The following is a 70,884-nucleotide window of genomic DNA, read 5'->3' on the forward strand; positions in this document are numbered from 1 at the left end:
GCGCATTATCTTTGGGCTTACAGAATTGGCCCTGTTCAGCTTTTGTTTTGCATTATGTCACGTTTTTTTTTGGCCCAGCACACAAACACACAAACACACACACACACACTCTTAGAGAGCTGGGCTAATGGAAATGCTGGCGCCAGCATCGCAACCCATAAGCAAAGTGGAGACAACAACAACAGCAACAACAACAACTTAATAACTGGCCAACAATTTGATCAACAATCAGTGGGCTTTGTGACTTGGTCTTTGTCTTTGTCTTTGCTTTTATGCCCTTGCGGAGGGTATTTCAATTTTGTCACGAACTATGTAACGCATAGAGAACATAATGCATATATATTCATGTTCCGCATAAGAAGCTTAGTCAAGTTTTTGTTGTGACTGTGTGGAATTCGAAGAGTATAAGAGCAAGGCTTAAATCTTTAAAACAAAAATTCTCGGCTATCTCCTATATATATATATATATATTTTTAGCCTTGGTCAGGCAATAGGCATCTATCCATCTTTATAAACAGAAAAATTCACAAGGATCGAGTGAAAATTATAGAAGTTATTTAGGAGTATATTTTTCGTAGGGGAAAGCAGAAGTTCAGAGGTAGAAATTGCATAAAAGTTAAAGACTAGGAAATGGCATCCACAATATGAATGAAATGAATGTTGTGCATTTGTGTGCAGGGTATCTGCTAGTCGGCCTGTCGCGTCTTTTGTTTTTGTTGGTTTGCTTGTAGCTGCTCGTCGCGCACTCGTCACAGAATGTTCATCTGTCTTATGTAATTGTCGCAAAATTCGTTGCGTGACTTCTGCCCAGTTGATGACCAGTCAACAACAACAACAACAACAACAACAACAAAAAGAAGAAGAAGATGAACAACAACAACTCAGACCCAACTGTCCGCATGTGTGGCCTCGACTGCGGCTTTAGCTTTTCTTCTCTCTGGAGCAAGAGGCAGTTGTAGCCAGAGCCTCTGCTCTTTGATACTCTTTCATAACGCTTGCATATATCTGACAGATTTTCTGCTATATTTATAACCATCTTCCTCCATATTATAACTAGAAATTGCCCTCTTTATTTTAAACTTAATAAAGGGTATTCTAAACTATTTAATCTTAATCATATTTGCCCGCGTTTAGGCAGCATATATTAGTGTATACAAAAAGCTGCAATCCGATTAACTACAATTTATGTTTGACTATGAATCGAACCTTAAACCAAATTAGTTGTCAAACGAGAAGGAGGGCTATCTTCGGCACGCCGACGATTTGATACCCGTGCAGACCCAAATTTTCCATAATGCTCATAAAGCTTTGCTCGTATCCAAGAAGCACAGGAAAAATAGTTAATGCCGACTATGGTTAAGATATCTTGATAAGCAAAAAAGTTGTTCATAGAAGAACCCCATGTTCGACCGATCGTTCCTATGGCAGCTATATGATATAGTGGTCCGATGTAAATAAGATTTTGCATAAGTGTAGGGAACATAGTAAAACTTATAAATGGCGAGTTTGGTCAAGATATTTTGAAAAACAAAAAAGTTTTCCATACAACAACTTAATTTTCGGCCGATCGTTCCTATGGCAGCTATATGATATAGTGATCCGATGTTGATAGGATTTTGCAAATATATGAGGCGCATTGTAAAACAAATAAATGCCGAGTTTGGTCAAGATATCTTGATAAGCAAAAAAGATTTCCATACAAGAACCAACTTTTCGACCGATCGTTCCTATGGCAGCTATATGATATAGTGGTCCGATGTTGTTTGGATTAAGAAAATATATGAGGAGCATAGTAAAACTAATAAATGTCGAGTTTGGTCAAGATATCTTGATAAGCAAAAAAGTTATTCATACAACAACTAATTTTTCGACCGATCGTTCCTATGGCAGCTGTATGATTTAGTGGTCCGATGTAAATAAGATTTGGAATAAACGTAGGGAACATAGTAAAACTTATAAATGGCGAGTTTGGTCAAGATATTTTGAAAAACAAAAAAGTTTTCCATACAACAACTTAATTTTGGGCCGATCGTTCCTATGGCAGCTATATGATATAGTGATCCGATGTTGATAGGATTTTGCAAATATATGAGGAGCATAGTAAAACTTATAAATGTCCAGTTTGGTTAAGATATCTTGATAAGCAAAAAAGTTTTCCATACAAGAACCAACTTTTCGACCGATCGTTCCTATGGCAGCTGTATGATATAGTGGTCCGATCCAGCTGGTTCCGACATAGGTACTGCGTGCAACAGAAAGAGGCATTTCTGCAAAGTTTCATGACGATGCTTTCAAAACTAAGAGACTAGCACGCATAGAAACAGACGGGCATGGCTTTATCGACTCGGCTGTTGATATTGATCAAGAATATATATACTTAATCGACTCGGAGATGTCTCGTTCTATGCTTTACACATTTCGAGACAGAATTGTAATACCCTCTGCAAGGGTATACAAACCAATCGAGCCGCATCCCAAGCCAAAGCGAACCCATGGGTAGGAAGCTGGTTCGAACCATTGCCAATGGATTTTTGGTCTTCCAGGCCTGATAAATACATGTATATATATTAAATAGCATGACACATTGATTGATTTTAGTTAAGGTGTTGGAAGGGGGCAGAGCTGCGGCTTTCTCACGCCTGGACATGGCTGAAAATGATTGAAAAATAATAAATGAGACGCTTGTAAAAAGAAAGCGACTGCGGCAACAAGTTTGTCCAGCCGCCATTTGCATTGCGTGAGATGAAGCTGTGGACTCGAGCCCAGGCCCGCTCCTAAGCCCAATTTTGAGCTAGTGTCCGCAGTTTGCTGTAATTTATGAAGAATTTTAATCAGGCTGACTAAAACATATCGTATATTATTTATATGATTGAGCGTGCTGCGGCTAATGCTAGATCATATTGGAATTGACAGGCGGACTGTGTTGAATGTTGATTGCTCGACGATCGCCGAACGGCGGACAACAGTTTGTGGCAAGCTTCAAATTGCCTGCCACAAATTGTTGCATTTCACGCAACAGTCGAGTCGTCAGCAGCAATTGAAATGCCTGACCAGCCCGAGTCCCAGTCCCAGGCCCAGACCCTGGCCCAGTCATGCCGCATCATACTTCAACTGACAGACTCGATTAATATGCAAACGAAGCGCTTGCCACTGGCGACCAACGGTCGCAACAGGTGCGTCCACAGGTGGAATTATGTTAATTTTGGGCCGAGCTCGGACTCTCTGTGCCCGATGGTAGCATGTGGCATGTGGCAATTAGCACTGTTGCAGCCATTTAACAATTAGCATAAGCATTAAACGCACATCTCTTAGCGCTTGGCCAAAAATACGTTCAACACGAATAATATAGCACGGCAAGTTCGTAAATTCAAAGAGATTCTTTATACATGAAAAGCCAAATAAAATACAAAAGAATTGTTGTCGATGAGATGCCAAAGCTTAGAATTGCTTTATATAAGAAAAGCTAGACTAAGCCCAAGGCAACAACAACATTGAATTAAACTAAATATTACATTTATGTCATCTTATAAAATACAAAAGAAAAGCTTTAATATTCGTAGATTACGTTCTTAACTAGTTCCAACATCCACAATCGATCTGTACATGACCAAAAGAGATTTCTCTTGCATCAAAATCGTTTGAGTTTTCGGCAAGTTGAGGAAGCTTGAATTTTGTTAGGGGCAGTTCCTAGGGCCGTAGCTATTTACAAGTAAAAATGTATCCACAAAATGCTATTACGTAAAAGTTTATTAAAAAAATAAAATGCTATTACAGAGTATGCATAGTGCAGAATTAAACTTGAGGGCAGGCCATGACCAAAATGCTCGCATTCATCAAAAACTTTTATGTTTTTTTGCTAAGTTATGGAGGCTGACTTTACTTTCCTCAAAATTATTCTCATTTTTGGCTTGATTTTTGAGCGAAAAGAACTTTTTTAAGATTACTTTTTTTTTTTTTTTTAATTATTTTTACATTACATATTGTTTATTTAAATGTGCGGGGGGATGTGATATTTGTGAGAAAAATGTCCAAAAAATGTGCTTCGACAATATGTACAGATTTTGGGCGCAGAATTGATCTAGAGGGCAAACCTTGAACAAACGGCTCTCATAGGAACGAGGCTCTTTGCTTTTGGGGCATGAGAAGAATTCGTTTCTTTTTTTACTATTTATGACACTGGCACACACCTAAATCTGTGAAAATATCAAATAAGAAGTTTTAGTAAATGTATTTGAATATGATTTTTGATGATTTTTTTGCAGTAAAAAGCCAAATGCTGCCGAAGTACGCGAATCGACATTCTAGCTCTGTACGCATAATTTTCAAAGTGACGCCTAAAAAATGTCTCAATATTGATATTTATCGGTCCATTTATAATAATTAATAGTCAATGCATAATATTGGTAATATTTCAAGTGTGTTCGCGCTGAGAGCATGACTCGAATCAAGTTCGTTGCCTAAGTCTTTCGTTATATGTAGCTAAACTTGCAGTCGCCAGCGACTGGTTAATGAATGATTTGCGAGCGAATCGACTGAATGCGAATGCATTGCATAATCAGAAGTGGGCAATGTTTCCGTTCGGCTTTTCGAGCCGTTGGCCCACATAGCTTGTGCACGCGCTGCGCATTCCGATATGCGGGGACTTTCACTCGAAGAACTCGCCGCGTCGCGTCGCGGTCTGGTCCGGTCCGGTCCGGTCCGGTTTGGGGCACAGAGAAGATGGCAATGAAGATGGCGAAGATGGAACGCGCCACATTGCCTGTGCCTATAAATTTGTTTCTGTTGTGCTTATCTTGGCTGCGGGAATTCTCAGAGAAGTTGCGGCTAATTGCCAGCGACACGGCAGCCGTCACGACTCTCAGGCGTTTTTTTCTGTTTTTTTTTTGCTGTTTGGTTATTTTGTTTGGCATTCGAGCGATGCGGAGGTGCGGGCGTCGTCACATTAAGCTGTCATATTCTGATTGTTGCCCTTTTCTCTCCCCCGCCCCCCCCCTCCTTGTTGCAGCCATGACTGAAATTGTGCGCTTGTGAGAGACCTAGACGTGGTCGCCTCGTCTCCAATGGCCACGCCCATGTACCGGCAGTCCAGTGCTGGTGCCGCCTCCGCTGGCACGGCCATCCACTATGGGACGCCACCGAAACCGTTTGCTGCCGGCGCCGTTCACAATGGAGCGGAGCGCAACCGCCTGCTGGAGCTGCTGCGCGCTCCCAATAATCTCACCTCGCCCACGCTGGAGCCCTCATCGAAGGGCCTGCTCAATGGACCCGGTCAGAACAACTGCTTCCTTAACTGCGCCGTTCAGGTGAGTCAAAGACAAGACTTTAATTCAATTAAAGATAAGTTAGATAAGTTAAATATAAGTTTTTGCATAGATCGAAAATTTGTTCAATGACAAAACTTAGCTGAAAGGTGAACTTAAAATTGGTTTATGTGGGCCATAATCGCAGCAATATTCACACAACAGCTGAGAATTCACTTGAAGCTATAATTTGCGAGCTGAAGAAATATATATATATACATATACATATACATCTCTATATATGCAAACAATATGTGTGCACTTATGAATTCTCAACAATTTCACACAGTTTTGTATTAAATTGTTTCTGTTTTTGTGATTTCGTTTTGGTTTGGATTTGAATGATGGCCTCAAATGGCATTTGGTTTTGCCGGGGCAGCCTTCAATTTTGGAATCGTGTTAATTCGTCGGCAATCGCTGAGTCACAGCAATTGATGTGGGCGAGCCAGAGGCGCCTTATAAAGCGCCCCCATGCCACTTTGGAGCTCTGGGCCAACTCATGGCAAGGCCAAGGCAGAGACGGCCTTTTCACAGAGCCAATTGCCTGACATACAAATATCTATTGCTCGACCCAAAAAAAGGGGGCCACTCTGCCATTTGCATGGGGGAAAGCGAAAGGCTGCACCAGGGCCAGGGGCTGGGCCTGGGGCTGGGCCTGGGGCTCGGGGCAGAGGTAGACTAGAAAAGCTGCCACCCAGTTGCATAAATTTGTGCTGGCTTCCATGTCGGCCCCATAATAAGCATAAATTTGTATATTTATGATTCTAACGATTGTTTCCCCCGCTTCAACAAAAGCACGCAAATGATGCAAATGCAATTAATACAACAATTAGTCTCGAGCGACAAGAAATGGGACGTCGCTTGCCGCGGCCTCCTTACCCCACCCCCCTCGAGAACTCGAACTCGAACTCGAGAAATCTAAAAAGTTAACCAGACTTGGAAAAAACTTGGCTCTATTCCTATACTTGATAAGCTAAGCAGAGTGCATGATGCAAGTTGTGAAGGTTCTTCTCTCTATCAAAGCAAATGTTTTTGTGTGTAAGGAAAAATGGGAATTATAATAATAAAATAAAATTAATATTGACAATAATAATAATATTATTCATAATAAAAACAATATGTTCTTATTAATATTTGATTAAGTCTCACAAAGAACGGGCACATAATTTGCATCGATATCTTCTCCCATTTGCATAATATCGATAAAAATTTGATTTTGAGACTTGGTTTTTTAGGCATAACTCGAAAATTAGAAGAGCCAAGTCTGAGATTTTCGTAGATTATATACAGATCGGATATATTTCTCTGATAGATAGGTAGATAGATATATTTCCGTGATGTATAGATAGATAGATGGATGGAAAGATAGATGGATGGATAGATAGATGGATAGATGGATAGATAGATGGATAAATAGATAGATAGATAGATAGATATATAAATATATAGATATATCGATATGTAGATATATAGATATATATAGATATAGATATATAGATATATAGATATATAGATATATAGAAGAGCTAAGTCTGAGATCGTTAGACTTGGGCTCGACATTTCTCTGATAGATAGGTAGATATATATCTTTCCGTGATGGATAGATAGATAGATGGATATATAGATATGTAGATATATCTAGATATTCCATTTAAGGAACAAATTGAAAGTTCTTAATTTGATTCTCAATTCGATGTCTAAATTGAGAATCGTGGTGCACAAATCTCATACTCGATACTTAGTCGAGGGCATGACTCATTGTCAGATTGGACACAAAAATTGGTTCAGGGTAAATCACGAAACCATTCCCAAGCGAGTTTTATGCTCTTTTTTTTTTGGCTACCAATTGACCAATTGATAGATACCTCGTACAAGCTGGACATTTAATTGCCGCGCACGCCTAGTAGCTGCTAAGGGGGATGGGGGGGGGGGGTCTTTGGGTTGGGTTTATTTAGAGCTTAGCGCTAGATGTGCGCCTGCGCCTGCGCCTAGCGAGGTGCGGCCAAAGCTAACATAACCTTAAATTTGCTTGTGCTCCTATTCCGTATTTCTGGGCGTGTCGCAGCGACAAAACGCAACAACAACAACAACAACAGACAACAGACAACAACAACAACAACAGACAACAGACAATCAAATTGTGGCCACAAATCGACGCGAGATTTCAGCTGTTCGTAGTTGGAGTTGTAGATGAAGCTCGCGCCAAGCCCAAGTCTACACCCCCCCCCCCCCTCTCTCGCCGCCCACCTGGCTGACAGCTGCCAGTCGCAGCTTCAGATTTGACATACGCATCGTTGTTGTTGTTGTTGTTGTTGTTCGCATTGATTGTTTGTTGACATGACACAAATCTGGAGCCCCACAACGAAAGTGTTGAAGATCTCGGCTCGAGCTCGTTTCGGCCATAAAAAAAGAGAGGCCCTGCCAAGCAAGACTGCTCGACTGGGGCATGCCCATTAATTTTGTTTCAATGTGAGCGCACTGAATTGACTGACTTGAATATACCCTATAAAAGCTAAATGCCTTTTGCATTCAGTTTTTGTTTTTGCAACTTAAAAGGCCGACTGCTCACTCAGACGGTTCGACTTTAGATACCCTGTAATAACTGACAAAGCTCTCTGTCACATGCACTGAGGCAGCTTGTCGGACAATTGAAGTCATGTGCTCGACTAGGAGATACTCTGTACTTAAACACATTTTGCTCTCCAATCCTGCAAGCCACAAATTGATCTGCAGTTGATTCAAGTAAAGTGTGCTTGACTTCAAACTACCCTGTTGGGCGAATATTTTGTTCAAGACTATTACATAAGTCTACTGAAGGGAGCTGCTCGACTTGGAGATACCCTGTAGCCAGTTCGACTGTGAATATAATATATTTTTAATTCATTTTTGCTCGAATATATTTCTGGCATATGTTTAAGACTGTTACATGAATCTACTGAAGTGAGCTGCTCGACTTGGAGATACCCTGTAGCCAGTTCGACTGTGAATATAATATATTTTTAATTCATTTTTGCTCGAATATATTTCTGGCATATGTTTAAGACTGTTACATGAATCTACTGAAGTGAACTGCTCGACTTGGATATACCCTGTAGCCAGTACAATATATTTTTAATTAATTTTTGCTCGAATATATTTCTGGCATATGTTTAAGACTATTACATAAGTCTACTGAAGTGAGCTGCTCGACTTGGAGATACCCTGTAGCCAGTACAATATATATTTTGTATTCATTTCTATTCGAAAATATTTCTGGCATATGTTCAAAAAGTGGTTAACATATAGATTATTAGCTTATTCAACTAGAGAGTGCACGTGTTGGCAATACCCTGTAAGGGAAATAATTTAATTAAATTATTTAATTATATCTGTGTCCATTGTATAGCTGTGTGGTATCAAAAGCGTTAGCCCAACTATTAGCAACAGTTTTGGGGCTGCCGCTTCCGCTGCAACCGGCAACTGTTGCAAGTGGCAAGCGGCAAGCGGCAACGGGCAACCGGCAACTGGCAACGGACAACTTGGCAACTTGGCAACTGACAAACGCTGAGAACAGTCTGATGATGATTTCACTTGATATGCTTTTAATGTGTTTCTTTTGCCATAGTCGACGCAGACCGGAGGCAGTCGACTGCAACGGCAACAGCGAGGCCCTTGACGACAAACAAAAAAAGCAGCAAAAACCCAGCCCCGGACTACGAATACTTCTTGGGCTTGTGGTGTAATAAAGTAGCAACAACAAAAACAACAATAACAATAATAACAACAACAAGAAGAGCCATCATTTTCTTTGGCTTCAATTTCAGCCGAAGACGGTCAACAATCAGTCCAAGACGCTCGCTGCATGATACCAGAGGAGGGTGGGTAGTGAGGGTCGTGAGGGGAGGGGGTTAGGGGAGTGAGGAGATGGAAAGAAAAATGAGTAGAGTGTATTATGCTCATAGACATCGCACATCATTTCACAGCTCTGGCCCAGCGCTCATGTATCTGTAAATGTATCTGTAAAAGTATCTGCATCTGTATCTGTGACTGCAGCTGTAGCTGAGCGTGTAGCTGTGTGTGCCTGGCACTTGGCTTAGATTAGTTCACACGATAAGCCAAACAAACGGCTAGACACGGACAGACAGACGGACAGACACCTGCTGGCCACTTGTTGCAGAGCGTTTAGTTTGGCTTTCCGCTTGGCTGGCAGCCAACATGAATTTGATATCGTTCGCTGGGGACAGGGCACAAATTATGATCTCTTTGATATCATTTGATTGCACTCGTATTTGGATTTTGTGCTCGGCTTTGCCGAATCCCAATTGGGCAGGTGACGCGTGTGTTGCGTGTCTCAAGGCAAACAACAGCTGCCAAATTTTAGCCAACAAGCTGAGACAGGTGCCAAGCAGCCAAATTGCCCAAAACTGATGCCAAATTCTCTGACCGCAAATGCACAGGCTAAGCCAGAGTGAACGCTAAAAAGATACCATGTAAACTGAGAAATGGAAGCTGAGCTGCTTTTAATTAAAAGATAAGCATATGAGACCTGAGAAGTAGAGTAAAAGTAAAAGATAAGCATTTCAGCTCTTACAGGGTATGCAGCTAGCTGAAACTAGCCTGCTTTAGCCCTCTCTAAACAGACGTCTCTTTCAGCTGTTGACCAGGAATACATATATAGTATATGTACTCAAACTTTTTGATAGCTTCAAAGTTGTCAGTCGCTTATGTGATCCATTCCCATACGAGTGCAGGGTATAAGCAGGTGAGTGGACTGCGTTACGGCTGAGGGAGCTGCCTGGGAAGAAGTCATCGTCTTGCGACTTGGCAGCGACTCCTTTCGTCTTCCTGTCTTATGGCTGCGACTCGAGCGGAGCTGCTCTTCGGGGGTTGCAATTGGATTCGAGACAGCGACTGCGTCTTGGCCATGCTTAATTTAACAAATGCATGTTTAATCAACATACACACACACACACACTCACACACACACACACACACACATGCAGTCAGACAATTTATTTAAATTTATGCATATGTACATGCTTACGTACTCGCAAAGGTTATTGTTGTTGTTGGACGTCATTTATTTTATTATTTTCTTACGTGCTTTTATGGTTAATGTGCAAAAGGGGTATATTGGCTGTGTGCAAAAGGGGTATATTGGCTTTCTGCGAATGCATGTAACAGGCAGCAGACGGCAGCTCCGAGCCCCAAAAGTATTTACATCATTTTAGTTTAGTATGTCGAGCTGAGTTGATCTGGCCATAAGCATCTCTTCGGCCAGATTTTGAAAACTACAAGAGCTAAAGACTTTAAATCTAAAATATAATCTCTTGTTAGTTTGAATTTCATAATATCGATAAATATCGATTTTGAGGCATGTTTTTGTAAGCCTAACTGGAAATTTGTTGGAGCTTTGTAGGCTAAGTCTTTGATATGAGCTACAGACCGTAAATCTAAAATATAAACTCTTGTCCGCGCGTTTATCAGTTTAAGTTTCACATTATCGATAAATATCGATTTTGAACTGGCAATGTTTTGGAGCTTTGTTGGCTTAGTCTTTGATATGAGCTACAGACCGTAAATCTAAAATATAAACTCTTGTCAGCTACACGCACAACGCGTTTATCGGTTTGAGTTTCATAATATCGATAAATATCGATTTTGAGGCATGTTTCTTTAAGCCCAGCTCGAAACTTAGTCTTTGATTTGTTATATGCCCTGATAACTTCAATGGGCTCTCAGCTCTGTGCTCAGGGCATCTGTTAGTCGTGCACACCCGACTGCAGCACTGGACTTAATTTTTCTTTTGCTTAACAAGCTTATGAGCTGGCACTGTGATCATCATGAAGAGCATGCGCACAGTTTTCATGGCCAAACTGTGAGGAGTCTGAGGAGTCGCATTTCGTATGCGGCGAGCGCCTGCAATGTTTCAGCTGTAATTGTGGCACCAAAAGACAGCAAAAGACAACAAAAAACAACACAAAAAGACAACATCGTGTTAGGCTATTCGAAAGTTGTCCACAGTTGTCCACAGTTGTCCAGTGTTCAATGAACCTTTTAAAACTGTTACCGTTTCACAAGAGCCGCGCTCCCCGCTTGTCCCCGAGAGCAGCGGGCAACAAGTTTGCGTTCAAATTGGAGTTCGTGTCTTGAGTCTTTTGTTTGTGAGCCCCTTGTTGCCGGCGTTGTTGCTCTTGTTGTTCTTGTTGTTGTTGTTGTTGTTGTTGTTGGGCTAGGGCACTTAAAGGGGGAAATGCGCGTCTTTATTAGTGGAAACGGTAGCCAAATGGAAATGTTGTTGGATTGGAATTGGTTAGGTGCGACTGCGCGCAGGTTCGTCGCATTTTCAATTAATGTTTTAATTAGTCGTTGTCGTTGTCGTTGTCGCTGTGAAAGTCGACAGCCGACGACTGAGGTCCAGCAGACTTTGTTATGGATATTTTTGATTGCTTGTCGCCCATTAAAATGCGAGTGCATAAATTAAAAGATCAGCGCATTTGAATTATAAATTGCACGACAAGGAGCGCATTTTATGTCCCATTATTCGACTGGAGTTAACAGTTGCCAGAATACTGAAGAACTTTGGCTGCTTTAATACAATGTTCTCTAGAACTTTTGTCTGTAAATATTATAAGGCTTCTTCTTCATCTTCAAATTTCTTTGCCAAAAATGCATTTGCGAGATGTTTCACACATTACACTTGACTTTGGCTAATCCAACCATCCTTGGGATTCAAACCTGGGGCTCATTTTTAAGTAGATATGATAAAGAAATTGTGATGGAAAATGGGGGAAAATTTATAGCCTGTCCGGCAAGCTGTGACCCCGCCCAAAGCTGGAAATGTTCAGTTAGTTTCCGAAGGTATCTGGAAAGACAGAAAAAGGCAACAGATGCAGAATATTTCACTTTTTGCTACATTTTTAAAGAGATATAGTCTTAAGCTCTTTTATTATGGCTTGCATATTTTATAAAGATCGGACAACAAAGGCCGAAGTTAGTCAAGAAGTTATTTCCTATAGTTTGGGGTAAGAAGAAGCATAGAAAATGGCTTTGTGTATATTTCTGTATAGAAAGAAGCTAGAAGCAGCTTGGGCGCTGGGTACAGGGTATATCCTAGTCGACTAGCACACTTTGATTTGACATTCGATACATTTGCTTTACTTGAAATGTTCACTTCTTCCGCTTCTTTCTGGACATGTTGCCTGCCGCAATTGGATGGCTCACTTTAGCCCAATTTGCCGCTAATTGTGGCACAAAATCGAAAACCTCAAACCTCAAGTTCGTATTCTAATCCACATTCAAATCGGATATTTGACTTGTGCTGCGTCCGTGCCTCGATTTCTTTGTTGCAGTTGCAGTTGTTGTTGCTGGCATTTTCAATTTTCAATTAGGCATTTCCATTTCCATTTCCATTTATATCATGCATATCCGAAAGAAAACTCGACTCGACTCGGATAACCAAAGCCGAGCTGCCGGCCAACGGGCGCAAAGGTGAAAGCGGCGGCATTTGAAATTCTTTTTTGTATTTTCAGTTTTTTTTTACTTTTACATTTAGGTTTTTTTTTTTCTTTCGGTTGATGTAATTGTTGACCCAAGAATGCTCATTTCCTGCTCCCGTCCGCCGACTGCACCAATTTCTATGGCCGACAATTTGTATTTCAACATTCTACAAGCTTTACGATTTTACGATTTGGCGAGCACTTTGCTGTTTCCCATAATGCCCCACGATAATAATAATAATAATAATAATAATGATCACAGCAATAAATATAGTTATAATGTGGCAACAGGTGCGCCAATTTTTTTTGGCGTCGCCGCTAACGATGCCCAAACAGAACATTTCGCCAGTTGTTCCAGTTTTTCGGCCTCTATTTTTTGCCTTTTCGTTATACCCTCCAGCCATATAGATGTGGTGTAAATAGGCATACATTGGATATCCCAGAAAGACCAAAGACTTGCGTCACGCAATCGAATTCACTTCAAAGGCAGCCAACAAATCCCTTATGTTCCACAAATCGAGCAAAACGAATTCAAATCACAATTTGAAGACTCGGCTTACCCCTATTTAAAATAAACATTCACATAATATATACATGTAGTTTATAGGACTTTCAAACGAGCGAATTGCAATTAACAAAGATATAAGTCAAAATCCTATGCGAAACGTGCGCAGCTCGATGCGGAAAGGCTTTGTCCCCTAACGGAATATGGGTGGAAAAGTCATGGCATTAATTGCAAGCGAAATAAAAATACAAATAAATCCATATATATATACATATATATATCTATCGCCTGGCGAAAAATGGTTGGCATAGTCATAGCTTTAATTTTAACTAATATAAAAATTCAAATATATTCATGTTCATATACATATATCTAGGGTATGTGCAAGTCAAGCTCACGAAAGATGCTTTTCAGTTTGATGAAATTGGCATTTATTGGGAAAAGCTGATGTGCAGCTTGCGTGTGTGTGTGTGTGTGTGTGTGTGGCTGGCCCCTCGCTCGTTAGCTTGTGTGGTCCACCCACGAACAGCATGGCAGTGGAGGGGGGGGGGGGAGGGGTAGACCACCCAAGGGCAGGGTTCATGCAATGCGTTAAGATGCTTATAAAAATGAAAGAAAAAATAGCCTAGGGGCATTTGGGTTGGAGAAGCACCTGGCTGGGGAAATTCAATGATTAATGATTGTTTGTTGTCGTGTTTGTTGTTGCTGTTGCTGTTCTTGCTGTTGTTGTTGTTGTTGCTGCTGTTGTTGGCTTGTTGTCCGCATCGGATGTGGCAATCCTCAATCCCAATCACTCAATCGTTCATTTCAATTAGCCAATTACGCATGCCAATTGCCAATTGCCGAGCCAAGGCAGCCCGAGCCGAGCCGAGCCAAGCTGAGACCTGACAATTACAGGCCGATGCCGTAATTTGCAGTTGCCACCGCGCCAATTTGCCAAGTGGAGCAAGTGCAACGCGCTGCACGGAAGTTGCACAAGCGCACAGAAGCTGCCTCCAAGAACCGATAGCTCTAAAGAGTTCCCCCCCCCCCCCCCCTCCTTCGATGAAAATTGTCCGCTACTAATTTGCGAGCGAAACGGAAGTCGCCAGTGGCCAGTGTTTACTGTACTGCGGCTGGGTGGTGGTGCACTGGGCGTGGTGCCGGGTGGTGCACTGGCTGTGCCAAATCGGAAGTTGCCAGTGGCATCTCAAGGGGGGGGTGTGGAGGGGCATAGGCATATTTTACTTCCGCTTTCGAGCAATTGGCCCTGCATCAGCATCAGCATCAGTTTGAATTGAATACGAAAACAGTTTTCTTCCTGTCCGCGCTGCAGAAAGGGAAATGTTTCCGGCGCCCCGAAAGACCCGTCCAGCCTTATCTTAAATTAGAAAGAAAGAAACAAAAACAGATCTCAAATATGAAAAGTCGCCTTCGTAAAGAGATCTAAAGCGATTCGTTAATAGAAGTAGAATTCTACTTAAAATTTTGCTCGACAGCGCAAAATTTTGCGCTTATATTCCAGAAAAGTTGCAAAAACTTGTAACAAGAAAATTTTCTGCAGTTGTTAAAAGTTGTTTTTTAACAATTGAAAAAGAAAATAAGAAAGAAAAAAAAAACAGATCTGAAATATCAAAAGTCGCCTTTGAACAGAGATCTAAGAGATTCGTAAAATAAAAGTAGAATTCTAATTAGAAATTTTCAGAATTCAATCCAGAATTTAATCCAAGTAGAAAACATTTGCTGGAAAGTTGAAAGAACTTGTGTGAAAACTAAAAAATGTTTTTGCAAGAAAATTGTTTGCAGTTTTTAAAAGTTTTTATTAAAATTAAAAAGAAAAAAAAACAGATCTGAAATATCAAAAGCCGCCTTTGAACAGAAATCTAAGAGATTCGAAAAAGTAGAATTCTAATTAGAATTTATTCTAGAATTTAATCCAAGTAGAAAATATTTGCAGAAAAGTTGAAAAAACTTGTTTGAAAAGTAAAAAAATGCAGAAAACTTTCTGCAGTTTTAAAAAGTTTTTATTTTTATTTTCGTCCAGCCTAATCTACAATTGGAAAGAAAATAAAAACAGGTCTGAAAAATCAAAAGTCGCCTTTGTAGAGAGATCTAAGAGATAATTCCCATTCGAATTTTTCGAGAATTTATTCCAGAATTGAATAAAAAATGTTTTGTAGCAAGAAAACTTTCTGCAATTTTTAAAAGTTATTATTTAACTTAATGAACTTTTGGATCTGGATCGGGAAAGTGTTTAGCGTCATTTAGTGCTGGCCTTTTAGGCCCTTTCGGGCCAAATGACGCGACTGTGGAATTTTTGGGCCCCGGGTAACGCTCATGTGGGGTCCCGTTTAATTGGCCCGGCCCCGTTGGCCTAATGAATGTGTTTATGAACACACAAAGGGCGGCGTCTTTTGACCCGAATCTAAGTATGATTAAATGGAAAACCGAGCGAGCAAATCGATTGAATGCCAGCAAAGCCCTGTCGGGCAGCTTAAGATTGATTCTGGAAATGGTAGCTACGCGGATTTGGGTAGCGAATTGTGCGTTCTGTGGGAAATACGATAAGCTCGCTCATTTCTGTTGCTGTTGTTCTTTCTTCAATATCAGAGCTCTCTCTTCAAGCCATTGCGTGCCCTGCAGCTTGAGGTCATGCAAACGTTGCGGCTGCTTTCTTAATTAATTTCCCGAGCCGTCACAATCAAACAACTCAAACATTAATCGTTTCGGCACGTTGCCAAAAGCGTTACCAAAAAATCAAAATCAATAAATATCAAATTTTAAAAGCTCAATAAATAACGACGCAGTCGTTTATTTATTACGGGCCAAAGTTGTTCGCCGCCTCGCATCGAAAGTCATTCGACGCATATTTCGGGTCTGGCACGCGCCGAGCGAGTAAACAATTGCCCGGCTACAAATATATATGTAGATGATCTGGCAAATTTGCATGCCCAGAACCCCTTCGTATAGTGGGCAGACGGGGCATATTGGTTTTGTGCGAATGTTTGTAACAGGCAGAAAGCGGCATATCCGAGCCCAAGAAAGCAGTCAGATCCTCTATTGATGATCATCTCCGTCTCTTCCCCGTTTCATGAAATCTTTAAAAATAGATATTAAACGCATTCTTTGCTTAAATATTTACACACATTTTAATACCATATTTATGCCCTGTCAATTTCAAATAGATCGGATTATAAACACCGAAGTTATTAAAGAATGTATAATTTTATAATATGGGCCTAGAAATCGATAAAAATGAATATTTAACGCGTTCTTTGAAATATAGTCTTGAGCTTTAATATTTACACATATTTTGATACCATATTTATGCCCTCTAAATTTCATGTAGATCGGACAATAGATACCGAAGCTATTAGAGAAAGTATTTCCCATGATATGGGGTATATAGGCCAAGAAATCAATAAAAATGAATATTAAATGTATTTTTAGAAATATAGTTTTGGGCTTTGGTATTTACACACATTTCAATACCATATTCATGCCCTGTAGATCGGACAATAGATACCGAAGCGATTTAAGAATGTATTTCCCACAATATGGGGCATAGAGTCCAAGAAGAAGCACAGTCGCAGCACAAGCTGTGTGTTTTGTGTTTGCCTGGAGCGTAGCTCGTCGCTGGGTTTAGGGTATCTCCTAGTCGAGCACACCCGACTAGGGAACTCTTTATTGCTTACTGTTGCTGCAATTTGCTTGTGCCTTTTTTTTTGCCTCTCTGCAGCTGCAGCTGCATCTCTCGTGTAACGCGATCGCAAGCCAATGACACCAGCAGCAACAACAACAACAACAACAACAACAACAACTGCGAGAGATTCTTGAGAACTTTTTGCGCCCCTGCGGTTTGTCGTGGTGCCGTTTTCTAGCGGCACTTTGTCGTAGGCGGCTGATCACCGGCAGCCGCACAAGTGCCAGACTCAACAGTGCCTGGAATTCCAATCGTCCTCCCCCCTCCCCACCCCCTCGCTTCGATTCGCTCTCTTCATCAATTTGCTTGCAATTGATAACACAATTATGTGTCGTCACTTTTTCGTTGATTGATATCTCTAGCTTTATCGGCGCCGCTCAACACGGCTCGTTGGTCTAGGGGTATGATTCTCGCTTCGGGTGCGAGAGGTCCCGGGTTCAACTCCCGGACGAGCCCACAGCTGTACTTTCTTTTATTCATATTTTTGAAATTAGATAATTTAATAGATATGAAAAAGAAACATTCTATACACATATTTAGTGTATACCCAGACACGTTATGCGTAAACTCTAAGATTGAATTTTTGGAACAAGGCTTCCATTAAGGGGTATCTCATCGTTGGGAATCGCCTAAAGAGACAGTTGCATGTACATTTTCATTTAAGATAAATTTAAACATAAATATCCCACGGAAAGATAATCTAATTAATGTATAAGTTATGTAAAGTTGACTTCTTCTTTTCGATTGATTTTTTATTGCAATCAATTTTTGTTTGTTTGCTGTGTAACTGTTTTTGCTAGTGCCACGCCCACAAATAACAACAACTGCATGTTCTTCTTCATTTGGGCACTTTCGGTTTGTTGTTGCCAAAATGATTTAAGCGTCGGCAGCGAGCGTTAACGTTGTCAGCGATGCCTGCGATAATTTGGCCCAGTCAACAAGCCGCAACGGCCAGAGAAAGAAGAAGCAGCAGAAGAGTGAGAAAAGGAAGTAGACGGAGCAAGTGACTCACCTGGCCGGACAGGAAGTCACTTGCCAAAAAAAAAAAAATTGAAACGAAAACAAAAAGAAAATTTGCTGGGCTCTGGCCCGTTCTGGTAAAGTAATTTGCGGGCGTGTGAACCGTGGGAGAAGCTCTTGAGAGGGTCATCAGCTGTCGGTGAATGCCTGTGACTCAGACGAATCGACGGACCGGCTAGAAATATGACTAACTTTAGGCCTTGGAGCGAGTGATTAGTCGCCAGCCACTGAGTTTTTCCACAAAATCGGCCAGATATACTCGGAACTCCATCATTTTTATACCCTTGCAGACGGTATTACAATTCGGTCACAAAATGTGTATCGCTTCGAAGGAAACATCTCCGACCCCATAAAGTATATAGATATATAGATTCTTGATCAGTATCAACAGCCCAGTCGATATAGCCATGACCGTCTGTTTCTATGCGTGCTAGTCTCTCAGTTGTAAAGCTATCGTCATGAAACTTTGCAGAAATGCCTCTTTCTGTTGCACGCAGTACCTATGTCGGAACCAGCTGGATCGGACCACTATATCATACAGCTGCCATAGGAACGATCGGTCGAAAATTAGGTTCTTGTATGGGAAACTTTTTTGCTTATCAAGATATCTTGACCAAACTCGACATTTATTAGTTTTACTATGCTCCTCATGTATTTGCAAAATCCTATCAACATCGGACCACTATTACATATAGCTGCCATAGGAACGATCGGTCGAAAATTAAGTTGTTGTATGGAAAACTTTTATGTTTTTCAAGATATCTTGACCAAACTTGCCAATTATAAGTCTCACTATCTTCCCTACATTTATGCAAAATCATATTTACATCGGACCACTATATCATACAGCTGCCATACGAACGATCGGTCGAAAAGTAGGTTCTCGTATGAAAAACTTTTTTGCTTTTCAAGATATCTTAACCAAACTCGACATTTATTAGTTTAACTATGCTCCTCATATATTTGCAAAATCCTATCAACATCGGACCACTATATCATATAGCTGCCATAGGAACGATCGATCGAAAATTAAGTTGTTGTATGGAAAACTTTTTTGTTTTTCAAGATATCTTGACCAAACTCGGCATTTATTAGTTTTACTATGTTCCCTACATGTATGCAAAATCTTATTTTCATCGGACCACTATATCATATAGCTGCCATAGGAACGATCGGGCGAAAATGAGTTTTCGGTATGAAAAACTTATTTGTTTTTCAAGATATTTTAACCATACTCTGCATTTAATTATTTTCCCTGTGCTTCTTAGATAAGAGCAAAGCGTTATGAAAAGCTTGGGTTTGCAAGGGTATTAAATCTGCGGCGTGCCGAAGATATCCCTTCTTTCTAGTTTCTTTTTTTATATAAACGTTTATTGTATTGCATCAAAAATAGCATAAATTTTTATTACAACACAGTTGGCTTAGCTGATGTTTCACGCAGCCTGGTTGGGTCCTCAAGCTTGAGCGTGGACAACTGGGTCAATAGTTTTCGGTTGATTCTGGGGCGTCTCTTCTGTCGTAGTTGGATGAGGTCCTTAAACGATCTTCTCCTGAGCCTCCTGACTGCCTCGTCTGGTTAGGCATTTGATTGGCTGTGTTTGTTGTTGAGTCAGGTTGTTCAATTTCCAGACTCGACACGCATGTGAGAAAGATGTCAGAATTTGTTGAAACTGACGAGACTGAAACTCAGCTAGCCTCAGCCACAGAGCAGCGAGACGCATGCGCTGCTTGTGGGGCTTGTGCCAACGATGAAATTTGGCAAGACCTTTGAGACGCACCTGACCATCGAATGGCGGCAGCAGTACATGCGATATACGGTGAGCCAGTTGCGAGCACAACAGCAACAACGAACACAGTTTTTTTTAGTTAGACTAGACTGCCTGGCAGCAGGCAATCCAACAACTAACAATCCATTCCAAGGACCTGAAGACGCTCATCCGGCGTGGCGTGGACGGTGCCCCAACGGGGGATGCGGTAAGCCAAGCGGAGCTCAATGCCTACTATGCCGCCTTCGAGGAGCAGTTCTTTACGGAGTGCCACCACGAGCTGACCCGAGTAAACAATTTCTTTCTGGAGAAGCTGGCGGAGGCACGCCGCAAGCATGGCACACTCAAGCTGCAGCTGTTGGCCACGGCGCGAGCGCCTGGCCACACCGCCAGCTCCTACTCCCTGAATTCGCAGCGGCAGTCGGCGGTGAGCGTGCGCGCGAATAGCAGCAGCAGCAACCGGAAGCTGATGACCCAGCGACAGCTGCGCAATGCCTACAGCGAGTTCTATTTGACCTTGGTGCTGCTGCAGAATTTCCAGTCCCTGAACGAGACCGGCTTCCGTAAGATCTGTAAGAAGTACGACAAGCATCTGAGATCGACGCGCGGCGCCGAATGGCTGGAGCGCAACGTTATCTATGCCCCGTTCACCGACCAGCGCGCCCTCCAGCGCATGGTCGTCGAGGTCGAGGAGCTCTACACCCATTATCTGGCCGGGGGCGATCGATCGCGCGCGATGACCAAGCTGCGAGTACCGCCCCTGGGCCAGCCGACGCCGGCGCGGATTGTCTTTCGTGCCGGTCTGGCTCTGGGCATGTTCCTCATGCTCGCGTTCACCACGCTCTTCAGCTGTGAGTCTTCCAACTAGCCAGTCCCTTACATTCCAGCTAGGGATGTAAACAAAACGCATCGATGTATCGAACTGCATCGATATCGATCGCCCGATGCTCCACAGATGTATCGGCGATGCACCCTAATCGTGATTTTATCTTTCATCAATAAGTGCCAAACTTCGATAGTTCAATAGTCACGTCAACCATTTCGAGACTCGATCGTTTATCGATACCGAAAGTTAATGCAATCCTGATTATTCCGCATAGATATCAGTATCGATTCCATGCGGAGCTCAAGCTGTGTTTCATCGATCTCTATCGATAGATGTTAGGCTTATGCTCCTATATCTATTCCTATCTTTGATTTCGACTTTCGATACTTAAATAATCACGATTAGGGAACTTGAATATCGATCGATGATTGATGCTTTATATTGATAGTATCTTTTATCCCTATCAAACTCAAGGAATATCGATCGATGTTCGTTATCGTTGCCAACGATCGATCGATCGATCGATGCCTAATTGTGATTATATCTCTTATCGATAGGCTTCCCATTGGTGACCCTATACCCATCTCCAATTCTGATTATCGATACATTATGAATCACAATTAAGGAATATCGATCGATTAATCGATTAATCGATCGATCGATGCATCGACACATCGATATTTGGCAGTGCGACTTACATCCCTAATCGCAACTAAACTCAACTAAAACGCAGTGCCCGTTCACGCTTAGACTTCCGGAGGCCGCCGTTGCAGGGGAACATTGAGGCATTCATGCGCCTCTACCGTGGACCCTTCACGTGGGTGATCTTTAACTTTTATATGGCCGCCAATGTGGCCGGCTGGCAGCGTGCGGGCGTCAATCATGTGCTCATATTTGAGATCGATCCGCGCAGTCACCTGCAGCCGGCCACATTTTTGGAGATCGCGTGCACCTTTGGCCTGCTATGGACGCTATCGATATTGGGCTTTCTGTTCCACGATCTGATCCATGTAGACGATCCGTTCGTCTTCCCGCTGGCGCTGACCCTGATCATGATCATGCTGCTGATCAATCCGCTGCCTATCATGAACTGGCCCGCCCGCTGGTGGACGATGCGGCTGGTGGGGCGCGTCATAACCGCGCCGCTGCACTACGTGGGATTCGCCGATTTCTGGATGGGCGACCAGATGAACTCCCTGGTGACCTGCATGGCCGACTACTATTACATTGTACGCTTCTATGTCGTCTGCTGGCTGCGCTACGCAAGCGTTGACTTCTGCTTCGAGGAGGATATGTTTGTGCCCATATCGCGCTGCCTGCCCGCCTGGTTTCGCTTTGCCCAGTGCCTGAGACGGTTCCGGGACAGCGGCTCCAAGTCGGCCAGCTACCTGATCAATGCCGGCAAATACTCGACAACCTTCTTTGTGGTCTTCTTCTCGACAATGCGCGGACGCACGGATGGTACGGACTAACTGCTGGCCCCCCCATCTCCGCCCACCGACACTCACTCTCTGGCAGTCTTTTGCAGATGGCTATGCGAATACGTTTAGCAATCCGTACACCTGGTTCTTTATACTGAGCTACATTGTGTCGACCATCTACTGTTATCTGTGGGACGTGTGCAAGGACTTTGGCATCTTTAAGATCTGGCGGGGCGAGCATTTGTTTCTGCGCGAGAAGCTGGTCTATCCGCAGGCCTTCTACTACTTTGTCATCATTGAGAATCTAATCCTGCGCTGCTTTTGGGCCGTCGAGTTCCTGGTCCTCTACCACAAGCTGATCACGCCCTACAACATCAAGACCTTCGCCAGCATCCTAGAGATCACGCGGTGAGTCTGTCCACCACCAACCACCCATCACCCAGCTGAGTACTCTTTGTGCTTACGGCTTCCTTCTGTTCTGTTCTGTTCTGTTCTGCAGTCGCTTCATATGGAATTATATACGGCTGGAGAACGAGCATTTGTACAATTGCGGCCATTTTCGTGCCACGCGCGACATCCACTTGGCCGCACTCAATTCCCAGCAGGAGCGCATGCTCGAGAATATGATGGGCGAGGCTGACGGCGCTGCGCCCGGCGCCGCCGCTGGCCGCAAGCCCGACGAGCGTCGTCGTCTGGGCAAGGAATACTTTTAGATAACCCAACCGCAGCTGTCTGCCTGTCACTCGCCATTCGCCATACGCATGTGTGTCCATTGGCCCGTTTGCCGTTAATGTTAATGGCCCTCCGTCATCGTCGTTGTCATTTAAGCCACTTCTTTAATTAATTCATTTGTGCAAAAAGAAAACAAGAAAATAAAATAAACGGACCCCAGAGAAAGAGGAGCGCGCATCGGGCATCGGGCATCGGGCTGAGCTGAGACACGCGCCAAACCGGTTGCGCAGCTGCACCCAAATGCAGCCTGGCCAACAGTGGCGCCCCCTTCCCATCTGTTCCTCCTCGACGGCCCTCCAGCTGCCGCCAGCTCTATTCGGATAGCAATTGTCATTGGTTGGCACACAAAGTGGGACTCGGACCTGCAGCTGGTTGTTAAAAAGATCTTTTAATTACCGCCTCTGGTTGCTGAGCTTTGATTTCTTCTCTCTCTCTCTCTCTCTTTGCCTTTCCATTTAATTAATGAAGCGATTAGCTGGCAACCGTCCGACTGGACGAGGAGCCACTCAATTTATGCTGCCTCATCTGCTCGGTGCCCGATCATGTTTAAGATCATCGTAAAAAAGCGCTAAAACAACAACAGATCCTCATTTGCTGCGGCTTGTGCTCCTTCTACTTATCGTCGAGATCTCTTTGTTGTTTTTTTCTTTTTGCTCAGCTACTCGAGAAAAACAAAAGCAAAAACTCTGCTTAGATTTAGATACTAAGCATAGCATAAACATCAGTTAGGCTTTAACAAAGTTGTATTAGCTGGAACTTTGGGCGCCTTATCAACTTTTGCCATGATTTCGATTGATTTTCGTCACAATAATCAGCTATCGATAGCTTATTATCGATAGCTAATTGTGACTATGTCGCTTATCGATAGTTTCCACGAGGAATCACCTAGTCCGAATGATCATACTTTACAATTAACAGCTAATAGCCTGATTCCACTATGCTCAAAATATGTTACATTTGGTAAATGCACATTCTGCGATTTCATTGGCAAGTGTCAGTGCCGCTTCTCTAAATAAACAGCTGATCGGTTTGATGCTAAAAGTCAAATAAAATGTTAGAAATGTTGACAGTGGAATTTGGCTACAAGGGATATGCATGTGAATATCGATCGATGCTGGATATATCGAAATCCATCGATCAATTAATTGATATTTTCCCATGCGACTTACATTCCTATATCGACAATCGATAAAATATATGAAATCTCTTTTCTCATTTTAAGAAACATCAGACAAATCGTGTTAAAGTTATATTTCGTCACAAAAATTGGTTCAGATTCTACAAAGTTTTGGTAGTTCGTATTCTGAGAAGCGCATATACTAATTAAAATGAAATATTTTCGGGTAGCAACCCGCGAAGAAAACCTCAACATTTCAGGTCTAAAGCAATGATAGATGAGAAACCAAACCCAAAAGGAGGATCAGAGTTTTTTTTTTTTTTTTGGGAGTGGGAAACACATTAATTTGCCTGGGGTTTGTTTTCTATGTTCGTTTCGAAGGTCAGCTTGAGGGTAGATTAAAACAAATTGTTAAGCGGCTTTGAGTTTGGTTTTTATTATTTGTTTGTTATGGCCTAACTCTCAAGGATTTCTGTGTGTGTGTGGGTGTGGACAGGAATGCGTAGATAATCGCTTTATTGACTCGGGTCATTCGATAGTCCTTCTTTCAATGGAAGCTCCCCACTTCCACTGCTGGCTGCCGATCTGATGCTATGCCAGATCCTATTACAGATATGACAAATCGTGTGCACTTTCAACTGTGCTCTGACCTGTTAATTGCTTGACCCTAGACTGGGACTGGGATTGGGAGTGGGAAAGGGACTGGGACTGGAATAGAGACTGGGGTAGAGACTGGAATAGAGATTGGAATAGAGACTGGGATAGAGACTAGGATAGAGACTGGGATAGAGACTGGGATAGAGACTGGAATAGGGGTAGAGACTGGAATATAGACTGGGACTGGGATAGAAACTGGGATAGGGATAGAGACTGGGACTGGGATAGAGACTGGGGTAGAGACTGGAATAGAGACTGGGATAGAGACTGGAATAGAGACTGGGATAGAGACTAGGATAGAGACTGGGATAGAGACTGGAATAGGGATAGAGACTGGAATAGAGACTGGAATATAGACTGGGACTGGGACTGGAATAGAGGTTGGGAAAGTGACTGGAATAGAGACTGGAATAGAGATTGGAATAGAGACTGGAATAGAAACTGGAATAGAGACTGGAATATAGACTGGGACTGGGACTGGAATAAAGGTTGGGAAAGTGACTGGAATAGAGACTGGAATAGAGACTGGAATAGAGACTGGAATAGAAACTGAAATAGAGACTGGAATATAGACTGGGACTGGGACTGGAATAAAGGTTGGGAAAGTGACTGGAATAGAGACTGGAATAGAGATTGGAATAGAGACTGGAATAGAAACTGGAATAGAGACTAGAATATAGACTGGGACTGGGACTGGAATAAAGGTTGGGAAAGTGACTGGAATAGAGACTGGAATAGAGATTGGAATAGAGACTGGAATAGAAACTGGAATAGAGACTGGAATATAGACTGGGACTGGGACTGGAATAAAGGTTGGGAAAGTGACTGGAATAGAGACTGGAATAGAGATTGGAATAGAGACTGGAATAGAAACTGGTATAGAGACTGGAATAGAGACTGGGATAGGGACTGGAATATAGACTAAGACTGGGACTGGAATAGACGCTGGGAAAGAGACTGGAATAAACACTGGAATAGAGACAGGGACTGGGACTAGCGTCTGGCCTGGTCGATTGGCGTTGTCAATGCAGCTTATCTGTCACTCGAGTGGTTTTTCTGCTGCTTTCATATTTGACTTGGGCACGAGGCAAACATAAATTTGCCATCAGCATTGCCGTTGTTGTTGTCGTTGCTGTGGTTGTTGTTGTTGTTGTTGTTGCTGTGGTTGTTGCTGTGGTTGTTGCTGGTAATGACAACTGCAATTTATGCAGCTTGTCGCGACAAGAACGGCAACTATGGAGCTGCGACTCAGCCGATGCCAGGGAGCAGGCGAGGCAGGAGGACAGAATGTGGCAAGTGTTGTGTACAGTTGCCGCTAGACGTTGTTGTTGTTGTTGTTGTTGTTGTTAATTGTTGTCGTGTGTCGTCGTCTTTTCTGTTCTTGTTCCAACAACAACAATGGCCAACTAACTGGGCTGACTGCGCGTGCAATATGCCAGGCAGATATTGTTGATCTTGGTACAGTTTGCTGCACACGCGCCAAAAGCGGAGCAAAACAAACAAACAAACAAGCAAACCAGTCCAAAGATAACAAGCGACTAACAAACAAACAAATCCAGTCCAATCGAAGCCAACAACCGACCAGCTCCGACTCCAACTCCAGCTCCAGCTCCAGCTTGAGTTCGGTTCGAGGGCCAGACCAAACAAGGCGTTCAATTGGAAATGGAAAATTGTGGCTTGCCACATATATTACGCAATTTTCGCAGCTAAATTGTCAACCTTTCCTGGGCGTGCCCAAGTTTGACAAGTTTGACAACAGGTGTGCACGCCGGGCGAATGCCCTGCAACCTGGCCGCAATATAAATAAATTCGCTTTACTTTAGACTTTAATTCATAGTTGAGTAACTTCTGCAACGATGCAGCAAGTCATATTATTTGTAAAATCGATTTAAATCGATGCGTAATACTTTCTTGCTTGGGAATTATACAGGATGTAGACAGCAAATTTTGGTAAATCTCTTAGATATAGATAGATAGATCGCCATGTTTTTGGGGCTTGATCTGGGGCTTTGGCATTTAAACATATTAAGCTGCCGTATTTATTTCCATAAAGATCGGACAACAAGCGCCGAAGTTAATCAAGAATACGCTTCTTGCAGTAAAGGGCTAAGGAAAGCAGAACTATAGAAGGAGGAGAGCGTGCTTGTGATTGTGTGTGTGTGTGTGCATGTATGTGTGCGTATAGAAATAAGCTGAATTGATTGTAAGCCTGCTCTCACTGGGTAAAGGGTATCTCCTGGTCGGGCACTCCCACCACTCTTGTTTTATTTTATACAATATGCATCAATTGTAGAAGAAACTATGAACATGCCAAATTCGAAGTCTCTAGCCCCGATAATCTCCGAGATATGCTCAAAAAACCTGTGCTGGAAATCGATATTTATCGATTTTGTGAACTTGGAATCTGCTTTCCAAGGTATCGAGTCAGTCAAAAATGAAGAAAAGAACACATATAGCTATATAGAGTCGAATGTTTCTCTCCTACTTATTTTTTATTATTATAATTTATTTTTTATTTTTATTATAAGATTATTCAAAGTTGTTTCTCGGAATTCCAGTGAAATTTCAAGCATAATTTATTTTCTCCACTTTATCGTAATGTAAAAAATGTCTTCAACTGAAGAAATGCAAATTTGATGAATATGGGAAAATCACGCAGTCGGGCCTAATAAGCCATGCGCCCTCATATCATTAATTGGGCGCCCATCTTTTAACGCGTTTTGAATATTTCTTCGACTCATGAATAAATTAACAAAGGCGTGAATATTTAGAAGTTTCTACAAAGAACAAAAAAACAGACTACTTTCTTTATATGTTTTTTTGGGGACAGAGATTGTCGAGTCGGCTTCAAATCAGCTGCATTTCTGGCTGCTTGTTTTGAGGCAAGAAGAAGCAACAAGAAGAAGAAGAAGAAGAGCAACAAGAAGCATCAGAAAAGCTCTGAACTGTTGTCCAAAGTCCAACGACTATTTTTGGTAGTTGAAGCCCTTTTGCAGCAGAGCTGAGCTGGGCTCGTGCTAAATTTAGCCAGGACACATGCCAGACAACATGCAACACTCACACACACACACACACTCACACACTTGGTTGTGCGAAACGAGTTTTGCGCTCCTTTTCCTGGTTTTCTTCAGCTCCTTCAGCTCCGCCAGCTGCCGCTTGGCCAGTTGAGCATGCGCTCCTTTCTCTGCTGCAGCTGTCCCTCTTTGCTCCAGCTGGCCGCAGCACGCGCCTGTCCGCAACGCCCGCCCGTCCGCCCGCCCGTCCGTCCGCCCGTCCGTGCCATCTGTCGGTGACAGCTCGCCAGAGATTTGGCAGACGCTGCTCATAAATTTATGTGGCAGTCATTTGATTGCCCGAAGACTGCAGACTGGAGACTGGAGACTGGAGACTGGAGACCATATATTCTACTGCTTCTTCGTCTGCTACTTCTCCTTCTTCTTCAGCTGGCTGCTGTTAATTTGTGCGCATAAATTGTCCGTGTGGCAAGTTCTGAGCTGAGCTGCCACCGTTGGACCGGACCTCAGCCTCGCAGCTCAGCCGAAAGCTGCTTAATTTGTGCAGCTGCGCGAATCGCAATCAGCAGCAGATTTGGCATCATATTTTATTTAATTAATGTGTTATTTTACCGAACATTCGGCATATCCCAAAAAGAAATTCGAATCGAAGAATTACAAATTCTCAACACAAATCAAGCTTAAACGTTTGCCCAGCTCCAACTCTGAACTTTCCCAAAATGCAAAAGCTCAACAAAGTACTCGTTTGAGGAAGTGAGAACCTCGCTGAGCACCTTTAAGCATGCCATATACATTTTGTATGCCATATTAATGCCCTGTAAAGTTCATAAGGATCGGACTGTAAATTTCCGAACCAAGGCAAATATCGTATTCCATATAAAGTGTGGGGCTAAGGGAAAAAGAAGCACAGCCGCTTGTGACATGCGTGTGTGTGACATGCGTGGGTGACATGCGTGTGTACGCATGTATGTGTGACATGCGTGTGTGTGCATGCTTGTGTGTGACATGCGTGATTGACATGCGTATGCGACATGCGTATGTGAAATGGGTGTGTGATATGCGTGGGTGACATGCGTGTCTGTGCATGTGTGTGCGACATGCGTGTGTGTGCATGTGTGTGTGTGAAATGCTTGTGTGGCATGCGTGAGTGTGCATGCGTGTCTGTGCATGTGTGTGCGACATGCGTGTGTGTGCATGTGTGTGTGTGAAATGCTTGTGTAACATGCGTGTATGTGCATGTGTGTGTATGTTATCCTGTATGTATGCAGCGCAAAAAGCGTAAATAATTGTAACGGCAGCTCGGACTTGGCGGCAGGGTATCTCCCAGTCGGGCACTCTCTTTACCAAAATTGTTTGGGTTTTGGTGGAACTTTGCTGTTCAAGTGCTGCGCCCCGAGAGAAATTTGACAATTACCTTGTGGCTTCGGCAGGTGGCCAAATCTGGCTGAAAAGCGCATACACTGCGCTTGGCTATGGGCGGTGGGCGTGGCAGTTGCTGCGCCCATTTGGTGGCGGTGGCAGCCACAGCTCATTATGGGCTAAGCTGGATGTTGGATGCATTTTGGGCAGCGGCATGCAAAATTGCAAATTATGTGGTGCAAGCTGAGGCGAACGAAATAAGTATGAAATGAAATTGTGTGGCTGAGCTGGGCGGAGTGGGCGTGGCTGTGGCTAAATCAACGAGCGGCGGGCGACAAGTGCAATTCGGTTGCGAAAACGAATTTCAATTTAATTAGCTAAGCAGCTGACTCTGTGTGTGTGTGTGTGTGTGTGTGTGTGTGTGTGCAGCTTGAAGAATGCCAATGTAATTGCAACAAATTGTTGCCAGTGCTGCACGACACAAAAGCAACAACAACAGCAACTGCGAGCAAAATTATGATAATTGACAACAAGTCGAATTGGCAGCCGCGATTGCAACATTCTTGCACACACACACACTCACTCGCACACACACACACTCGCACACACACGTAGACACATTTATCGATTTGCACACACATGTGTTTGGGCAGAGTTAAGTATAGGTCGATATCAATATTAAGCACAGACTCGCATCGGGATGTGGGCGGCGCAGGAAGCACTCCGACGGCCATTTCCTAGAATATGAAATGCTCTATGCACAAAAAGGCGACATTCCGGCGAGTACAGTGAATGCTTTAACAACGGACAGCGCCAAATCCATAGCTGAAAATGGCTAAACACCAAACTGGCAGAGCTTAAAATAGCTAAATTTGTTTGAAGGCCAGCCTGTCTCGCAGCTCGAATTTCAACTGTTTTCAGCTGGCGAGCTCTGAAAATAACTAGCTAGAAATTAAGCTAGAATCAAGCTGAATTGACGGAGGTAAAGCTAAGAGCTAACTGCGACTAGCTTGCTCTTATTTTAAATAGCTAAATAAGTCTAAAGTTAGCCTGAATCGCAGCACGAATTTCAACTGTTTTCAGCTGGCGAGCTCTGAAAATAACTAGCTAGAAATTAAGCTAGAATCAAGCTGGAATTTAGCTAGAAATTTAGCTGAATTGACGGAGGTAAAGCTAAGAGCTAAATGCCGCTATCTCGCTCTCATCGCATCTCTATGGAAATTTTATTTTTGGCTTGAAATAGCTAAATAAGTTTGAACTTAGCCTGAATCGCGGCTCGAATTTCAACTGTTTTCAGTTGGCGAGCTCTGGAAATAGCTAGCTAGAATTTAGCTGAATTGACGGAGGTAAAGCTAAAAGCTAACTGCGACTAGCTTGCTCTTATCTCTAAATAGCTAAATAAGTTTGAACTTAGCCTGAATCGCAGCTCGAATTTCAACTGTTTTCAGCTGGCGAGCTCTGAAAATAGCTAGCTGGAAGTTTAGCTGGAATCAAGCTGAATTGACGGAGGTAAAGCTAAGAGCTAAATGCGGCTATTTAATTCTCATCTCTATGACAATTCCATATAGAAAACTGAATGCCTTATTGCCCCTTCTTGTCGGGGGCGTGGCCCCTTAGGAATCTCTGCATCCGTTTTATTTATATATTTTATACTTTTTTATTTTATTACTAAGAAGTTAACTTTCATCTAATTTTGGCTGCTTAACAAGACTTGCTGCCAATTAGTCTAAGGTTGTGGCTATAAAGCGACAAGTTTTTAGTTCTTATATCGATGAGTTTTGTGCTGGAGAATCCCGTCAGCTAGATCCTGTGGCTGGCGCCGTTTAAGTCTTCCCTTTCTTGCCCTGGAGAGACAAACGCCAGAAACGAGCCATCCAATTCTCGTTCTGCCAGTAGCAGCAAGGCGCCTTGCGAGTGGGCTACGATGGATTGGGTCTCCTTGGGTCTTGGGTCTCCCTCGATGTTCCTTGTGTACCAAGGCGCCTGAGATATCCTGCTAAGAATCTTACTTGAGCCAAGATTTTAGGAGTCCCTATTGTTTCTGGCCATGTCATCTTTGTAGCCTTGTAGCCTTTTTCCAATCGGAATCGTTGGTGCCGTGGACTTAGCCCAACTGCGGCTCGTCTAAGCCTCGCCTGCCAGCTCGCTTGGATGTCTGCCCCACCCTGCCCCGCCCTTCTCACTCGGCTGGACATCGTTCGAATCATCAGCTCTAAGCGCTTGTCCGCCGTAAAGAGCTTTCACTGTAGCTTCAGCTTGATCTGTCGTTCAATAAAACCTTGGATCTCTGTTGCTTATTATGTGAAGCATCTTCAGCTCCGAGCTGCGGGCAAGTCTGCGCCGCCAAATGCCAGGGTCAAGTCAGTTGGAGTCGGAGTCGGAGTCGAGAGAAGCAGAAGAAGCAGAAAAGAGAAGAGATTTGCCCAAGCGGATTTGCTGGCTACTGTGCGACTTTGTGTGTGCGTGTCTGCCCGAAGGAGCGCAAGTTTGTTGCCACAGTCTTTTGTTTCGCTCTGCTGGCTGCTAATGATTAAACTGCCATCGCACTTGGATGCTGTTCTTAGCTTGGCTTGGCTTGGCTTGGCTTGGCTTCAGTTGGCGCGCAATTTGAGGACGCGGCGCGCCTGACTGCCCCGAGTGGCACATAAAGAAACGCGCAAGCGCCAAAAGAAGCCAGCCGCGAACAGGCTCTCAGGAGCTCGGCTCCCCAGCTAATGGGGCATGAAAACAACAACAAAATAATACAAAAACAAAGAACGCATTAAGAAGAAAAACTGAAAGAAAAAGACACAAAACGCGCAGCCCGACTGCGACATACTCTGCTCACAGCTCGAAGAGAGGCGACTCTAAGCCCAAGCCGAGGACTTTCAAACTGCAAAAGGATTGCTGCGACTAAATGATATATACGCAATTATATACCCTATCTTAACCATTCCATCGTTTCGGCAATTTCCACCCGCAAGCGTGGAAAACTTGCGAAAAACGTTTGTATGCAACTTTTTTGCTTACCATCCGATTGGCCTCAAACTCATTTGAGGCGTGTTTCACACTTTTCGTAAAATCCATCCCTCCTTGGTGGAAATGGGCGTCAAAGATTTGGTGGGCGACGTTTCGCGCTCAAATTCATTTCCAGTGATCTACATGAGAACCCATTTGAGACGTGTTTCACACTTTTCGCAGAATCCAAGCTTCCTCGCTGGAAAATGAAAATTCAAAGATTTAAGTTTATTCGTCAGCTTCAAGAATCTCATCATGATTCTCACCAAGATTCTCTTCCAGCTCTGATTCTTTATTCGGCGCACTTGAAACATAATTTTAAAAAGAAGTGGAAATCTAGATGGGAAGATTTAAACGAGCGTGTTATTAGTGAAAAGGTAATATCAAATATGTTAAGAACAAAACGTTCCACGGGCAACGCCGGGCAATACGCGCTAGTATAGTTTATATAGATAGTTCAAACAAACACTTCGTCTATCGCGAGCGCTTGGATAAAGCTTGTACAGGTTGACACAAAACCAATATACCCTCTTTCGCTCTGTGCGCAGGGTATGCCAAACCGCGCCGCAATCGCTGCGGAGCCCAAAAGTAGCCAGCTAAGCAACCGCCGCTTGCCCCCCCCCTTCCCCACCCCCCCTCTATCTCCACCTCTATCGCTCTCCCTTGTGACTGTTTGTTTGTCTGTTTGTTGGCTGGCCCCTTGACGCAACCTCAATAACAATATTTTGTTCGTTTTCTCGATTCGCGCGAGTTTCTAGCTTTTTGGGCTGCTGCTGCGCGCGTTGCACGTTGATTTTGAAAGCCAGACAACAGCACAACAAGAAACAACAACAACAAGAAACAACAAACGACAAAACTCGTTAAGTCTGTAAACGTGTTTTCTACCTTTTCTCTTCTTACTTCATTTCTTGTTGATCTTAACCAGCGCTCAACGGCCGCCATTTTGTTCGGTTCGAAGCAGCGGGCAAGCCTCGGCTGGCAGCTCGCTGCTGCGACATTTCTGGTTTTCGAACTCCGGGCAAGTTGGCAACTCCATGGCCCCACACAGAAAGTTCATTTACTGGTGGGGGGAACATTTCGATTCGAGCTTGGAGAATATTTCCCAGTGGGTAATGCGCTCGCGCTCTCTCAGCTCTGTCCATTCGAATTGTCTTTGCAAAATGTCTTAAAATTCGAAAACTTCATTGGGAACAGTCAATGACTCTCGGTTTGGATCTTAACTAGGCTGTACTATATAGTGTTATTTAACTTGTTTAATTTGTCGTTTAATGTATCGAAAATAAGAGGCATATGCAACACTTAAAAATATATACATATATATAAACAGGCATTAAATTCCTTAACTATACAGCCGCAAAACAAATTATATGCCTAATTAAAACCCCCGCTCAAAAGTATGCACTGCTTGTGGCAACAAGCTCAACTGTTTAGTCTGGACAACAACCAACGTAGAGAATTTCCCCAAGTGCCTTGCACAGATACACAACTTTGGTACTTTGCGCTCTCTCAACGCTTGTCAGGGCAATTTGTTTGTTTGCCCGAGTCGCTGCTCGGCCTGGGAAATTTGCGCGCCGCAGTGTTGCGCACGCTCTCAAGATCAACGGACGCTGTCGCTGTCGCCGTCGCAGTCGCAGCCTCAAACAAGCGCTGTTGTTGTTTTCACACATTCTCTTTTATTTTTATTTGTTTATTTGTTGGCATTTTTTTTCAAGTGAATTTCAAAAATAAAGGAAAACTGCTGACACAAATCGAAACTGAACCTAAACAGAACTGTGACAAAGTGCAAACTGTGCCAGCAAATGCTGCAGCAAACACAAAAACAAATCTAAAATTGAAAAAAAAAAAAGATCGAGAAAATAAAAACTCTTGAGCGCGCTCTGTCGCTCTCTGTGTCTGTGTGCGTGTGTCTGTGTCTGTGTCTCAGTCTCAGAAGAAGTACGAGCTAAGCACAAGCTGCTCAAAAGCAAACTCTAAATACGAACAGGTGCAAAATATAAATAAATTTGCCAAAACAAAAAAGCGCAAAAAAAAAACTGCACTTTGCCAGGCAACAACAGTTGCTTAGGCCCAAGACTTAATCAAGAAGAGGAAGAGCACAATTCGCCAAGGGTTGTCTTCTTCGCTCTGAGCTTCCCTTCATTGCGGAAGTAGCCGGCGCAAAAGCCCATCCCTAACGACAGCGAACCGAGGTCGACGTCGACGTCGACGTCTCCGTCTCCGTCGCCATGTGCTAAACGCAAGTAGAAGAAGAAGCAATAACAGCAATTAGCACAAATGGATACGGTTGCCATTAAAACAGCGCCGCCGCATGCGCCACTTGCCACGGCTCAGCAGCAGCAACAACAACAACTGCAACAACAACAACAACAACTGCAACGTCAGTCATCGAATTCACCCGCAACAATTGGCGATAATGTCTACAACAACAAGAACAACATTGGCGCATTCTTTCAGACCTGCAAGGTAAGCTGAGAAAGGAGCAGCAGCTATTGCCTAACGAAACAAAAATCCGAAAATTTCAATTCACCATTCGCATACACTTGAAAATAGTTATTTCCCAAAGTTGTTTGCTGGTTCAGTTAACGGTTCGAACCAACATTCTGACTTACAAGTTCGGTTTGTGACTCAGATTTTTCAATAATATGAACCGCAGTCACCCTAGACCTTTGCTTGCCAGACTGACTTGGGTGAAGGTTCGGTTCATGATTTGTATTAAACTGGCTTTTGAACCGGTTCGGTTCATAACTTTGGTCATAGACTGGGGGAGCATGAAAAGCATACAAAATTTATGTTTTGAACCAATTAGGTGAATAAGCTTAAATATATGTAAGCTGAGGGACGACTAAAAAATCAGGCTGGAACCCAAAAGGATCCGTTCAAGGAAGCCTTTGCTTGAATATTCCATATATAAACTTGATTTGGGGTCAATCTAGTTGTCAGTTTCAGGCTTAACTGTACTGCAAGAGCAAGAGAGAGAGAGAGAGAGAGAGGGAGAGAAATGCCTGTCAGAAACTAACGAAAAAAGCATTTCTCAAATGAATTGTCACAATTACGCGCTTTATTTACAACTTTTACGAGCAGCAGCAGCAACAACAACAAGAAATGTTCAAATGAAAATGGAAAACTCGAATGCAGTTGATAAAAGCAGGAAAATGGAATATTTTACAATAATATTCTCTTCTGCATGCTTGCCGAGCACTTTAATTGCACTGTCACTCGGCAGGGGAAGGGGCAGGGGCAGGGGCAGGGGCAGGGGCAGGCGGGCATGTTGAGGGGGTAACAGGTGGCCAGGGACTGAAGGAAGGGGGGGGGGGGGAGAGGAGGAGGGGCACCTGTACTTGACATTTGACATTGGCTAGATTAATTAGATAATTCACATGAATTAATTTAAATAAATAAATTGAATATAAGTAAACATTATTTAGGCATTAAATAGGTTATATTTGGGAATATGGGAAAATACTCCTTGGTCAGCTTGCAAAAGGAGCTGCTGCTTCTGATGAATGTCCTAGTCTGCCCGACTAGCAGATACCTCTTACATACACGACCAATGGCTGCCTCTTTCTTCTATATTCTCCATTAACCAACATATTTGTGGTCCGATCTATTTGTGTTCCGACTTCTCGATATGCTGTCTATTTCTGATAGATCAAGCATCTATATAAGAGCCCAGTGCAGTCCGAGAGGCTTCCATCTGCCTCCTCCACTTGCTCAACATGCTGGCAGCCAGCCATCTTCGCCCATTTTGTACAGGGTACAAGGCGGAGAGACAAGAGTTGTCTTTGTTTCGGTTCGCGGGTCGAGCACTTAAAGAGACACAGTTTGTGGCACCACATTTTGTGGCACCGGAAATGTAACAGAGAATTCAACAAGCACATGAAAGATTGTCACTTGTTGTACCCTGCACACGCGTCGCCTGTGTGGGGTATATTGGCTAGGGGAAAAGCGAGTAAAATTAATTAAAGTTCTTGTTTCTTATTCAGATTCGTGTTCATATTATTTGTGGAGCAGAGGGCAGAGGGCGCCTCTGTCTCTGCCTCTGCCTCTGCCTCCGCCCCTCTCTGGCCAACTGCTTAGCCAGTCTGAGGTGTTTGGCCACATTATAGTTTGGGACCTTACATAACGAAAGTGCGACCATAACTATGCATAACTGCGACTGTTACTATCGTTTATGTGTGCGTGTGTGTGTGTGCGTGTGTTGTTTAACGGTACAGCAAGTGTACAACAAGCAGCGGCAGCAGCAGCAGCAGCACATTGCGAGGGTTGCTCGAGGCTCGCACCCGAAAAAAAAACCCAAAATCTTTCAAATGCGCCCTTGAGCCGCAGGCAGACGGACAGAAGGAAAACTCTCGGGAAATGTCCTGAGAACTGAGAACTGAATAATGACAGCGAGAAATGCAACAACTGCAACAACTGCAACAGCAGGTAGCTAGCTGCTTATTATTGTTATACTCTCTTTACGATGTAGAAAGGGTATATTGGTTTCTGACCAAATTAGCTGTGAAAAGGGGCATAGCTGGCCGGACGGGCAAATAAAGCACGTCCTTCGCTCGGAGATGTTATTAGAAAATTGTATATTAAAAAAAGGCTTTTAGCATTTAATTTTCATAATTTGACGTATTAAATAATTGGGAAGACTCTCGTTTTTGTCGACATATAAAAAAATAATAAATAAATAAATTAAAAGTAAATTAATCAATACATAAGTATATCAATAGATAAATAAATAAGTAAATAAATTAATAAATAAAAAGATACACAAATAAGTAATAACAAAAATAAATTAATAAATAAATAATAACAAAAATATTTCAAAAAATAATAACAAAAATAAATAAATAAATAAATAATGAAAAAAATAAATAATAAAAAAAAATAAATAATAAAAAAAATAAATCAAAACAAAAATATAAAAATTATAAAAGAAAAAATAAATAATAACCAAAAATAGATAAATAATTAATAAATAAAAAGCAAATAATACCAAAAACAAATAAATAAATAATAACATAAAGAAATAAAAACAATAAATAATAACAAAAATAAATAAATAAATAACAGGCCAGCCGGCTCACTCCAGACTTCTTGTCCATGCCCAATTCGCAATTATCTGAAGCTCTATAGAATCCTTTCCTTTCCCACTTAAAAACCTTAAGAGTCACCTCTGCGTATCGAATCAGGCAACTGTGACTACCCCAACCGTGAACAGAGTATTCGTTGCAGTCGGCTTTACCCGTTCGACCAAATGTTCCCGCTTGATTTTCTACCTGTTTTAAGCCTTCTTTTGTTATTCCGGCCAACTGCACTTCACTTCGCAGCCACCCGCTGCTTATGCAACTCTCTCTCTCTCTCCCCCTCTCTCTCTCTCTCTCTCTCTCCCCCTCTCTCTCTCTCTCTCTCTCTCCCTCTCTCCCTCTCTAGCTGTCTGTTTCTGCTTGCGCAAACAAGTGAGAAAAAACTAAAACTGCAAATTCGTCTCATTTCTTTTGTCGCGAGCTTCGTTTAACATATAATTGAATTTTCCGCGGCTGCCTTTTAACTTAATTATGTCAGTCAACGTTGCAGCACACACTTACACACACACACACACACACACACACACATACACACATATACAGAAGCAATTGTTATTGCCATAATTTCAAAGAAGAAAAATTGAAAATCGAAAAAAAAAAACAGAAAAATAAAAACCCGCGCATTTGCATTTTGTTTGTTATAACAAGCTTAAATGGGATATTTGAAACGATTTTATGCTAATTGATTCGATGAATGCTGTGCAGAAGAAGGGGGAGGGGTAGGGGGAGGGGGAGGGGTAGGGGAAGACTTGTCACTGACAGTGACAGCAAATATGCGCAGCTGGGCGGCGATTACGAACTTATGCACGAATATATCAGCAACAACAACAACAACAATAACAACAATAACAACAACAACAACAACAACAACAACAAGAAGAAGAAGAACAACAACAACAGCAACAAGTGCGGCCTCAGCAACAGGTTGAGCATAAATTATTACCCAAAGGTTTTTTTTTACTCAATTTAAATTTTGTTGTTTTCAATTTATATTTTCTTTCGTTGCTTTGGCCAACTTTTCTTCTTCTTCTTATTGCTGTTGTTGTTGTTGTTGTTGTTGTTTGTTGCTGGAAGGGAAATTCGGCGCTGGCAACTTTCACACAGTTTTGGACTTTTCCGCAGCAGCAAGAAATTCGATTGAATATTGTTTTTATTTGACAGCTTTCATCTTCAATTGCCACTTGGTTGTTTTTTTCGCCGCCCAAGTTTGTCGCCTAAGTCTTTTGTTTTTGCCCATTCTTGTGCGACCCAAAGAGTTGGGTTATGTAATAAAAACCCAAAAAAAACGACGACCGCAAAATGTGTGTAAAAGAACCGCAAAATGTAGTCGCAAAAAATAATGTGGACAATAATGTGTGCGAGAGTTGAGACGAATCCACGATTAAATGTTGGGAGATGGAAGAAGAGAGCACAGCTCGTGCCCCAAAAACTGAGAGCTGCGTCTGAGCGCGGGCATCTGCGAATGGTTTCCTGTCTGCACGTTTGCTGGGCGCATAATTAATCCACATCGATGTCAAATCGACATGCCCAACAAGACCAAGAAAGGAAGTCGTTAACTCAGCGAGCGTGTGCGTGTGCGTGTGCGTTTGCGTGTGAGGAAATAATGCCTAAACGATTTGGCCAGAAATGACCAAAAGCGAGGCACCTCGAGCCGAGCCGAGTCGTTAACACGTGCTAAATGCCACGCCTACACACTTGGAAGGGGGGCGGGTAGGCGTTGTTACAACCGAAATGTGCCCAATTAATGCGAACCATTTAATTTAGTTTAGTTTCTGTTTAGCTCCAAATTTGATCAACTGCCGCGTGGGCGGACGGCGCCCACGCTGGAAGCCAACGGGCCGAGCGGAAGTGCAAGTCGAACCATGACAAATGCCGCCTTGCCTACGCGTCTCTCTCTGTGTGTGTGTGTGTGTGTGTGTACGGGTGTGTGTGTGTGTGTGGGCATAAGCAATAGCCAAAACAATGACCAAAGCTTTATGTGCGCAGCCAAATGACTTGAGTTTCAAGTGTGAAAGGCAACCAAACCGAACCCCGAGTGCGTAACTGCGTCAATGTGCGTAAAGATAAATATATAGGGAAACAGATAAAGATAAAGAAAGAGATAAACATCGAGACAAAGGCAAAGTAAAAGCAATAGAGCTTGTGGCTCCAACGAAAGGTGGGCAGACCCTGCAGAACCTCTTTTCAACTCATGGATTCTCCTTTGGAGTCTACCTTATAAAATCATAATAGAGCATGGACTAGATCCTCAGCTTCTACTCCAATATATTTCTATTACTTTCCTTTGCTCCTCTGAAAAGTTTCTTCAAAGGGAGCTCAGACTAGGCTCTTGATATCATCAGCAGGAGACTCTCCTTCTAGAAGCTATTCAAAGGCAAATGTTAAGATAAGGTAAAGGATCCTCAAGCTCAGAGAAAGTTGGATAGACCCTCTTGTGATCATGGATTTGCCTTTGGAGTCTACCGTATATTACATGGACTACTTCTACTTTTATATTTCCACTACAATTCTGCGACTCCTGTTGCAACTTTCCTTCGTTCCTTTATTCCTATGAAAAGTTTCTTTAAGGAGAGTTCAGACTAGGCTCTTAATATAATCAGCTAGCGCCTCTTCTTCTAGACCTTCTTTTGATCATGGAATTGCCTTTGGAGTCAACCTAATAAAATCATAATAGAGCATGGACTAGATCTTCAGCTTCAACTTCCATATTTCAACTCATTTTCCTTGTTTCTTGTTTGCTATTAAAAGTTTCTTTAAAGGAGCTCAGAGTAGACTCTTGTGCAGACTGTCCTTCTAAAAGTATTGCAGCTTGCATTTGGAATAATCTTGTTTTTCGTTTGTCTTAGCTGAAAAGTGGCCCGTGCCAATCAAGTCCAGCTTAAGAATCGTGTCCAGAGCGCTGCAGCTGTGCATTTCGGCTGCCCAAATCTGTGTGGACTTTGTGGCTTTCAACCAGTTTGGCGATTATCTGTCGAGCTTAGCTGATTCGCAGCTGGAACTCGATTTGGCCGTCGCCAGTTGCCATTTGCCAGTTGCCAGTTGCTCCAGTTCAATTTAATGGAAGTTTCGCTGCGTTAGACGCGTGTCACGTGGAAATGGGAAGAGCGTCCGTTGAGCCGGCGGCTGGTGAAGGGAACGGACGACTTTCACTGCCAGCTGCAATTGCTGAGCTAATTTTTGATGGCTCGCAACTCATTTTGCATAATTAGCTGGCCATGCTGATGGCAGATCTCCTTCTGGCTGCTGCCAAGTCATGAGTCACGGGTTGCCAGCAGTTGAACTCTGACAGCAACAACAACAGCAACAACAACGACAATTGCGAGACGAAACGAAACGAAGCACAGCAAAAAAGATCAAGAGTCGAGCCAGGCGGTTTGCGGGCTTGGGTCTCGGTTGTCGGTTGTCGGTTGTCGTGGCCTTACGATTTGCTGCTCTGCTTGGCTCGACTCGACTCGGCTTTGATCTGCTCTGCTCTGCTCTGCTCCACGCTGACAGCAGCAGATCTTTAAATGTGTCCAAACCGGCTGCGGCCGCAAAGCTCGGCAACAAATTCGTTGTTTGTGGCTGGGCAACAGCAACAGCAACATTTGTGGCCAGCTACAAAACTGGTTTTCGTTTTGGCCACAAAACTCTTTGGCCACTTGGGTTCTCTTGAGTCCAACACGCACACACACACGCACACACACACACAGATCTTTGCCAAGATGGCGTCGCGGCAACCGGTTTAAGGCTTTGCCTTGCCTCTTGTTATACACACAGAGATTTTGTAGAGATTTGCGCGTGTGCCCCTGTGGCTCCCCTCCACATCTCTCCCCACACCCCTATCTCTCTCTCCCCAAACGATCTGTGGCTAATGCTTTTTTCTTGTTTCTCGCGGTCTCTTTGCAGGTCTTGTGGCACTTGGACGCCTTCCGACGCTCGTTCCGCGGCCTCAATCAGCACGTTTGCGGCGGCCAAGATTGCATTTTCTGTGCGCTGAAGGTGAGTGACAAAGCTAAGCTAAGCGCGGCACTTTTCGATATTCGTTTTAGTCTGGACACGAACCAGACACGTCTATTTACTTTTTGGCATTGCAAATGGTTTCCTATTTAACATTAACATAACATATGTACATTCATTTATTGTTTTTTTAAAGGTTTTACTTTATTTAGCTGATGATTTAATATTATGTTCATAAACTATGATAAGTTAATAAATTCTGTTCGTTTTGTCTGTCCGTCTGTGCGCAGTTTTATATATATATATATACCTTTTATGCCCGCATCGCTCAAATCGCAGCGAATCGAAGCACACAAAATCTGACAGTTACCTTATTTTTCGTGACCTCCACTCAAGATCGAGGCACTCCGGTCATTGAAATCAGATAAATGTATATATTCTAAGCACAACACAGAGCTTTAATTTTAAGGGGATTCCTAATTTATCATACTGTGAACAGAGTATTGCGCAGTCGGTAGCAGCCGACTGCGACGTTTTTGATTGATTTAATACTAGATTCCTTTGTATACATATATAAATTATATATATAAATATATTTTTTTTTATTAACAAGTGTTTTTCAGCTTTTTATTAGTTTTAAATTTAAATTAAAAATTTGCATTGCCTACTTTTAGCTGCTGGCAAAATGACTTTGTGCTAGAAATTGTATTGCGTGCTTTTGAGCGCAGCTCTAAAATAATGAAAATAAAGCAATTAAATGGCCAGGGTCAGTCAGGCAGTTAGACAGCAGCCACCCAGACGTCTGACTGTCAGACAGACAGACAGACGGACGGACAGACGGACGGATGGACAGACAGAAATTTTCCCAGTCTCTGGCTGTTTGCTGGTCGCGTTGATTTTTCCTGCGCCGCTTGTACATTTTAATTGCCGCGACGCCTTTCGTTCGTCCGACAGTTGCCAAATCATTTTTTCACACGCACATACACACACAGACAGATTGTGCGGCTCGTCAGTCAGTCTCAAGTGCGTGTTTCCCATTTTCATTGCACGAAAATTCCCACAGCTGGGGTAGAATCCCGCACTTTTCGCCCCTGCAGCTAGGTGCATATGCGTCTGCAACTGCAACTGCATCTGCATCTGCTGCGGCTTCGAGTTTTTTCCGTTGCAGCGAGACAAATCAAAAATCTGTCACCTTTCGGAACTCTGACCAAGAACATGTTGCTGCTGCCTGCGGCCAGTACCTGTGCCCTTTGCCTTTGTCCTGGCCACGCCCCATTAATAAAGCGTTGACAGCCCAGCCTGAGCATGTCCTGCGTGTTGTCCTCGCGTGAAACTTTCATTGCTTGCTTGATTAATGTTGAATGCGTTCCGTTTAGTGTCATGTTCAGTTCTCACCCAATTATGCAAATTGCTGGCCAGCCAAAACCCACCCCCAGTGCCAGTCCCGGTCCCATTGCAAGTTTGTTGCTTCGGTCATTCGTTTTGGGCCCTGACATGCAAAGAAGTCAATAAACTTCAGTTGCAGTCGCAGCGTATCCTCCTCCTCCTCCTCCTCCTACTACAACAACAACAACGACAACAACAAATTTCCATAAAATGAAATCAACTTTAGAAGCAGCAGCAGAAGACAAAGCCGAGGCTGGAAAAGCGTTGGGCCCAGCCAGCAGCAGCAGCAGCAGCAGCCACATCTTCTTCTTCTGCTTCTTCTTTATCTGCTGCTGCTTCTTCTTCTTCTTCTGCTGCTTCTTCTTCTTCTGCTTCGTGTTAACCCGTAGGCAACAGGCACAGCTCGTCGACGACGTCGCTGTGGAAAACTCAGCGCCTTCGCCTTTGCGACGCGACTGTACTTTTCGTGTGGTTCGTGTCGGTCGCAGCAGAGCACAGGGTGTTGCCAGTTAACAACTCCTGTCTGTGCTCTTTCTCTCTCTCTCGCTCTCTGTTGATGACGTCGCTGCTTGCTTGGCAGAAGTGGAAAGTGTTCCCCCCCCCCCTTTCCCCCCTTCCCACTCACCTGGCTTTGCTCTTCTGCCGTTTGTTTGTTTTGACTCTTTGTTTTCTCGTGCCCCCTTCTGTACGTTCTTTACCTTCTTCACCCGATCGCCGGTTGTCATAGAGCCGTCTTCTGTTTGCTGCCACATATTAAACGACAACAACAGCAACAACAGCCCCGTTTTTCGTTTGGGTTTTTATTTAGTGCGCCTCTTGTTTGGCTCTGGCTTTGCATTAATTATGTTTCTGCCCTTTTCCACTTGTCGCTGGTAAATTAATTTTAACTCCCACCCATTGCCATGCACGTTCCCAGCTCCCAGCTCCCAGTTCTGGGTTCCCAGTTTAATTATGAGCAGCAGCTAAAAGTTGACGCACTCGCTTAGGCGAAGAGGAAGCCGTCTGAAGACATTGGCCCTGTGAGAAACTCCCACGCGACGGCTGTAAGACAATTCAGATCGCAGATCTGGATCTCTCTCTCTCTCCCTCTCTCTCTCCCTCTCTCTCTCTCATATAGCAATTGGGCCCAGTTCTAAGTTGATTGTTTCTTTATTTTCATGGCCATTTGGCTTTGGTTAGTCTCTCCCTCTCTCTCGTTACCTGCCTCTCCCTCTCTGGCTAAATGAAAAATCGTCTCGTCAAGTCGTTTAAGTGAAATTTGAACGCTTCAATGCGCAATTCCCACAAACTGTGCCTCAACCTGAACCTCAACCTGCGTCTCCTTGCTAAGGACAAACTCATTAAGGGGGTCGCGAGCATTTGCGATTGATTCTTCGCCGACTTCGTTCCTGCCAGAAGATGTGAGTACAATGACTTATCTGGCCCTAGATAAAGCCCTGTGCCACTTTGATAAGCCCGAAGTGGGCGGGGCTTATTTGCCTGTTAAACATCTAATCTCGACTCCATAACAAATCTGAATGCAAACAAACAAGCGCAAGCGCTTTCGAGTGCACTTGGGCATTTCTTTTCCCATTTATTTATTTATTTATTTATTTGTGTTTCGTTTTTTATACGCATGCTGTTTGCGGCCATAAAACTCTAAAAATTAACATGAGCAAACGACAAGGCGGCGGCGGCGGCGGCGGCGGCGGCGGCATCGGAATGGCGGCCATTAACACTGAACATCATCATTGGCGCAATGATCATCTGATCATGATCAGCGCTAAGCACGAGCATGCCGGCGTTAATCAGTCCAGGAGCAGCTCTCCGAGCACATGCCAAGCGGAGCACAAGATGCTGTTGCCATGGAATCATGCCTCCGGCTGTGCCTCTGCCTCCGGCTGATTCATCTTCAATCTTCAGCAGCTGCGCTCACAATTGTGACTCGCATTTTATACACTCGCATACACTCGCATATACATATTTATCATATATTATCGTTATTTGCATTTGGCTTAATTTGTGCCGTCGACGTGTTGACTGAAGGTTGTGCGACATGAACCCACAAGCCACAAGCGCAGCTTATCGCAGTTCGTGAAATTTTTGGCATTTCTTCACTTTTTGCCAGCCATGGGAACTGGCCAAGATAAAAGCCAAACAGCTGCAGCCAATAAACAGCTTTCCGAGAGATGAAGCCCAATTTTTCTATGCGCTCTAGTCGACAGCTTCTCTGTGTGAGAGTATTTGGTATTAAAAGCTCGATCTTTATGCAACTTTCTGGTCTTGAATATGACATGCATAAAGAGCTGGCACTTAAATCGTTCAAGCATAATTTGACTTTGTTGTAAATATATATTTGCTGTCCCATCAATAAGCTCGCTTGATATATTATCAAACTGTCTTTCTAACTGGGATTCAGTTTGTTGTTGTTGCTTTGTTTTATCAACTTTGCTGCCAGCTCTTGGGGCTCTGCTCTGTGCCTGGGCCCTGCTGCTTTGACTCCGTTTTGGCCCAACGCCAATCAATCAATAGTTTGGCTTTAAAATGGCCAGATTACGCGCAGCCGCAGCGTGACTCACAGACTGGATGCAGTTGCTGGAGTCGACTGGAGTCGACTGTCGACTCAGATGCAGCAGCACAATGCAATCCATTTATGTTTCTGTGTCTTTGGGTTTTGAGTCATGGGCCAAGTCAGGGCGATAAAAAACCGCCAGAAAAAGAAGACGCTTTTAAATATTGTATTTTGTTGAGAGAGAGGAGGAGAGAGTGCAACAAAAACGTGCAACATGAACGTGCTGTGGCTTACTTTTCACCTACAACCAAATAACAACAACAACAGCAACAACAACAGCAACAACAACAGCAACAACAGCAACAACAACAAGAACTGGCCAAGTTGCTGCTGCCGCTGTCTGAACCTTGTCTTTGGGTTTTTTTCGTTTGGGTTTTTTTTAATTTTTTTTTCTTTATTTCTGGGTCGATCGATTTGATGCTCGATCGTTGCGCCCTTTGCCGCTGGCGTTTTGCTGGCGATTCGCTAGCGTTTTGCTGGCGTTTCGCCAGCCGCTCGCTATGCTGCGGCATTTCCGCTTAACGCTGACTCAACAGACTCAACAGCATTGGCCATGGCCAAGCAGAAGAAGTCCCAACTGTGGCCAGTTGGGCTTAAGCCCAGCTAGCGAAGCTGTTTGCCCACAGTTCGATCTCACTCGCCCTCTCTCTCTCCCCCTCCCCCTCTCCCCCTCTCTCTCTCTCTCTGTTGTTGCTCGGCTTCTAATGCCAATTAAGGCGGTGCCACGCCCACTGGGCCCGCAAAGTGGCAACTGGTTAACTGGTTTTTGCGCCCTTTTCGCTGTCAAACGCTCGACTCCATTTCCATGTTCATTTCCATTTGTCATTTGAGCTGCGGCAAATCTGTGGGCACAGGGTGACCCAAGCGAGAGAGCCAGAGAGAGAGAGAGCGAGAGAGAGAGAGCGAGAGCGTGCGCTCAACTTGTTTACCTGCGCAAGCAGTTTACGTTTACGTTTTTACCTGTTTACCTGCCTCAGTCTCCTACTCCTCCTCCTCCTCCTCCTCCTCCTCCTCCTCCTCCTCCTCGGTCTGGCTGGCCTACTGCAGCACGCAAAACTCCCCCGAAATTCGAGTTGGACGGCGACTTGTTGTTGGCTCAGGTGAGCTAAAGTCGTCGACTGCCAGTGCTGCCAGCCGTCGCTTCGACATTTAAGCTGAAAACCGCTAAAAATAGCTGCATTTAGCTAACATTAAAGCTGTCTTTCAAGAGTCTGCAAGCATTACAGTCTCTCTCTTTGAATGTGTCTCAATATGTTGGCCATCAGTGTTTAGCACTAGTCAAAAGGGCAGCCAAATCAGCTGCCACTTTTGGCTAGAAAACAGCTAAATTGGCCAACAGTCTCTGGCTATTGATATAACAGAAGTTCTTGTCTCTATTGTCTCGTCGCGCAAACCGGTCGTCGCCTCTCCCTCTCTTTTCCACTCGCTCTCTCTCTCTCTCTGTCGCTCTCTCTCGCGCTCGCGCTCGCACTCGATGCCCGCGCTTGGCCTGGCCAAGACAAACGAGTTTCAGTTGCGAGCCAATTTTTGTAGCGCGTGGACGTCGCAGCGCGCAAATCAAACGAGTCACAACTCGAACCGCACACAAAACTCGACTATCGAAACGGGAATTCAAAACTCCGACGCGTAAACGGAACAAAAAATCAAATCAAAAACGCGCCAAACGCAAATCAAAATTTGTTTCGTGTTTTATTGCCCTGCATTTGCTGTACATTTTTTTTGTTGGTGTTGTTGTGCTGTGGCCGAAAAAAAAGTTGCCCGCGAAGCTGCGAAGCAGAAGAGCAACAGGCATAGTTATTATTGCTCTTAGCACTTGGGATATATCGCATTGGATCGCATTGGACTAAGTCGAAATGTCAGCGTAAGTTAACAAATTCGCTGCGCTTCAAAGTTTGGCCAAAAGTCGCAGTTGACCGCGAGCTGAGCTCAGCTGAGCTGAGCTTCTGCTCTCCGCTTTGAAATTCCAGTTGAGTTTTTGGCCTTTTGTCTTGACCAGAATGAACAAAACAAAAAATATTCAATAAACGGCTTTAACTAGCCGCGGGGCCAGCTCACAGTTCCGTTTGTCGCCGTTCAACCTTTTGTCTACGTATGTAAATGTCTGTCTCAGTGCCTGATTACGATTTTGATTTTGATTATTAATTGAAGCTGTCTCTGTCTCTGGCTGGTTGCCCTTTTCTCAGGCCGCGCGCCTTTCCCTAGGGAAAAGCGGCCAAAAGCACGCGATGGCCCTGGCCAAGGCAAAATTTGCATTGCAAAGCCATAAAAAGCGGGCAGCTTTTGCAGCTAGCTGTTGCAACTAGCTGCCTGGCTGCCTGGCTGCCTGGCTGCCCACTTGACATGCAGGCGACGCGCCAAAACGAAAGACTCAAGCAACGAACTCGACTGCCTTTTGGGCATATGTCGCAAGTCCAACATGTTGCTTTTGCTTTTGCTGTTATTATTATTATTATTATTATTATTATTGTGGGCAGCATAAGCGCCTGCAGTTGCATATTAATATGCCAGCCACGCCCAGCGGCCGCCCCCTTCTGCTGGTGCTGCTGGCCACAAACAGGTGCCACCGAAAAAAATTTATGGTTAATTCTTGAAATGCTGGCGCATGTACGGCATATGTAAAATGGCCCGACTTAGCCCCCACTCGAGCCACTTGCCGCTGCCCACGCCGCAGCCCCAATTGGCAGCCGTCTCACGTGCCGCCAACAAGTTCTTGTCCATGCCCCCCCCCCCCACACACACACATTGCTGTCTGACAATCGATATAAAATCTGAAGCCTCTATTGTCAGAGAGAGAGAGAGAGAGAGAGGGAGGGGAGGGATAGCTAATGGCCAGCTGCAATTGTTGCTTTTCTTTTTGTGATTTTGCCTGTGCACAGTTCTCACATATATCGCGCGCGCTCTACCTGCCTTTGGATTATGTTTGCCAGCTGCAGCTAGACAACAACTGGTACACAGGTCACTCGCTCACATACAACTGCCAATCTCAGTTGCTGCTGCTGCTGTTGATTTTTTTTTGGCTGCTGTTGCAATTGCGGAAGCAGCAGCAAGAACTAAAACAAGAACTAAAACAAGAACAAGAACAATGGCAACACGTTTAAGCAAATGATCAGCTTGTGGGGCAGGCTAAAAGCCCCCGCATACGGCCATAAATCAGCAGCAACAACAATAAATGGGAATATATGAAAAATAAAAAAATAAAAAACCTAACAAAATGAAATTAAATATGAATAAAAGTCAACGCAGGCAGCTGCCAAGTTGTTAACTCGTTTTTGCATGCAGCTCAAAGCCAAATAGCTGAAAGTAGCTCGATGTGTGCGCGTGTGTGTGTGTGTGTGTGTGTGTGTGTGTGTGTGTGTCAGTTTCAAGGACTGCGAGTAAATGTTGGCGCTGCGCAAAAGTCAATTCCACTCAGTTTGCCATTTGACAGAATGGTTTCAAGTGCTCGCAGCCATAATTACAACAACAGCAACAACAACAGCAGCAACAACAACAATTAGTCCCAAATCCCGTGCTGCTGCCAACCAACTGTTACTCTTAGCCATGACCAACAAAATCGCAACTGACTCGAATCTTGGCCAATTGTTTAAACTAATTACAACAAAAGGCGCGCAATTGCAAGACGAATATTTTGTTTTTTTTTTGGCCACTTGCTGCCTAATTGCCACATATTGTGGGCGAGTACACGTGTGTGGGCGTGGCTTGTTTTTGTTTTTTTTTTAATTGAAAACTAAAAAGCGTGACGCACATCGCTTAACTGAACTAATTAACATGCAACTGTTGCTGACCCAACCGAGCAACAATTTACAATAAGTCACAGGCAAGTGCCTGCCATATGACACAAGCTGCACACACACACACACACACACACACACACAGAGACAAACTTATCGCAATAAGCTGGAAAAATAATTAACTTCAAATAAGCGCAGCGCCCAAAAAAACTACACAACGGCAACAACTGTTTCAATGTCCACTTCCGTTGCCGGGCTTTTCCGTCAATTAAACAGTTTTTCAAGTGAAAAGCAACAAAAAAAAACCAAACACACTCGCACACACACACACACACACGCACTAAGTGCAGGCAACTTGTTCTGTGTTCATTGTGCAGCACTTGGCAATTAGCTGGAAATCTATAAAGATATATTTATATATATATATATATGTATATATATATTTCTATATATGCACATTAGTTGGATATGTTTATTGAGATTTATCCATGTTTAACTATGCTAATTAGAGTCTCTTAGAAGCTCTGCTCAGACACTCCATCATTTATTCAATGCGCATTCGCAGCCACATTCAATTCGGAGACAAGCGGCGGCACAGTGGCGGCCAAAATAGTTGTCACACCTTAAGCCAGGCAGCAGCAGCAGCAGCTTTAGCTGAGCGCCAAAAGTTGACTCAGTTGTAGCCAGTTGACAACTGTCAAGTGTGCTATATAATTACAACAACAACAACAACAAGAAAAACAACAAATAATACACATATACATACATATATATATATATATATATATAATAGATATTTACATTTGAGTGTTCGTATTCGTATTTGTATAGACACGCGTATATTTAGGCTGTTCCATTGCTTCTGTTGCTCTTCTTGTTGACTGACACAACAGCTTGAAAGAAAAACGAGCAAGAAGTGCCGAAGATTTAATACCCTTTCACAAAATACTCCTAAAGTTTCGCTCGTATCTAAGAGGCGCAGGGCAAATAGTTGATGCCGAGTATGGTTGAGATATCTTGATAAGCAAAAAAGTTTTTCATACAAGAACCTTATTTTCGATCGATCGTTCCTATGGCAGCTATATGATAAAGTGGTCCGAAAGAGGGACAAAGATTCATGACGATAGCTTTTAAACTGAGAGACTAGTTGGCATAGAATCAGGCGAACAGCCGGACTTGGCTATATCGACTCGGCTGTTGATGCTGTTGAAGAATATATGTACTTTATGGGCTCGGAGATGTCTCCTTCTGTGCGTTACACATCTCGAGATAAAATTATAATACCCTCTGGAAGAGTATAAAAAATGATTAACTAAAGAACAAAAGCAACAGCAACAACAACAACAACAACAACAACAACAACAATAGTTGTAATTGGCACTGTTAAAAGCAAAAGTGAAAAAAAGGCACTTTAATACCATATGCCGCATATGGCGCGTCATTTGGCCGCCCCTCTCGAGACGCCCCTCTCCTGCTTCGGCCTGTGTCAGGTTCTTTCCGACGGCAACGCCTCAGCTTTCAGGGCGTCGTCAGCAAATGCTGGCCAGCAACAGATCCAGAGGCCAGCCCCAAAACAGGCCCCATACGCTTTGTAACATTAGAACTGGCTCTCTTTCTATATATATTTATATATAGATATATATACATATAGATATGCCGCGTCGGCAGTTTGCAGATACTCTGTTCACAGCAGCTAATAAGGGTATATTGGTGCTCTCATTGTGCCAAATAGAGTAAAATTTGCAGTTGAAGCTTGCTCTAAGACACAGTTTGAAAGTCATTTATAGTCTTAGAGTCTTCAACCGCTTCGCAGGGCATTGATCAGTCGTTAATACGCGACTGCAATGTGCTCCCTTTGCAGTTGTCAACTTGCAATTTGATTTTTGGCACACACACACACACACACTCAGAGGGTTGCCTCGTGGAGCTTGGATCTTGGGGATAGCTGAGCTGGACCGGTTTGTTGGGCAAAAAACTTTCGGCCCGTGTTGCCAAAAAAAAAATGAGGTCGTCTTGTCAAAAGCAAAAGCGAAAGTTCAACGCGTTGGTTCTGGTTTCTTTCTCGCTTCGCTTGCCCCTCGCCAGCCCGCCACCCCGTCTCCCCCTCTTCCCCTCTCCCTCCCCCTCGCCACATGTCGCCGCATCAGTCGCCAGTCGACAGTCGCCAGTCTCAACCTCTCACCTGTCGCCTGGCTTAGGGTGTGCCGAAAAACTAGCCGCGTGCTGCCAAGCTGTGCAGCTGTTATCGCCCATCAAGCAGACGACAACAACTGCCCGGCTTTGTCCGGCTCTTTGTCTTCTGGTTTTGGTTCGCGTGACCAGCCGAAGTCCAAGTTCAAATGGGTTTCAATTGGCAGCTCGAGCTGGCATTTGCGGTTCTTCATGCACTTTGCGCATATTCGACTTCCTTTCACGAGCCAATTGTTTGGGGGCTGACGCTTCACTTTTTTTTATTTTTTGCCTGACTTTAAATACCCTAATGAGGGGCTATATATAATGGGGGGTAGCTTATGCTACAGACGCAAAATATTCTTCCACAGCAGCAAAGGTTGTTATTGAAATTCATAGAATTGTTTAATAGACAAGCTCATGTTCCCATATGCGACAGATATAAATATAAATATGAATATATCCGCCCAACTTGGTATATAGGCACTCTCGTACATATATTATATATACAAGCCTCCTAGAATTGGACAAAGGAATATTTATTTTCAAGGGAAGCGTTGGGAATTTCATAAAGATCGAACTTTGAGCACCGAAGTTAGGCAAGCGAATGTTTGTAGGGTATCTGCCCGTGGAGCACTTTTTAAGCTGCTCACTTTTTGCACTTGTTCTTATTTAGAGTCGAGTCTGTCGTACATGCACTTCCGTTTGGCTACGTCAACGACTTTTGCATGTCCAGCTCGGCTCCGTTTAGTCAGTCGCCGCATCGTTATCGCACTTAATCGATGTCGCCATCAACGTCAACGTCATTATCATTATCATTTTCATTATCATTATTATCGTCGTCGTCGTCGTCGTCGTCGGCGTCGTGGCCTGCGCAATGGCAAACAGTGGAGCGAGCAGGCGATTTTGAGACGCGGTCAACTGAATTTGAGTTCTTCTTCTTTCAAGCAGAGCCGCGCCAGGCAAGAGCAGGAGCAAGAGCAAGCATTAATTAGATCGATAGCAGCCGAGGGATCCAATCAAGCATGATCAAGTTCCGCTACAAGCGAAAGGAGCCCAGCAACGTGGTTGCCAGCAGCTCGCCATCGACGACGAGCACAGTCCCGACCCCAAAGACGGCTGCGGCGTCTCCGCTGCAGCAGCTGATTAGCAACAATGGCACCTTGCCCCGGAGCAGTCCCAGGAAGCTGCTGCTGGAGGCCGGCGAGGGCCACAAGTCGGCCACCCTGACGCGCCAGAGCAAGCCGACCAAGCAGCAGAACGTCTGCGCCTTGGCCAAGGTGTCCAGCAGCGTGGAGCTGGCGGTGCTCGGATACAGCGGCAACGGCAACGGCATCGGCAACGGCTCGAGTTCCGCCGAGCGGGATCGCTGCATCAATGCGGTCATTGTAAGTCCATATCCGGTCCAAAACCATTTGCAATGCCAACTCATATTCTAGCTATAAATACATACATATGTATATATATATATATATATACTGGTTCGGTTTTCGTTGCTAACCTCTCCATCTCCATGGCAGGAATTGTTCCAGCAGCTGCAGACCAGCTCGGAGCCAGCTTTATGCCCGGAGCCACTGCGTCGCGCCTTGGCCAGCGGTCCGCTCGCCGGTCGTCGCTTCCCGCTGGGCTGCCTGGGCGATGCCGCCGAGTGCTTCGAGCTGCTGCTCCATCGCGTCCACTCGCACATCTCCCCTGACGACGGTGACTCCTGCGAGTCGCCGGCCTGCATTGCCCATCGCCGCTTCGCGATGCGCGTCATCGAGCAAAGCGTCTGCAAATGCGGCGCCAACTCCGAGCAGCTGCCCTTCACGCAGGTGAGTTTAGTCATTTAATCATCTAGTTCAAGTACGATATCGGAATCTGGCTTTTGAACAAATCTCTTAGCTTCTAAGAGCTGGGGTCACTCAATTTGACTTCCACAAAATATATACGGATCAAGTATACTTCAATATAGACACTCTTACTTGTTAAAGGCAGAACTCTAGGCTTTGGTATAAACAATCTTGAACAAATCTCTTAGCTTCTAAGAGCTGGGGTCACTCAATTTGACTTCTAGAAAATGTATACCTACCACATACCTCCTCTTATTTGTTAATGGAAGAACTCAAGGCTTTGGTATATACATGCTCTTGTTACCAGAATATTTCTTGATGATCGGACTGCAAGAAATCAAAGTTAATTAAGAATGGAAATAGTTCTTGTTAGGGTTAGGAACGGGATTAAATTTCATTTACTTTTACTTTTCACTGTAGCTTAGCTACTTTTATCAGCGTGAGGATCGGAGTTTCATAGTAAAAGTAGCTAAGGGCGTCGGTTGGCCAGGTCTATGGGGTAGCTCTTTCCAAGCCTCCTTCGAATAAGATTAGAATGAAATGAAATTCCAAAAGTAGTTTTTCTTTAACAAACTAAATTGCAAGCAGCTTTTCTTACTGTGCATTGGAAGTGTATGAATGGGGCTCGTGGCGTGGGCTTGGAACACCTGCGAATCGGACAGAGCAGGCGCCCGAGCAGGGACCAGAACAGTTAGACGCTCGTCGGATTGGGTTGCCAAACGGGTTTCGTGACGGCGCAACGTGAACCTGAACGTGAACACGAACATTAGCTGGCGAGGGGGCGGGTGGGCAGTCGTTCGACCAGTTTCGGAACCGGAGAGAGGAGGATTGGATCATAGATTGCATTTGTATTAATCTTGTGCTGTGTGTGTGTTTTGTGCTCCCTCCACAGATGGTGCACTATGTCTCAGCCTCGGCGCTGACCTCACAGAAGAGCCTCGCGCTGCAGAACCACCAGCAGCTGAGCTTCGGCCAGCTGCTGCGCGCCGCGGGCAACATGGGCGACATACGGGACTGTCCGGTAAGTAACTGCAGCGATCCTCTCCAGCAGAACAGCAGCTAATCGAATTGCATACGCAGAACACTTGTGGGGCGAAGATTGGCATTTGCCGGGCGCTGCTCAATCGGCCGGATGTCGTCTCGATTGGCATTGTGTGGGACTCGGAGCGACCCGCCGCCGACCAGGTGCACGCGGTACTGAAGGCGGTTGGAACCAGCCTGCGGCTGGCCGATGTCTTCCATCAGGTCAGCGAGCAGCGCTGGGCCCAGCAGGCGCAGCACGAGCTGGTCGGCATCGTCTCCTACTACGGCAAGCACTACACCACCTTCTTCTTCCACACCAAGCTGAAGGTGTGGGTCTACTTCGACGACGCCAACGTCAAGGAGGTCGGCCCCAGCTGGGAGGGCGTCGTCGACAAGTGCAGTCGCGGCCGCTACCAGCCCCTGCTGCTGCTCTACGCCGTGCCCCAGCCGCCCAGCTCAGCCGCAGCTGGCGCCGTTGCCGCCGTTGCCGCCAACAATTGCGGCATGGAGCGACGCGCCGTCACGCCCAGCCCGGAGAAGCCCAGCCTGGGCAGCACCAGGCGCGCCATTACGCCAACGCCAACGCCGACGCCGATGCCGATGCCGACGCCGGGGTTCACGGCCACAGCGCTGCGTGCGCCTCTGAATGACTACCAGAATCTGAGCGTCATCCAGAAGAATATATTTCCGGCAGCTGCGGCTGCAGCTGCTCCGGCGGCCGTTGGCAGCGACGAGACGGATGCGTACATCAGCCGGAAGACCGTGGAGCATGTGCTCAGCGCCCAGTACCAGAACCTGAGCGTCATCCAGGACAAGATCGTGGCCGGCGACAAGGAGGGCGGCTTTCTCAACCGCAAGCCCATCGAGGCGATGCTCAGCGCCCAGCTGGCGCGCCGCCAGCATCTCCAGCTGCAGCGCAGCCACAGCGCCGAGTCGAGCTCGGGCCATGCGAGCGGCGCCTCCAATGGCAGCTCCCCGCCCAGCGACGGGCTGACCATACCCGAGCACCTCAATCAGCCGAGGCGCCGCGATTCCGGCAACTGGTCCGGGGATCGCAACAGCGCCAGCTCCGCCAGCTCCACCACCCTGGACAATCCATATCTCTACATGGTCGCCAAGCGGGGCGTCGCCGCTGTGCCGCAGAGCCCCACGCGGCACGCCCACGCCCACGTCCACGGCTACGGCCATGGACATGCAATCGGACACGGACATGCACTGGGCCATGCACATGGACTGCCCTACGATGCGGGCTACGACTCGTTCTCACTCAGCTCGACGGACTCGTATCCGCCCAAGCATGCGCTCAATCCCCAGCTGGCCAAGATACCAGAAGCGGGCGCGGGTGCGGGTGCGGGCGCGGCCGCGGGCGTGACGCCCAATGGAGCTGGCCAGGCACACGGCCACGGCCATGGCCATGGCCATGGACACGGACACGGACTGGCGCTGACCGGAGACTGCGAGAAGCTGTGCCATGAGGCCGACCAGCTGCTGGAGAAATCGCGTCTGGTCGAGGAGTCGCACGATCTGGAGACGGCGCTCGTCCTATGCAATGCGGCCGCGGGCAGGGCCCGGGCCGCCATGGACGCGCCGTACAGCAATCCGCACACGATGACGTTCGCACGGATGAAGCACAATACGTGCGTGATGCGGGCACGGAGCCTGCACCGGCGCATCCTCGTCGAGAAGGGGGCCGAGAGCGAGGCGATGCCCGAGCTGAAGCACATGCGCGAGGGCAGCAACAGCTCCGTGAAGCACATGCGCCAGAACAGCAAGGATCGCACGCTCGACAAGCTCGACAAGCTCGAGCCGAGCGCCTCGGCGGCCAAGAGCATCGAGATCTATGCGACGCTGCCCAAACGCAAGAGTCCTCTTAAGGCGCTCGCCAGCGGCGGAGACGACAATGCCATCGAGTATGAGCAGCAGGTGACCACCAGCCACCAGACAAAGCCGGAGCGCGAGAGCCGCTCCCTATTCGGGCGTCGCGACAAGGACAAAGATAAGGACAAGGAGAAGGATAAGGAGAAGGAGAAGGATAAGGAGAAGGAGAAGCGCAGCCGCAGCGAGGATCGCAACAAGCTGACGCGCGAGTTCTCGCTGACGGAGACGCTGCTGGTGAATGCCAAGGACACGCTGAAGAAGCACAAGGAGGACAAGGACGAGAAAAAGGAGAAGGACAAGAGCGGCAAGAAGCAGCACAAGATCCGACGCAAACTCCTCATGGGCGGCCTCATACGCCGCAAGAATCGCTCCATGCCCGATCTCACCGAGGCCGTCGACGATGCTGCCGGCGCCGCTGCCAATGCCAGCGTCCACGGTGCCACGCCCACCATTGCGCCATTGACCAGCTCCGTGGACGACAGCGCCGTCGGCCTGAATCTGCACGGGCATGCCAAGCACGGCCACGCCTACAACGCCGCAATGACCATGAGCGGCTACATCTCAGAGGGGCACTTCGACTACTCGCACGGCGGCCACAATCCACAGCTGTCGTCGACGGTGCAGCAGTCCAGCGCCAATCCCAATCTGGAGCGCAGCAAGCTGATGCGCAAGAGCTTCCACGGCAGCGGCCGACAGCTGACCATGGTGCCCAAGGTGGCGCCGCCGCCGCCCATGCGCACCAGCTCCTCCCTCACCCCTCAGCAGCAGCAGCAGCAGCAACAGTTCCATCACGAGGCCAATCTGTCGAATATATCGGCCATGAGCTCGAACACCTCGATCAGCGAGGACTCGTGCCAGACCATAATCACGACCTGCGCCCAGGTGCACTCCGAGCAGAGTCCGCTCAAGGATCTCCAGCTGCAGATGACGCCCTACGACGAGCTCGACGGGCTATCCCTGGCCATGACCATGCCCTTGGCCATGGGCATGGCGCCGCCGCCGCCGCCGCCGCCGCTGGAGTTGCCGCCGTATCCCAGCCCGCCGCAGTCGGTGTGCCATTCGCGGCAGGCCAGCGAGGATTTCCCGCCACCGCCGCCGCCCGAGATCGATCTGGAGCCGCTCAACCAGCAGCTGAGCCACCTGCATGCCCTCGAGGCGGCCAGCAAGCAGCAGCGCCAGCAGCTCGACTCGCTGGAGGGCACCACCAGCATTTTGGCCCAGCTGCAGCAGCGACAGCATCTGCTCAAGCTGCGCAAGGAGCAGGCCACGCCCATGCCCGATCTCAGAGGGATGCAGCGCAAACAGGATGCGCCCTCGCCCAGCAGCGTACGAGATCTGGCCCATCGCTTCGAGCAGAGCAGCAGTTCATCCGGCCCCACCATGCGCTCCTATGCCTCCCAAGAGCTGCTCAGCCCCAGCTCCAGCTCCAGCTGCAGCTCCAGCTGCGGAACCTCCGCCCAAGCAACGGCCGCACAGTTGCGCACACAGATGAACGGCCTGCCCAACGGCAAGCCGGACGCAGATGAGGTTGACTGTGCGCCCGTCCGCCTGCATCCCCCTCTGCACCCAACCCTGCACCAACAGCAGCACCAGCAGCAGCAGCTGCTGCCCAAGCCCAAGTACGAGATGTCGCAGTCGCAGATCGCCGAAGAGATACGCGAAGTGGAGCTGCTCAACACAATGGTACAGCAGACGCTCAACCAGACCAATCTGGCGCCGCCGAAGCGCGTTAAGAAGAAGAGCGTCTCGTTCTGCGACCAGGTCATCCTGGTGGCCACCGCCGGCAACGAGGAGGACGACGATTTCATACCCAATCCCATACTGGAGCGCGTACTGCGCACCGCCCAGCATCCCAACGAGAAGGTAACCGCGCAGCTCATCCAGCAGCAGCAGCAGAACATGCTGCGCCTGCAAACGGAGCCGCAGCCACGACAACAGCAGCAGCAGCAGCAGCAGCAACAGTCGTCGCCCATGCTGGGCAGGCCGGATATGCAGCGATATGTGCAGCGACAGCAGCAGCTGCTGCAGCAACAGCAGCAGCAGCAACAGGAGCTGTTTCGCCTCCAGCAGCAGCAGCAGCAACAGTTGCAGCAGCAGCGCACCAGCATGAGCGGCATTTCCAGCCAGCAGCAGCAGCAGCAGCAGCAGCAGCTGGATGCACAGTACACGAGCATGCCCCGGCCCCTGCATGCCGCACATCAGCTGCCCCAAAGCTATTCCGTGCAACTGCAAAAGCATCAGCAGCAGCAGCAGCAGCAGCAGCAGATGACCCTCGCCTACTTCAGCAATGGCAACGTGCTGGCCGGCCTGCAGTTGCCCGAGCAGCCGCTGCCCTCGCCCTATCAGCGCGTGCCCCTGCCCCATGGCTATCAGCAGGCCGCCGCAGTCGCAGCCGCAGCCAGCTACTATGCGCCCCCGCAGCAGCAGCAGCAGCAACAGCAGCAGCAACTGGTCAATGGCAAGCCGGCGCAAAAGAAGGTCAGCTTTGAGCCGGGCACCAAGGGCGAAACGGATGGTTGCCTGCCCCCGCTGCCCCCGCTGCCGCCGGCGCCGCCGTCGCAGTCGAAGCTGGGGCTGCAGAACGGGCTGCCGGAATCGGCGGCCGGGATGACGGCCATTATACCCACCCGCGTCTACAACAATGCCATTGTGAAGGCCTCCGCGAAGGCCGTCGAGTGCAATCTGTGCCGCAAGCGGCACGTGATCGCGCCCGCCGTCTACTGCACCAACTGCGAGTACTATCTGCAGATGCTCAACCAGCGCAGATGATCCAACAGATCAATCAATCCTGACACGCCCCCGCGCCCTACACAGCATGGATAAAGGAAGCCGAAGCCGAAGCCAGCCGGGCTGCGGATGGTTGTTGCCTTGTGTTGGAGTGTGGCATCCGGCAACAGTCCCTTTATGTTTGCGCATAGATGTCCGAACTGTTCCAGCCACGCCTTCGCCTTACGCCTACGCCTACTGCACGCACGCACATGTTCCCAGCACACACACATATATGTTTACTTGCCCATATATCTAACACACGTCGCTCGCAACGAACATTAACAACAACAACAACAACAACAACAACAACACATGACTAACTCCATCCAGCCAGGCTTCCGCAAACCTTTTATTTTGTTTGTTTGTTTTCTTTTACACACACATTTTATGCATATTTGCTTCTTATTTTTTTTTTTGATTATCTTAACATTTAAGCTAAAGTCGACTTTTTTTTTTTGCTAGACCTACGCAAGTTTGAAACTCAGCCGCTGAGCTTCCGCCGCCGGGCAGTTGTCGAACGACTACCGGAAGAGTTTTTTTTTTTTTTATTATATGCCTTAAATATCGTAAGCTATCGTAAGCATTTATTTTTTTTAGCCACTTATCATGTACTTAATAAGCATTTTATTTTCAGTATACATTTTTTTTGAAATGCATTTTATTTGATTTATTATTTAATAGTGTTAAATGTTTATATTTACATACATTATGACGATTTTTTAAGATTTTTCTTTACAGAAAACACAACTGCACAAATGATGCGAGAAAAGATAAGAAACGAATGGTAAAAATTATTTTAATAAAGAGAAATAAATAAATGTCTGTGTTTTAATGGGCTAACAATTACACTTAATTGTTAAGCTTATACCTAAGCCAATGTGGTAAATACTGCGACAAACCCAATGGGACTAAGAACTATTACGAAAATCAAAATCATTTTTAAGCATAGCTTTAAGTGAATTATAACATGAAATAAGATACCTTACCTGACAATCAATGTGCTTGCCGCTTAAATCGATTATTGGACAGCATACTTTTAGGCTGAATCATAAATCAAATATCGTAAGCCTTTAACAAACAATAAAAAACCACGCGATTCCGGGATAGCGACATAATGATATATATATCCCATATACGTAACACTGGACTGCGAAATAATTTGAATTATTTAAATTTTGAAAAATTTAGATTTTTATTTCTTTGATGCCAATCCATAGTACTGAGTTATTCCGAAAAATCATCAAAAAAGGTTGACATTGCAAACGAATCGTTTTTCGGCCAACAACTTATTTTATGTTTGAATGCAGATTGATAGTACGGATCCCTACGAGTTCAAAAATGTATAACATTTCAAAATCAGACAGTATTTACCCGAGATATTCAACAAAAATCATCAAAAAAGTTTCGATTTCCGAACCGAACCCGAATTGGAGAAAAAACGTGATGTAACCCCTTGCCATTTTGATGATTTTGGTCAAAAAATAGATTTTTATTTTTTTGATGCCAATCGATAGTACTGATCCTTACGAGTCCAAAATGGTATAAAATTCCCAAATCGGACATTGTTTGGCCGAGATATTACCAAAAATCATCAAAAAAGGTTGACTTTACAAACGAATCTGTTTTTGGCTAACCACTTTTTTTGACCTATCGTTTTTTAAAATGTTTGAATGCAGATTGATAGTAGGGATCCCTACGAATTCAAAAAGGTATAACATTTCAAAATCGGACAGCATTTACCCGAGATATTCAATAAAAATCATCAAAAAAGTTTCGAATTTCGAACCGACCCCGAATTTGAGAAAAAACATGATGTAACCCCTTGCCATTTTGATGATTTTGGTCAAAAATTAGATTTTTATTTTTTTGATGCCAATCGATAGTACTGATCCTTACGAGTCCAAAATGGTATAAAATTCCCAAATCGGACATTGTTTGGCCGAGATATTACCAAAAATCATCAAAAAAGGTTAACTTTACAAACGAATCTGTTTTTGGTCAGCCACTTTTTTTGAACTATCGATTTTTAAAATGTTTGAATGCAGATTGATAGTAGGGATCCCTACGAATTTAAAAAGGTATAACATTTCAAAATCGGACAGCATTTACCCGAGATATTCCCTAAAAATTATCAAAAAAGTTTCGAATTTCGAACCGACCCCGCATTTGAGAAAAAACGTGATGTAACCCCTTGCCATTTTGATGATTTTGGTCAAAAATTAGATTTTTATTTTTTTGATGCCAATCGATAGTACTGATCCTTACGAGTCTAAAATGGTATAAAATTCCCACATCGGACATTGTTTGGCCGAGATATTACCAAAAATCATCAAAAAAGGTTGACTTTACAAACAAATCGGTTTTTGGTCAGCCACTTTTTTTGAACTATCGATGCCTACGAATTCAAAAAGGTATAACATTTCAAAATCGGACAGCATTTACCCGAGATATTCAATAAAAATTATCAAAAAAGTTTCGAATTTCGAACCGACCCCGCATTTGAGAAAAAACGTAACCCCTTGCCATTTTGATGATTTTGGTCAAAAATTAGATTTTTATTTTTTTGATGCCAATCGATAGTACTGATCCTTACGAGTCTAAAATGGTATAAAATTCCCACATCGGACATTGTTTGGCCGAGATATTACCAAAAATCATCAAAAAAGGTTGACTTTACAAACGAATCTGTTTTTGGTCAACCACTTTTTTTGACCTATCGATTTTTAAAATGTTTGAATGCAGATTGATAGTAGGGATCCCTACGAATTCAAAAAGGTATAACATTTCAAAATCGGACAGCATTTACCCGAGATATTCAATAAAAAGCATCAAAAAAGTTTCGAATTTCGAACCGACCCCGAATTTGAGAAAAAACATGATGTAACCCCTTGCCATTTTGATGATTTTGGTCAAAAATTAGATTTTTATTTTTTTGATGCCAATCGATAGTACTGATCCTTACGAGTCCAAAATGGTATAAAATTCCCAAATCGGACATTGTTTGGCCGAGATATTACCAAAAATCATCAAAAAAGGTTGACTTTACAAACGAATCGGTTTTTGGTCAACCACTTTTTTTGAACTATCGATTTTTAAAATGTTTGAATGCAGATTGATAGTAGGGATCCCTACGAATTCAAAAAGGTATAACATTTCAAAATCGGACTGCATTTACCCGAGATATTCAATAAAAAGCATCAAAAAAGTTTCGAATTTCGAACCGACCCCGCATTTGAGAAAAAACGTGATGTAACCCCTTGCCATTTTGATGATTTTGGTCAAAAATTAGATTTTTATTTTGTTGATGCCAATCGATAGTACTGATCCTTACGAGTCCAAAATGGTATAAAATTCCCACATCGGACATTGTTTGGCCGAGATATTACCAAAAATCATCAAAAAAGGTTGACTTTACAAACGAATCTGTTTTTGGTCAACCACTTTTTTTGACCTATCGATTTTTAAAATGTTTGAATGCAGATTGATAGTAGGGATCCCTACGAATTCAAAAAGGTATAACATTTCAAAATCGGACAGCATTTACCCGAGATATTCAATAAAAAGCATCAAAAAAGTTTCGAATTTCGAACCGACTCCGCATTTGAGAAAAAACATGATGTAACCCCTTGCCATTTTGATGATTTTGGTCAAAAATTAGATTTTTATTTTTTTGATGCCAATCGATAGTACTGATCCTTACGAGTCCAAAATGGTATAAAATTCCCAAATCGGACATTGTTTGGCCGAAATATTACCAAAAAGCATCAAAAAAGGTTGACTTTACAAACGAATCGGTTTTTGGTCAACCACTTTTTTTGAACTATCGATTTTTAAAATGTTTGAATGCAGATTGATAGTAGGGATCCCTACGAATTCAAAAAGGTATAACATTTCAAAATCGGACAGCATTTACCCGAGATATTCAATAAAAAGCATCAAAAAAGTTTCGAATTTCGAACCGATCCCGCATTTGAGAAAAAACGTGATGTAACCCCTTGCCATTTTGATGATTTTGGTCAAAAATTAGATTTTTATTTTTTTGATGCCAATCGATAGTACTGATCCTTACGAGTCCAAAATGGTATAAAATTCCCAAATCGGACATTGTTTGGCCGAAATATTACCAAAAATCATCAAAAAAGGTTGACTTTACAAACGAATCGGTTTTTAGTCAACCACTTTTTTTAACATTTCGATTTTTAAAATGTTTGAATGCAGATTGATAGTAGGGATCCCTACGAATTTAAAAAGGTATAACATTTCAAAATCGGACAGCATTTACCCGAGATATTCAATAAAAAGCATCAAAAAAGTTTCGAATTTCGAACCGACCCCGAATTTGAGAAAAAACATGATGTAACCCCTTGCCATTTTGATGATTTTGGTCAAAAATTAGATTTTTATTTTTTTGATGCCAATCGATAGTACTGATCCTTACGAGTCCAAAATGGTATAAAATTCCCAAATCGGACATTGTTTGGCCGAAATATTACCAAAAAGCATCAAAAAAGGTTGACTTTACAAACGAATCGGTTTTTGGTCAACCACTTTTTTTAACATTTCGATTTTTAAAATGTTTGAATGCAGATTGATAGTAGGGATCCCTACGAATTCAAAAAGGTATAACATTTCAAAATCGGACAGCATTTACCCGAGATATTCAATAAAAATTATCAAAAAAGTTTCGAATTTCGAACCGACCCCGCATTTGAGAAAAAACGTGATGTAACCCCTTGCCATTTTGATGATTTTGGTCAAAAAATAGATTTTTATTTTTTTGATGCCAATCGATAGTACTGATCCTTACGAGTCGAAAATGGTATAAAATTCCCAAATCGGACATTGTTTGGCCGAGATATTACCAAAAATCATCAAAAAAGGTTGACTTTACAAACGAATCTGTTTTTGGTCAACCACTTTTTTTGACCTATCGATTTTTAAAATGTTTGAATGCAGATTGATAGTAGGGATCCCTACGAATTCAAAAAGGTATAACATTTCAAAATCGGACAGCATTTACCCGAGATATTCAATAAAAAGCATCAAAAAAGTTTCGAATTTCGAACCGACCCCGCATTTGAGAAAAAACATGATGTAACCCCTTGCCATTTTGATGATTTTGGTCAAAAATTAGATTTTTATTTTTTTGATGCCAATCGATAGTACTGATCCTTACGAGTCCAAAATGGTATAAAATTCCCAAATCGGACATTGTTTGGCCGAAATATTACCAAAAATCATCAAAAAAGGTTGAATTTACAAACGAATCGGTTTTTAGTCAACCACTTTTTTTAACATTTCGATTTTTAAAATGTTTGAATGCAGATTGATAGTAGGGATCCCTACGAATTCAAAAAGGTATAACATTTCAAAATCGGACAGCATTTACCCGAGATATTCAATAAAAAGCATCAAAAAAAGAATCGGTTTTTAGTCAACCACTTTTTTTAACATTTCGATTTTTAAAATGTTTGAATGCAGATTGATAGTAGGGATCCCTACGAATTTAAAAAGGTATAACATTTCCAAAATCGGACAGCATTTACCCGAGATATTCAATAAAAATTATCAAAAAAGTTTCGAATTTCGAACCGACCCCGCATTTGAGAAAAAACGTGATGTAACCCCTTGCCATTTTGATGATTTTGGTCAAAAATTAGATTTTTATTTTTTTGATGCCAATCGATAGTACTGATCCTTACGAGTCCAAAATGGTATAAAATTCCCACATCGGAATTGTTTGGCCGAGATATTACCAAAAATCATCAAAAAAGGTTGACTTTACAAACGAATCTGTTTTTGGTCAACCACTTTTTTTAACTTTCGATTTTTAAAATGTTTGAATGCAGATTGATAGTAGGGATCCCTACGAATTTAAAAAGGTATAACATTTCAAAATCGGACAGCATTTACCCGAGATATTCAATAAAAATCATCAAAAAAGTTTCGAATTTCGAACCGACCCCGCATTTGAGAAAAAACGTGATGTAACCCCTTGCCATTTTGATGATTTTGGTCAAAAATTAGATTTTTATTTTTTTGATGCCAATCGATAGTACTGATCCTTACGAGTCCAAAATGGTATAAAATTCCCAAATCGGACATTGTTTGGCCGAGATATTACCAAAAATCATCAAAAAAGGTTGACTTTACAAACGAATCTGTTTTTGGTCAACCACTTTTTTTGAACTATCGATTTTTAAAATGTTTGAATGCAGATTGATAGTAGGGATCCCTACGAATTTAAAAAGGTATAACATTTCAAAATCGGACAGCATTTACCCGAGATATTCCCTAAAAATTATCAAAAAAGTTTCGAATTTCGAACCGACCCCGCATTTGAGAAAAAACGTGATGTAACCCCTTGCCATTTTGATGATTTTGGTCAAAAATTAGATTTTTATTTTTTTGATGCCAATCGATAGTACTGATCCTTACGAGTCCAAAATGGTATAAAATTCCCAAATCGGACATTGTTTGGCCGAGATATTACCAAAAATCATCAAAAAAGGTTGACTTTACAAACGAATCGGTTTTTGGTCAACCACTTTTTTTAACATTTCGATTTTTAAAATGTTTGAATGCAGATTGATAGTAGGGATCCCTACGAATTTAAAAAGGTATAACATTTCAAAATCGGACAGCATTTACCCGAGATATTCAATAAAAATCATCAAAAAAGTTTCGAATTTCGAACCGACCCCGCATTTGAGAAAAAACGTGATGTAACCCCTTGCCATTTTGATGATTTTGGTCAAAAATTAGATTTTTATTTTTTTGATGCCAATCGATAGTACTGATCCTTACGAGTCCAAAATGGTATAAAATTCCCAAATCGGACATTGTTTGGCCGAGATATTACCAAAAATCATCAAAAAAGGTTGACTTTACAAACGAATCGGTTTTTGGTCAACCACTTTTTTTGAACTATCGATTTTTAAAATGTTTGAATGCAGATTGATAGTAGGGATCCCTACGAATTTAAAAAGGTATAACATTTCAAAATCGGACAGCATTTACCCGAGATATTCCCTAAAAATTATCAAAAAAGTTTCGAATTTCGAACCGACCCCGCATTTGAGAAAAAACGTGATGTAACCCCTTGCCATTTTGATGATTTTGGTCAAAAATTAGATTTTTATTTTTTTGATGCCAATCGATAGTACTGATCCTTACGAGTCCAAAATGGTATAAAATTCCCACATCGGACATTGTTTGGCCGAGATATTACCAAAAATCATCAAAAAAGGTTGACTTTACAAACGAATCGGTTTTTGGTCAACCACTTTTTTTAACATTTCGATTTACAAAAAGGTTTGAATGCAGATTGATAGTAGGGATCCCTACGAATTTAAAAAGGTATAACATTTCAAAATCGGACAGCATTTACCCGAGATATTCAATAAAAATCATCAAAAAAGTTTCGAATTTCGAACCGACCCCGCATTTGAGAAAAAACGTGATGTAACCCCTTGCCATTTTGATGATTTTGGTCAAAAATTAGATTTTTATTTTTTTGATGCCAATCGATAGTACTGATCCTTACGAGTCCAAAATGGTATAAAATTCCCAAATCGGACATTGTTTGGCCGAGATATTACCAAAAATCATCAAAAAAGGTTGACTTTACAAACGAATCGGTTTTTGGTCAACCACTTTTTTTAACTTTCGATTTTTAAAATGTTTGAATGCAGATTGATAGTAGGGATCCCTACGAATTTAAAAAGGTATAACATTTCAAAATCGGACAGCATTTACCCGAGATATTCACTAAAAATCATCAAAAAAGTTTCGAATTTCGAACCGACCCCGCATTTGAGAAAAAACGTGATGTAACCCCTTGCCATTTTGATGATTTTGGTCAAAAATTAGATTTTTATTTTTTTGATGCCAATCGATAGTACTGATCCTTACGAGTCCAAAATGGTATAAAATTCCCACATCGGACATTGTTTGGCCGAGATATTACCAAAAATCATCAAAAAAGGTTGACTTTACAAACGAATCGGTTTTTGGTCAACCACTTTTTTGAACTATCGATTTTTAAAATGTTTGAATGCAGATTGATAGTAGGGATCCCTACGAATTTAAAAAGGTATAACATTTCAAAATCGGACAGCATTTACCCGAGATATTCCCTAAAAATTATCAAAAAAGTTTCGAATTTCGAACCGACCCCGCATTTGAGAAAAAACGTGATGTAACCCCTTGCCATTTTGATGATTTTGGTCAAAAATTAGATTTTTATTTTTTTGATGCCAATCGATAGTACTGATCCTTACGAGTCCAAAATGGTATAAAATTCCCACATCGGACATTGTTTGGCCGAGATATTACCAAAAATCATCAAAAAAGGTTGACTTTACAAACGAATCGGTTTTTGGTCAACCACTTTTTTTAACATTTCGATTTACAAAAAGGTTTGAATGCAGATTGATAGTAGGGATCCCTACGAATTTAAAAAGGTATAACATTTCAAAATCGGACAGTATTTACCCGAGATATTCAATAAAAATCATCAAAAAAGTTTCGAATTTCGAACCGACCCCGCATTTGAGAAAAAACGTGTGATGTAACCCCTTGCCATTTTGATGATTTTGGTCAAAAATTAGATTTTTATCAAAAAAGGTTGACTTTACAAACGAATCGGTTTTTGGTCAACCACTTTTTTTAACATTTCGATTTTTAAAATGTTTGAATGCAGATTGATAGTAGGGATCCCTACGAATTTAAAAAGGTATAACATTTCCAAATCGGACAGCATTTACCCGAGATATTCAATAAAAATCATCAAAAAAGTTTCGAATTTCGAACCGACCCCGCATTTGAGAAAAAACGTGATGTAACCCCTTGCCATTTTGATGATTTTGGTCAAAAATTAGATTTTTATTTTTTTGATGCCAATCGATAGTACTGATCCTTACGAGTCCAAAATGGTATAAAATTCCCACATCGGACATTGTTTGGCCGAGATATTACCAAAAATCATCAAAAAAGGTTGACTTTACAAACGAATCGGTTTTTGGTCAACCACTTTTTTTAACATTTCGATTTTTAAAATGTTTGAATGCAGATTGATAGTAGGGATCCCTACGAATTTAAAAAGGTATAACATTTCAAAATCGGACAGTATTTACCCGAGATATTCAATAAAAATCATCAAAAAAGTTTCGAATTTCGAACCGACCCCGCATTTGAGAAAAAACGTGATGTAACCCCTTGCCATTTTGATGATTTTGGTCAAAAATTAGATTTTTATTTTTTTGATGCCAATCGATAGTACTGATCCTTACGAGTCCAAAATGGTATAAAATTCCCAAATCGGACATTGTTTGGCCGAGATATTACCAAAAATCATCAAGAAAGGTTGACTTTACAAACGAATCGGTTTTTAGTCAACCACTTTTTTTAACATTTCGATTTACAAAAAGGTTTGAATGCAGATTGATAGTAGGGATCCCTACGAATTTAAAAAGGTATAACATTTCCAAATCGGACAGCATTTACCCGAGATATTCAATAAAAATCATCAAAAAAGTTTCGAATTTCGAACCGACCCCGCATTTGAGAAAAAACGTGATGTAACCCCTTGCCATTTTGATGATTTTGGTCAAAAATTAGATTTTTATTTTTTTGATGCCAATCGATAGTACTGATCCTTACGAGTCCAAAATGGTATAAAATTCCCAAATCGGACATTGTTTGGCCGAGATATTACCAAAAATCATCAAAAAAGGTTGACTTTACAAACGAATCGGTTTTTGGTCAACCACTTTTTTTGAACTATCGATTTTTAAAATGTTTGAATGCAGATTGATAGTAGGGATCCCTACGAATTTAAAAAGGTATAACATTTCAAAATCGGACAGCATTTACCCGAGATATTCCCTAAAAATTATCAAAAAAGTTTCGAATTTCGAACCGACCCCGCATTTGAGAAAAAACGTGATGTAACCCCTTGCCATTTTGATGATTTTGGTCAAAAATTAGATTTTAATTTTTTTGATGCCAATCGATAGTACTGATCCTTACGAGTCCAAAATGGTATAAAATTCCCAAATCGGACATTGTTTGGCCGAGATATTACCAAAAATCATCAAAAAAGGTTGACTTTACAAACGAATCTGTTTTTGGTCAACCACTTTTTTTGAACTATCGATTTTTAAAATGTTTGAATGCAGATTGATAGTAGGGATCCCTACGAATTTAAAAAGGTATAACATTTCAAAATCGGACAGCATTTACCCGAGATATTCCCTAAAAATTATCAAAAAAGTTTCGAATTTCGAACCGACCCCGCATTTGAGAAAAAACGTGATGTAACCCCTTGCCATTTTGATGATTTTGGTCAAAAATTAGATTTTTATTTTTTTGATGCCAATCGATAGTACTGATCCCTACGAGTCCAAAATGGTATAAAATTCCCACATCGGACATTGTTTGGCCGAGATATTACCAAAAATCATCAAAAAAGGTTGACTTTACAAACGAATCGGTTTTTGGTCAACCACTTTTTTTAACATTTCGATTTTTAAAATGTTTGAATGCAGATTGATAGTAGGGATCCCTACGAATTTAAAAAGGTATAACATTTCAAAATCGGACAGTATTTACCCGAGATATTCAATAAAAATCATCAAAAAAGTTTCGAATTTCGAACCGACCCCGCATTTGAGAAAAAACGTGATGTAACCCCTTGCCATTTTGATGATTTTGGTCAAAAATTAGATTTTTATTTTTTTGATGCCAATCGATAGTACTGATCCTTACGAGTCCAAAATGGTATAAAATTCCCAAATCGGACATTGTTTGGCCGAGATATTACCAAAAATCATCAAGAAAGGTTGACTTTACAAACGAATCGGTTTTTAGTCAACCACTTTTTTAACATTTCGATTTTTAAAATGTTTGAATGCAGATTGATAGTAGGGATCCCTACGAATTTAAAAAGGTATAACATTTCCAAATCGGACAGCATTTACCCGAGATATTCAATAAAAATCATCAAAAAAGTTTCGAATTTCGAACCGACCCCGCATTTGAGAAAAAACGTGATGTAACCCCTTGCCATTTTGATGATTTTGGTCAAAAATTAGATTTTTATTTTTTTGATGCCAATCGATAGTACTGATCCTTACGAGTCCAAAATGGTATAAAATTCCCAAATCGGACATTGTTTGGCCGAGATATTACCAAAAATCATCAAAAAAGGTTGACTTTACAAACGAATCGGTTTTTGGTCAACCACTTTTTTTGAACTATCGATTTTTAAAATGTTTGAATGCAGATTGATAGTAGGGATCCCTACGAATTGAAAAAGGTATAACATTTCAAAATCGGACGGCATTTACCCGAGATATTCAATAAAAAGCATCAAAAAAGTTTCGAATTTCGAACCGACCCCGCATTTGAGAAAAAACGTGATGTAACCCCTTGCCATTTTGATGATTTTGGTCAAAAATTAGATTTTTATTTTTTTGATGCCAATCGATAGTACTGATCCTTACGAGTCCAAAATGGTATAAAATTCCCAAATCGGACATTGTTTGGCCGAAATATTACCAAAAATCATCAAAAAAGGTTGACTTTACAAACGAATCGGTTTTTAGTCAACCACTTTTTTTAACATTTCGATTTTTAAAATGTTTGAATGCAGATTGATAGTAGGGATCCCTACGAATTTAAAAAGGTATAACATTTCAAAATCGGACAGCATTTACCCGAGATATTCCCTAAAAATTATCAAAAAAGTTTCGAATTTCGAACCGACCCCGCATTTGAGAAAAAACGTGATGTAACCCCTTGCCATTTTGATGATTTTGGTCAAAAATTAGATTTTTATTTTTTTGATGCCAATCGATAGTACTGATCCTTACGAGTCCAAAATGGTATAAAATTCCCAAATCGGACATTGTTTGGCCGAGATATTACCAAAAATCATCAAAAAAGGTTGACTTTACAAACGAATCTGTTTTTGGTCAACCACTTTTTTTGACCTATCGATTTTTTAAATGTTTGAATGCAGATTGATAGTAGGGATCCCTACGAATTCAAAAAGGTATAACATTTCAAAATCGGACAGCATTTACCCGAGATATTCAATAAAAAGCATCAAAAAAGTTTCGAATTTCGAACCGACCCCGCATTTGAGAAAAAACGTGATGTAACCCCTTGCCATTTTGATGATTTTGGTCAAAAAATAGATTTTTTTTTGATGCCAATCGAAAGTACTGATCCTTACGAGTCCAAAATGGTATAAAATTCCCAAATCGGACATTGTTTGGCCGAAATATTACCAAAAATCATCAAAAAAGGTTGACTTTACAAACGAATCGGTTTTTAGTCAACCACTTTTTTTAACATTTCGATTTTTAAAATGTTTGAATGCAGATTGATAGTAGGGATCCCTACGAATTTAAAAAGGTATAACATTTCAAAATCGGACAGCATTTACCCGAGATATTCAATAAAAATCATCAAAAAAGTTTCGAATTTCGAACCGACCCCGCATTTGAGAAAAAACGTGATGTAACCCCTTGCCATTTTGATGATTTTGGTCAAAAATTAGATTTTTATTTTTTTTGATGCCAATCGATAGTACTGATCCTTACGAGTCCAAAATGGTATAAAATTCCCAAATCGGACATTGTTTGGCCG

At 43.3% G+C, this 70,884-nt stretch overlaps 3 protein-coding genes and 1 non-coding gene across 8 annotated transcripts; 3 read left to right on the forward strand and 1 right to left on the reverse strand.

The window, feature by feature from the left end:
- The first annotated feature begins 17,349 nt into the window (after positions 1 to 17,349).
- TRNAP-CGG (transfer RNA proline (anticodon CGG)) lies at positions 17,350 to 17,421 on the forward strand. The gene has a single exon. It is a non-coding gene; the product is annotated as a tRNA-Pro (tRNA).
- Positions 17,422 to 19,637: 2,216 nt separating this feature from the next.
- Positions 19,638 to 22,895, forward strand: LOC135428585 (solute carrier family 53 member 1). 4 transcript variants are annotated; one of them, XM_064682653.1, is made up of 5 exons: positions 19,638 to 19,802; positions 19,906 to 20,602; positions 21,328 to 22,038; positions 22,106 to 22,406; positions 22,498 to 22,895. In XM_064682653.1, exons 1-5 carry the CDS (start codon positions 19,734 to 19,736, stop codon positions 22,709 to 22,711), a joined length of 1,992 nt encoding a protein of 663 aa, XP_064538723.1. In that variant the 5' UTR covers positions 19,638 to 19,733; the 3' UTR covers positions 22,712 to 22,895. The 4 variants fall into 4 exon arrangements, with proteins under 4 accessions (XP_064538723.1, XP_064538724.1, XP_064538725.1 ...); XM_064682654.1 differs by having other exon boundaries at positions 19,915 to 20,602; XM_064682655.1 differs by lacking the exon at positions 22,498 to 22,895 and having other exon boundaries at positions 22,096 to 22,261.
- Positions 22,896 to 24,500: 1,605 nt separating this feature from the next.
- On the reverse strand, positions 24,501 to 29,050 carry LOC135428594 (guanine nucleotide exchange factor subunit RIC1-like). The gene is made up of 4 exons (XM_064682667.1): positions 28,933 to 29,050; positions 25,331 to 25,437; positions 25,187 to 25,233; positions 24,501 to 25,125 (listed from the first exon to the last, which is right to left on the reverse strand). Exons 1-4 carry the CDS (start codon positions 29,048 to 29,050, stop codon positions 24,501 to 24,503), a joined length of 897 nt encoding a protein of 298 aa, XP_064538737.1.
- A 4,825-nt stretch (positions 29,051 to 33,875) lies between these two features.
- On the forward strand, positions 33,876 to 58,295 carry ec (echinus). 2 transcript variants are annotated; one of them, XM_064682680.1, is made up of 5 exons: positions 33,876 to 34,337; positions 40,838 to 40,930; positions 52,246 to 52,539; positions 53,450 to 53,578; positions 53,638 to 58,295. In XM_064682680.1, the coding sequence occupies exons 1-5, from the start codon at positions 34,149 to 34,151 to the stop codon at positions 58,225 to 58,227; spliced, it is 5,295 nt and encodes a 1,764-aa protein (XP_064538750.1). In that variant the 5' UTR covers positions 33,876 to 34,148; the 3' UTR covers positions 58,228 to 58,295. The 2 variants fall into 2 exon arrangements, with proteins under 2 accessions (XP_064538750.1, XP_064538749.1); XM_064682679.1 differs by lacking the exons at positions 33,876 to 34,337; positions 40,838 to 40,930 and adding exons at positions 46,351 to 46,686; positions 51,677 to 52,113.
- The last annotated feature ends 12,589 nt before the right edge of the window (positions 58,296 to 70,884 follow it).

Source organism: Drosophila montana, unplaced genomic scaffold (assembly GCF_035044405.1).
Source record: "Drosophila montana isolate Dmon_TW-CO22-7 unplaced genomic scaffold, ASM3504440v1 contig_2482_1, whole genome shotgun sequence".
Lineage (NCBI taxonomy): Eukaryota > Metazoa > Arthropoda > Insecta > Diptera > Drosophilidae > Drosophila > Drosophila montana.

Excerpts from the sequence above, each read along its gene's own strand:
- LOC135428585 (XM_064682653.1), top strand. The coding sequence starts at position 19,734 with ATGAAATTTGGCAAGACCTTTGAGACGCACCTGACCATCGAATGGCGG. Across the intron at positions 19,803-19,905 it reads AGCAGTACATGCGATATACG|GACCTGAAGACGCTCATCCG; the intron begins GTGAGCCAGTTG and ends ATCCATTCCAAG. Across the intron at positions 22,407-22,497 it reads AGCATCCTAGAGATCACGCG|TCGCTTCATATGGAATTATA; the intron begins GTGAGTCTGTCC and ends TCTGTTCTGCAG.
- LOC135428594 (XM_064682667.1), bottom strand. The coding sequence starts at position 29,050 with ATGAGCTGTGGCTGCCACCGCCACCAAATGGGCGCAGCAACTGCCACG. Across the intron at positions 25,234-25,330 it reads CTATTCCAGTCTCTATTCCA|TCTCTATTCCAGTCACTTTC; the intron begins GTCACTTTCCCA and ends TCTCTATTCCAG. Across the intron at positions 25,126-25,186 it reads TTATTCCAGTCCCAGTCCCA|TCTCTATTCCAGTCACTTTC; the intron begins GTCTATATTCTA and ends TCTCTATTCCAG.
- ec (XM_064682679.1), top strand. The coding sequence starts at position 51,751 with ATGATCAAGTTCCGCTACAAGCGAAAGGAGCCCAGCAACGTGGTTGCC. Across the intron at positions 52,114-52,245 it reads GCTGCATCAATGCGGTCATT|GAATTGTTCCAGCAGCTGCA; the intron begins GTAAGTCCATAT and ends TCTCCATGGCAG. Across the intron at positions 53,579-53,637 it reads GCGACATACGGGACTGTCCG|AACACTTGTGGGGCGAAGAT; the intron begins GTAAGTAACTGC and ends TTGCATACGCAG.